Here is a 72089-nt window from a genome sequence, read left to right as displayed (position 1 = left end):
GTAACCATTTGATTTTCTGATGGGAGGGGATGTGGATTTTTGAAAATGATTTTATTAATCTACAACAAGACTGGACGACTGTCCCACAAAATGCAGGATATAAGTGTGTACAATATCCAAAATAAAAAAAATATCGCCTGCTTACCAACAGGTGAATTTAAAATTCCGTTCTTGAAAAAACTGCGTATTTTTTTACAGTTTCGGTACTAATTGTCAAACGGTTGGTTTCAGAAGGAAACTTTTATTGACGAACGAAAGACGACAGACGACAAGTGATGTCGATTGCTTAAATGGTCTACGGGGCCATTTTTTAACAGTCAAAAGCCTATCACGAGACATCTACTTAATATGACGTCTTAAAACGAAAGAATTCCTTGTGCAAATGATTTCGAAGAAAAGGAATGGATTCCGTAACCAATTTAAAAACGTACACATTAAGAAATTATTTGTCTCCTAAGACATGTTTGTTTGCATCTAAACAATTAAAATTTTTGTACATTTAACTTACTTTTAATACCTTAGATCATTGTATTCGTATGATGTTTTGAATGTCATTGAAATACGCACTAACTCCTGATTTGGTAAATATTTAAGTGTTTGAACGAATGACAAATATTATTCATGTGCTCTACTCGTTAAATCTTAAATAAACAAAATATGAAATAATATAACGGGCGTGTGTAGCCGTTTAATTGAATATCCACTGTTTCAAAAATTGGTTACACCCCAGATTTGAGACTACACGCAGTTTTAATGTCAAAGGTCAAATTATGTCTTTAGTATCTACACATAATATCTGCTTAAAAACCATATAATTTCAATTTGTCGCCAAACTTTGAATTTTTTATGGTCTAATTGATTACAGACGCATTCAATAAGGACAGTGTTGGTTTTCATATATCATCATTAGATTTATGACTTTATAATTCTATATAATTGCTGATTATTATTTTTTTCAAATAAAAATTTCATATACGTACCTTATATTTATCACCTTATGAGTATATATTGTAAGGTGATACTTTTGGTTGAGATGTTGTAAGAGAATTTGTGAGATACATAAATGCAACATAACCCGGTTATAAAGAAAAACAAAATCAAGCATGACCATGAACTACAGTAGTACTATGCTGTGACAATTAAGTTATTATACTCTGTATAACACTCTAAAATACTATACGCATGTACAACTAACGAATAAATGACTATGTATCTATTGACATAATCGAAAAAGAAAAGATAAATTCCGGTACCCTGACTTTAACATTTCTCTTGTGGAACTACCTAATTACTTAATATAGCGTTCAAGTAATATAAAAAGTAGTTTAATCTTAAGTAAGCTCCTAATAATCACTTATTTGCACTTGACTTCTCTTTGTTTGAGTGATACGTGTATAAGTAAAACGGAGGAACTGAGGAGAAACTCCAGTCTATTTGGTCACGCTAAGATAAAATATGTTTCGCTAATTTTACCAACTGTTGATTGGAATCTATTTGATAAATAAAGTAGATGAGTGGTATATGTCAATGAGACAGCAACCCAACGACAAAAGTTACCAAACTTCATCTAGAGTTCAATATGAAGTCTTCAGTTACCTTGGTAAGAAAACCGTTCTTTTAAACGGAAAATAGCATTGAGCAAGCTCCCTTTTTTAGTTTTATTATTTTCTTTAATTAGTCCCTGTACTTATAAGTAGCTTTTTAAAATATAACAACGTAACAAATTGTGGATGGAACACAAAATGTAGCGTGATACTCATAATAAATTTGCCTAAAAAATCCAATTATAAACAAAATATTAACAGTTTAATTATTAAAAAAAATGTAAATCAATTAAATCCCTATAAATACAAAATATATAAAGATATAACTGCATTGACATTTAGTTTTTAACTCAAATATAATGGAAATTGTTAGACCTATTAATATGTCCAGGGGGAGTCGTCGACCATTTAATCCAGCAGGGTTGTAAGGAAGAACGACTGAACTCGACATTACATATTTTTTTGGTCGCCATAAAGAATTGATTGACCGATCATACGATGCGTCTGTATAAAATAGAGAGAGGTGGGTGACTGCGGGATGACTACCAATGATACAACTATCCACCAATGACTTAACATGCTAAAAGACGAGAATGGTAAAAAATATAGGTCACCGTGCGGCTTTAAGCAAATCCATCTTTATCGTATAGTAAGCTTTAAAAGGCCCGACATGACAAAAGTTAAAACGATTCAAAAGAAAAAACTAATGACTGGCCTGATTTTATTATGTCTCAACTAACAATAGGAATGTTTTCAGTCTTACTTAGATCTTTAGCTACCAGAAAAGTCGTCTGATTTGTACATATATCGATTGTTTTTCTAGTCCCGATTGTGGCATTTTGACTAAGTGTGGATTTGTATGACGCGTGAGGCATTGATAGCAGGAGGCGATAATCCTGTCGTTTCACACAGTTTCGCTCCATTTGGATTTTATGCTGTTCCCTCTTGTTTTGTTTTATGATATTCCCTCTTGTTTTGTTTTATGATATTCCCTCTTGTTTTGTTTTATGATATTCCCTCTTGTTTTGTTTTATGCTATTCCCTCTTGTTTTGTTTTATGATATTCCCTCTTGTTTTGTTTTATGCTATTCCCTCTTGTTTTGTTTTATGCTATTCCCTCTTGTTTTGTTTTATGCTATTCCCTCTTGTTTTGTTTTATGATATTCCCTCTTGTTTTGTTTTATGATATTCCCTCTTGTTTTGTTTTATGATATTCCCTCTTGTTTTGTTTTATGCTATTCCCTCTTGTTTTGTTTTATGATATTCCCTCTTGTTTTGTTTTATGCTATTCCCTCTTGTTTTGTTTTATGATATTCCCTCTTGTTTTGTTTTATGATATTCCCTCTTGTTTTGTTTTATCTTTAGTTTGTATATTCTTCATGATCCTTCATGGATTTACGAACATATTTAACCTAGTGTTGCGTATAATTAATTCTAAAAGCATAATTTTAAAATAATGCTTTCTGCTAGTCACGTTAATTTTGGATCAAACACTTCCTCTATTTTGTATTTTCTGTATATCTAATTTCGAGGTAGTTAAATTATTGTTTTTGAGGTCAAGGTCTATATTTTCCGTTTTCGCTAAGATTTTTCTGGCTTGTGACCTTGAGCATACAAGGGGAATGTCTGTATTTTCCGTACTCCAATTTATATCTTGCGGTCTCGAGCATACAGGGGGGTCTTAAACAATAACATAATGGACAATCCTAAATGATCGCTATGATTGCAATAAAGTCACTAACGAATAAAAAACGGAATAAAGAAATCTAAAGAAAACAGACACAGAAGGAAATGTAAAAAGGGCAACAACTCCAAACCAATTTATGTTTTACATAAACATTCTTTATACTCAATTACTGATTTGTCTTTAAAAGGTCATTAAGGTATTCAATTCCTCTGAAGAAACCAGATTCTCATATGATTTCTAAAATGGCATATGAGACCTTTAAGCTATTTGTCAGAAACTGAGTGCGTTCTTCGGTACGTTATCGTTCTTTATTAATCGCCTAGGTGGTCTCGTGGTAACGTGATCATCTTTGTAGCGGACCAGCAGGTCGTATTTTCCGATTAATGGTTGACGAAAAATAGTGAAATTTGAGTCTTATAACTTGTTATCTACAGCGTTTATAAATAGATTTACTCAATTCTCTCCTTACAACCGTGCCTTCACAAGCCATTTACCATATTATTTTCTCTTGGAGATTTTTATTTAAGAACATATCCGAAGACGTTGCGCACGTTGTTGATACTAGTGTTATAATTTTTTGTATTTTTATTTTCGGTTCCTATTAATCTTTATTTTCAACTCAGATTTTCAAGCCTATCAAACTCATTTCAATCAAAAATCACTATATTTTTATCGAGCTGACCAGTCTGCGCATTTATATTTATGATAATCTATAGCAAAACGGAATTCGTACCAACATCGTGCGCAACGTCCATATGAATCAGTCGGATATAATAATAATTGTGAAACCTTTGACAACTATTTACACCACTGGTCGATGCCACTGCTGGTGGACGTTTCGTCCCCGAGGGTATCACCAGCCCGTTGTTGACATGAATATCAATTATATGGTCATTTTTATAAATTTCCTGTTTACAAAATGATGAATTGTTCGAAATACTAAGGATTTTCTTATCCCAGGCATAGATTACCTTAGCGTTATTTGGTATAACCTTTTGGAATTTTGGGTCCTCGATGCTCTTCAACTTTGTACTTGTTTGGCTTTATAAATATTTTGATCTTAGCGTCACTGATGAGTCTTATGTAGACGAAACGCGCGTCTGGCGTATTAAATTATAAGCCTGGTATACCTTTGACAACTATGTACACCACTTGGTCGATGCCACTGCTGGTGGACGTTTCGTCCCCGAGGGTATCACCAGCCCAGTAGTCAGCACTTCGTTGTTGACATGAATTTCAATTATATAAATTTCCTGTTTACAAAATGATGAATTGTTCGAAATACTATGGATGTCCTTATCCCAGGCATAGATTACCTTAGCCGTATTTGTCATAATCTTTTGGAATTTTGGGTCCTCAATGCTCTTCAACTTTGTACTTGTTTGGCTTTATAAATATTTTTATCTGAGCGTCACTGATGAGCCTTATGTAGACGAAACGCGCGTCTGGCGTATTAAATTATAAGCCTGGTACCTTTGACAACTATTGTCTATCATCTCACAACTACTACAACATAATAAGAAATGAATCTCGTCCTCTGTGTTGCTCGGGAAAACCACTGACAAAGTACCCTACTGTCTGCCCCATTCAATTTTTAAAAGATTGTTTAAATTTCTGAGTTTGGTAAGATCTCTCCTGAGCCGTAGAATAGTTACGTCGGGAAATTAATTATATTTTGACCGCTGAATCGAAAATTATGATGCCTGGCCGATGAGAAATTCCTGGAACGTTTTTGTTATTTTTGATTCACAAACGTCTACTGTGAAAAATAAACAATCAAACAAATCAGTGTCTGACTTTTATTATATACCATTAAATGACAAGTTTGTCAAGGAATGAAATACAAAGCTAAGTTTGCATGCGAGTTAGGTTGAAAGCGAAGTACTTTTAGATATAGATTTCTGGTACAATTGGACAATTGTAACAGAAATCCATATCTAAAAGTACTTTTAACAAAGACATTGTAAAGCCAGCATGATTTGAACGGATGAGCCACGTGGCTTCATTACAAGTTACATTTTGAAAGTTGTTCTCGAAGGAGTAGGTGTGGAATAGGCCCTATGTGTGTCCTAAAATATTGAGTCCATTATTTTAAGATGTAAAATAATTTCAAATTGATGCATCGACATTAGTTTTGAGAACGTGACATTAAACAATATTTGTGGAGCTTTTCTTGTATAGCGTTGATCGCATTTACGCCCAAAGTGTGTCAAAAGTAATTTAGAGCGAATGATTCGACTAACTAAACATTCAAGTCAGAAAGGTTATGTGTTATAAAATATGAAGTTGAATGTTGTTTTTTTTGTGGACGCATGGGCTATATGTTCCATATATTTCCGGTCCTAAAATTGGCCTGTTTTATTGAATTTTATGGAAGATATGAATTTATGTTAATTTTGACGTCATATAAATAAACGCTGATGATGATACAAGATGATTTTGGAGATATAATAGATGGGCGTCTGGATGGGGTTTTGCAGAATAAAGAATAATGGGCCAAAAATAAAGAATAAAGGACCAAAAACATAAAAATAAAGAATAAAGGACCAAAAACATAAAGATTAGAGAACATCAGATAATATAAATAAAGAATAGAGAATAATGTGTGTTAAAATAAGAATAGAGAATAATGGGAGAAAAATAGCCTATATATTAACGAATACAGAAATGAAAGACCCACATCCAGACCCCAATGGATAAGTTGGTTCGATAAAGAAACACCTGAGTCCGGAGATCGAATATTATTTTTTGACGAACCAAAGCTTATCAATTTCGTCTTTAATTTAAATTATTAATGTGACATCTCTTATTCAATGGATGATGTAATTTAAAAAACACGAAATATCCAATTATAAACAAATAAACCATAAAAGTACATGCGCATTGCAACAATAATACAAAAAGACAACGAAAGAAACAAAGGAAAAAGTAAAACTGAATCTCCTAAACAAGCTACACAAAGTTGGTCCAAATGACGACTGTACTAAACTTCGAGCTTATGAACTTACAGTCTACGTTTTTGGTTTTTACATATATAACGACTCAAGCCTGTGTGTTCATTGTACTGGTGTGTATATATTTAATAAAAATAATTTCTGTGAACAAAAAATGTTCGTTGACGAGAGATTTCGGCGATGTGCTTAAAATCATTTTAACATTACAATTACACACTTGAACAGAGAATGACAAAAAGGGTCTTTAACGGGATAAAAAGCGTTTTATATTATTTATTTGTGCGTTTCTCTGTGATGAGTGTTCTTGCGTGTGTTTGTGCTGTATTTCTGTCATGTAGTGTTGTCATTTAGCGATATTTTTTTAACATTGCCATATAAGCGGGAGGTTTGGCTAGCCATACAACCAGGTTCAACCCACCACCTTTTCTTAAAATGTCCTGTACCAAGTCAGGAATATGGCAGTTGTTATCAAATAGTTCGTTTCAATGTATGTTGGCGTTTGTTATTGTTGCACTTCAGTGTTTCTGTTGTTCCTTTGTTTTCCTCTTATAGTTGATGTGTTTCCCTCGGTTTTAGTTTGTAACCCGGATTTGTTTTCTCTCAATCGATTTATGACTTTTGAACAGCGGTATACTACTGTTGCCTTTATTCATATAGTTTTTATTTTGTTTATTTTTTTTTTCAATTAGAATCGGTATAATTTGCCTATCTACTTCTTCGATGTTATACTTTCTCTCCTATGAGTACAAGACATTCTTCTTGTCGCATATGTCTAACCAGTGATCATGACTTTTTTTGATGGTTTTGTAAAAATCTGTTTCTTTCTCGACTTTTTGTAAGGATAAATCTTATCGGAGTAAACTAGGATGAGGCTATGTTCTCTTTCGACATCAAACCGGCAGGTCTAGTGTTATCTTTCTTATCCTAATTCGTGATGTTGGTCGTGACGTTTTTCCACTCCTGCAAAATTTGCTGAAGGTCGACCTTCAGCACCTGTTGTGCAGACTGGATCTTCAGCGAAGGTTCGATACCCAATGACGGTTAATGAAATAGCAGAAATCAAAGTTCAGTTTTTAAACAAATTCCATATGTGAATAGACATCAGTAAATTAGTCTGTTCAAACGTACATATGAAATTAAGCAAACAAACTTAAATGATGCGATCAGGCGTTCAGTCGAGATTGAAACCGAAAGTGAACGAAATCTTCCGATCAAATAGAGCATATTCGAAAGGATACTTCGTAGCTTCTAAAAAAACAATTTAGTAATAAATTTTAAAATGTATAACAAAAATAACGATCTCCAAAGCAAACTAAAATTTTTCTAAAAGCACACCCACAGAAACAACGAGAAGCTTAAATGAATAAGATAAATGTTATTAAAAAGGCGGGAACATGGTCGCAAATCTTTTTATTGTGATATAACGATATAATCCTCGTCAGCAAAATAGAAACAGTCAACACCAAAAACATAATAGCATCAATTATAAGCAAACTAATGTAAAAATGCGTACACAGCTTTGTGTGTGCACAAACCATCTTTCGATAAATGATTTCAAATTAAGGATTCGTCTGAAACAATTCCATCATATTTCAAAGACTTGTATGGCAAAACTGTCCAGGGCCTAACTTAAAAAACAATTCCACACAAACAGAGTTTTCTAGTGTTGGTTTTGCTAAAGTATGAAGGAAAAACATTGTCAAACACCAATCTGGTGTTGAAAATACAAAGCCAGTAATAGAGCCACCGAGAAGAGTTTTCTTTCGTCTATTAAAAGAATGTGACCAGGCCATTATTGACATGTTATACAAACATGCAATAGAACCTTTTACAACGTTCAACACATGGTATAGATAAGCGGGCATGATACAGACACACAAATTGGTGAGGTTAAACAACTTTTATATAATTAGCAATTCAGAGGCGGTTGTTGTACAGAAAATGGATGGATCAACACGTTTCTGTGATGATAACCGAAGACTCAACAAGTTTTCTACCATAGATTCATACCCCATTTCAGGATCGATGGTTTATTGACCTTAATGTCTGGGCATTTTTTAGATAGGATTCATATGTGCTTTAGATATTGCAGGTAAATTTTGAACCTAATAATTGACAGGAAAAAAACATTTTTTTTAATTTGACGAAGGTATTTGAGTTACATGATTTGCCATATTTGAGCGATAAATGGAAACTGCAATGGGACACACGTCTTGTACATTTAAACAATGTTAAAATGCTTGGTCGAACAGTGAATGAAATTATGTCAAACTTAACAGCAGTTGTTGAAAGATTGGCGGCAGCAAATATTTTTTCAATTTATATATATAAGTTTTTGGCATATACAATTTCGGACAAAAGTCTAACAGATTTGGTAGAATAATGTTGCTTATAAAAGTTAATTTTATCTATATAAAAAACTTTAAAAGGATTGCAAAAAATTGAAAACAACACGTTTAATAATTTCATGCGTCCGAAGCGCTTTTCTGGATTTACCTTCATCAGGAACGCTCAAAGCCAAACATTTGAAATCCGAGGGATGTATAAGTACCGAAACAGTTGAAGAGCTATATGACAAAAATACATAAAACAAATAGCCAAATTCATCTAAGGTCAACTTTGCCTGAGGGAGTTGAAACCTTAGTTTCTTTCTAATTTCAAAATTTATAAACGGACAATTTTAGAAAGGTTTGTTATAAATCATGTCAGTACCGAAGTACTGACTACTGAGCTGATGATACACTCGGGGACTGATAGTCCACCAGCAGAGGTATCGACCCAGTGATGTAAAAAATTAAAAACAACACGTTTAATAATTTCATGCGTCAACTAGAATCTTATCTAAATATATCTAATTTTCAGATAAGGAGATTGATCACTAAATTTAGACTAAGTGATCACTCCTTCTTAATTGAAAAGGGGAGATATTTTAAAATCCCAAGAGAGGAACGACTTTGTCATAAATGTAAAATACTAGAGGATGAGAAACATTTTTTACTCTTGTGATTATAAAAAAACACAAAGAAATGCCTTTTTTGAACACATATGTACTGAAAATAATAACTTTAATAATTTAAATGAAGAAGAAAAAATTCATTATTTACTAAATCCATCAACGCCTTCACAAACAAATAAGTTGGGATCCTTCTTGAAAAAGAACTGAGGGCAGGGGACTCTTAACAGCTTGTTTGTTTTTATAAATTTTTATGCTGTTTTTATTGTGTTTGTTTGATATGTATGTATATATGTTTATTGTGTTAATACATGTTGGTCACAAACTGTAAACGACAATAAAATATTTGATTTGATTTGACTTGTTTATAGCATATAACTGGTCATTTATAACTTTGGTAGACATGTTAAACTGCACTGTCATCCTAAAAGTAGTGTTTCTAGTTAAACAGTAGTGGCACAGGCATATGAGGTTAATAGATAATCTAAACAAGCTAGTTTTTGACAAGGGTTGAAAATATCTATTAAATTCACCAAGCTGCAGGGAGGATGTTAAAGAAGGTTTATATACTATCAATTTTGTATTTATAACCGTAAGGTAATGTAGTTCAGTTCTAGAATCAAGCAGTTTAAATTTGCCTGTGAGTTTTATTTCATCTTTAAAAAGAGTATGACCAGGCCATTAATGACATGTTATATAACCTTTAACAACGAACAACACGTGGGATAGATAACCTGGCATGGTACAGACACACAATTTGGTGGGATCAAACAACTTTTATATAATTATCAGTTCAGAGGCTGTTGTACAGAAAAGGATGGATCAACACGTTTCTGTGAAGATTACTGCAGACTCAACAAGATTTCTACCAAAGATTCGAACCCCATTTCAGGATCGATGATTCATTGACCTGGATGGCTGGGCATTGTTTCAATATAATGCATATGTGCTTTAGATACTGTCAGACGTAGCTTGAACATAAGAATTGACGCAAAACATTTTTTAATTCGATGAAGGTCTTTGAATTGCAGAGTTTGCCACATTTGAGCGGTGAATGGAAACTGCAATGGGACACAAGTGTTATTTATTTTAACAATCTCATAATTTTTCGAACAGTGAATGCAATACTGTCAAACTTAGTTGCAGTTGTTGAAAGATTGACTGCTGCAAATATTTTTTCAATTGATAGATTTTGGCTTATAGAATTTCGGACAAAAGGCTAACATATTTGGTATAGAACTGTTGTTTAGAAAATTTATCTGGTCATTTATAACTTTGGCAGAAAAGTTACATTGGACTGGTACAATCAGGAGGTTTAAACTTGAAGTCATAAAATGTTGATTTCATCCTAAAACTACTGTTTCTAGTTAAAAAAATAGTGGAACAGGTATCCAAGGTTAGTAGATAATTTTAACATGATGGTCTTGAAATATTTTAAATTTGACAAGGGTTGATGAATATCTATTACATTCATCAAACTGCATGGAGGACATCATATAATAGTTACACTATCAACTGTTTCATTACAACCATAGGATATTGTAGTTCAGTTCTAGAATCCAGTAGTCTAATTTTGCCTGTGAGTTTTATAACATTTGGTATATCTTTGTTTAATTATGTGAACACACATAGGAAGCATTGAATGATATAGAATACATTTACATCAAATGCAGAGTATACATTACCAGGCATCGTATTTCCTGTCTTGATTTCTTACATTGATAGAAGGTTGCTCCTTTCAAGGAAGCCATTGCATCAAGAGGTCTTAACATTACAATTTATTTCAAAGTTTTACTTCCCAATTATCAATTTCCCATTTCTCAGCAGTAACATACCCTCTGCCCCTTCGTATGGTGTTTACATATCTCAATTGATACGTTATTCTCGTGCTTGTTCACACTATACGGAATTCATATACAGGAGTGTGCTCCTTACACAGAAACTGCTCCAACAAAGTTATGAGGAGGACAGATTAAAAATGACACTCCGTAAATTTTACGGACACCATCACGAATTGGTTAGTCCATACGATGTGTCTTTGTCCAAACTAACTAAGGACATTTTTACCACGTGTTAGATTGTAGTTTGTCATTACGTCGTCTGATCTTTTAATTACCGAACGTGACTTATTCCCGATAGTGACTGTTTTGCTGAGTATGAAACCGCATTGCTATAAGACGTGTCACGGTACCTTTCTATCCCAAATTCATGTATTTAATTTTTATGTTATATTTGCTATTCTCGTCGGATTTTGTCAAATGTCTTAACGTCTTTTCTGTTATATTCGTGTGTTATGGTAAAGATAATTAATCACCCCCTTCATTTATTAGATTTTAGTTTGGTTCAACGAAATTTATACGATATATTTGGTTTACAGTTTGATTCAGAAGAAACACCGACATAGCTAGATAATACAATTAATTATCTAATTACTACCACAATTTGATATTAATAAGTATTGTAATTTTCATTGTTATTAATAAATGTAATGTCAGTATTACAAATCTAATCTTGAATCAATCCTAATCCTATCTTATTTTTGGGAAATATTTTTACAAATTCAAATCTGACGTCACTTTGTGTGTTTTTTTAGAATTTCAAATGTGACGTCACTTTGTGCGTTGATGCTTTGGCTAACTCGGCTGTGTATTTTTATATGTTGGATAAAGTTGTTTTATGTAATGTATCCGTTTTTATTCTGTAGTTAGTCCCCACTTCGGTTTTATCATGTATATCTATTATATAGTCATTTTATAAAATTTACTGTTTGCAAAATTATAAATTATTCTAAATAATAAGGATGTTCTTGTCCCAGGCAGAAAACCCTGGCCGTGTTAGGCGCAACTTTTTGGAAGTTTTGGTCCTCGGTGCTCTTCAGCTTTGTACTTGTTTTGGCTTTCAAGCTTTTTTCATCTGGGCGTCACTGGATTGTCTTGTGTGGACGAGACGCACGTCTGGCGTATTGAATTTTAAGCCTAGTACCTTTTGTTAGCTATTATTCGTGCGTTTCTTTTTCCTATATGTTCTCCCATTTATTTGTATTGGGGTCCTGTCATGTGATGTTGTCGTTTTGGTGTTGTGTTTGACTTTGCCATTAAAGCGGGAGGTTTGGCATGCTACAAAACCAGGTTCAACCCACCATTTTTTTCTTAAAATGTCCTGTACCAAGTCAGGAAAATGGCCATTGTTATATTAAAGTTCGTTTCTGTGTGTGTTACATTTTTAATGTTGTGTTTTTGTTGTGCCGTTGTTCTCCTCTTATATTTGATGCGTTTCCCTCAGTTTTAGTTTGTAACCCGGATTTGTTTTTATCTCTATCCATTTATGAGTTTCGAACAGCGGTATACTACTGTTGCCTTTATTTAGGGACTCCACAATGATATGGTCGACGATTATGAAATATCTACATCTTGGACGATTATGAACAGGTTATATTTATCGTCACAATCCTATTCTCCTTTTTGACATTACTCTTCATTTAATGGTCATGAACATTAATTAGCACATCTACTTTTTCAGAAGGAACTTCTTTACCTCCCACAGCACTTGAATACATTCCTACTTTTAGCAAGGGATTAATGTTTTCTGTGTGGTTTTGTGCGATTCTATTTTCAAATAGCTTGTGTGTTTCTATTTTTAAACGTCTTGTTCTGATAAAAAAAAACATATTTCAAACTTTTTGTTTAGGTAGGAGTTTATTTACCTTGTTTATAAACCTTATAATGCTTTAGGTTGAACGAAAGATGTACACCAATCCACAATTGTATGTTTCATCACCAAGAGTTTCAATAACATATAAAAGAAGGGTGTCATTAGCAGAGCAGCAAAGATGACCTTTCTGAAGCATCTCAGTTCAACCCAAGGTTTTGTTGGGATTTTAGGTTGCTAACTCTTTTGAATTCTGTGTAGTGTTTTGTGAGTCGTTATTTGTCTTTTTGTCTCTGTTTACTTAGCCAATAGGGTTGTGTGTCTTTCTTCAATGTGTGATTCTTGTACTTTCTTATATTTTTTTGGATTAACAATGTCAATACCTCCAATATTGATATCTGATTTATTTCTTTAGCCTCTCCGTATTATGAATAACAAAGTAAAGACATTATCTAATTTGTACAAACTTTATTTGGAAAATGTTGGAAACAAACTGATATAAACATAATAAACATGGAACAGATAAGGTTTTCATTACAACATGGCTTATAATCCCATCACCACTCCGTTTAATGTCCCCCTCCACAATAAATAAATCAACTGGTAAACATGAAGTCATGAGTCCAGAAAAAAGCTTACTTTGAACTAAATTTGTTTTTGTTTCTATCATATATTATTTTTCATATGTAGACATGCAATACAACAGTTTACAGTTCCCATGTAAATAATTCTTCATTTTAATTAGTATTGTGTACTCTGTTGTATTTTAATATACAGAATGTTCTCCTTAAATGCATGAAGATAAATTAAAGAAAAAGACCTTCTTCATCAATAGAATTTAAACCCTTTCCCTGAACTGAAAGCAGAGCTTAAATGATGTTACTGAAACAATCTCAATATAACTGGATTGATCCTAGCATAACAAAAGCTCCCTGAATTGCTAACAAATATTAACAATACATGTCAAGCTGAATGTGAAACTGTTTGAGTGCACACATTAAGTGTTGTTTTGGTAGAGTCAGTTAAGCAAAAGAAATGTAAATTTTCAAAAGAATTAACTTGACAAAAATGTTAATTACTTTTTAAAAGTATGTAACATAACTTTGGTCAGAGTAGCATTTTGTACCTATGGTATTTATGTATATATTCACACATATAGATGAAATTCATTATCTAATTAAATGTAAATAAAGCAAGGGTATCTAACCTACAAAGCCACATAAACCAAGCAAATATTGAAACGATTTGAAAATATAGTAGATACTTCATTCATTTCTTTTCTATTTTTACACATTTATCAAAACCAAAACAAAAACAGAGGATAATTTTCACAACAAACCTTTTAAAAAGTTTTTTTTAAAGGCATTTAAGCGTTTATTTCAATATCATAGCATTTTATGAATAAAGCAGATGTAAATGCAATTATTTTTAAACTAGACAACTTCCAAAAAATAATGTCTTCACAACTTAACATAGGCATTTTACCAATTTCACATAATACTACACAAAAATCCATTACTAATCAATAAGTAATTATGTTTTTGAAAGACCAATTAACAGTTCACTCATTGTTATGTTTCAAAAAACATTTTCCTTAATTATTTTACCTCTGCTTTTTGCAATTGAAAATCTAATAAATTCTTACCACAAACTTTCAACCACTATTATTTCTTAGACAAAATACAATATTAAATGTTGACATTTTGAGAAAAATATTTAAAGAAAAGATGTATGGTATTAAAAAAACTTACATGAATTTGTGGTGTAGTGAAATTACTAGACACTAAATACCATTGAACTTTTCTCAGTGAAATAATAAATTGAAAAAACACTTGTCTGTAGACTGAACATCCATAGAGCTGTAATGACATAACTAATCCTATTATCAAAATATGAAAACTATTTATGAAAAGCACCTTTTCTGTATTATTAAGATATCTTTTTGCATATAATAAAGAATACAACTTAAATTGTGTATAATTAAAACACTATGGGTATTGCATAAATGCTAATTGCAAAACTAGACTATTGCAGAAATAAAAGCTACATAATAAAAATAAAATGATTTAAGATAAAAGTTCAATGCTGTAGATATGTGATTATGGCCACTTTTAATATTAATAGTATTATGGGGAAATATATAAATCAGGTTCCAAATTGTTCATTTAAAATCATTTTTCATTGAATCAGATAAATTAATTCTAACTCACAAAAATATCATAAAATCTCTGATGTAACATTTCTGAGATTTCATTAAGGAATTTATTATCTAAAATATATAACTTACAGAGTTGGCACTTATAAATATTTCCATGAGTGTGTTGATTAAATGCTTCACGGAGTTTAATTTAACTTGTTATATTATCATAATTATATATATTGACTTAAATAAAACTTGAAATGATTTATGTGTGTACCAAAATAATTCTGATTGCAATGAATAAGCATGACAACGTTAAAATTCCTGCAATGGATTTAAAAATAAATAATTCAAAGTACCATCCCTTGGTAATTTGCATGTTTAAAAAGTACAACCTTTTGTAAAGAGATTCATGCAATTGAGATTTATATTTTGAAGTACTTAACATTAAGTTTATGGATGGAGTAAGAATGAGTGCAGTTTGCATAAAACTAACATTCATTATTGTGAACAATACATACTCATTATGCCATCTACATCTATAAAAAAAATTACTAAAATAAAAAAAATATTTGAACAAAAAAAATTCTGTTTAAATGAAATCCTTCTCTTTAACACAATGTTTTACTACAAAATGGAATGTGTACAATGAAAGTATAATTAGGGTAGCTTAGTTATTGTGATGAGCACTATACATATTAATACTATTGTATTTGTATCACCATTTTTATTCAAACAGTGCTGCTATAATTTATATACTCCTAAAAATTAATAAAGATCTTTCTTGTATTTTATCAAACATTTTTAATTTCAAAATATTTTCCTGTATTAAGTTACTTTTGTGATCACAATTAAGTTTCTTTTTTATAGGTTTTTTATATCTACACAGTAACCTATTGACAGAATCTGTTTAAACATTTTTTACTGAATCATACTTTTGTTTCTGTCTGCCAATATGACAAGTTAGTGTGAGAAACAAAAATTTATGATAGAAAAAAAAAACACTGACTTATTTGATTAATATAAAAATATAAACATAATTTCTTCCTATATAAACTTTAATTAAAATAAATAAAACTTTGTATGGCACATTTTGTATAGAATTGTTAGTACATTACACAAGATTTCATTAAAACTTATCTGAAGCTTGGCAAAGACAGTAATACATTTCATTATAAAGACAAAAATATATCTACCCTATATCCTTGATGAGAAAAGTCTATTAAATACATCTTTTAATTGATAATTAACATGGTATATATTTCTTATTTGATTCAAAGATTTTTCTCACAAAATGTTTTTTTTAATACAAGCCCTATAGCAAATGATCTTAAAACTTAAAAAACAAAACAAAACATTCTATAACAAAACAAAAATCAAGAAAACACACATGTATATGGCAACAACAGAAAAGTTAAAAAACTTTTAACTTGAGATAAAATAGTCATTTATGGTCAGTAAGATAATTTTAAAAACCTAAGTAATTTATTTCACCAGCATCTCATGCAAATGTAAGTTATTTTTTTTTATCTTAAGATATTTGATTGTTTCAGAAATTATATTCAAAGTTTGAATTCAAACATTTTGTTTGATTGGAAAACTTAATGTATGAGTAATACGTTTCCTTGATAGCACAAGAATCTGATGTTTTATTTACAATTAATCATAAATATCTTCAAAATTTTATTTGCATAAAGTAAGGTATGACCTGTGATGGTTTTAATGTTGATGTGATATGATATGAGTTGGCTTTTTGAATATTTTTGAACAATTTCATTATAATGAAAGAATGCTAAAACAAGCTTACTACATATACTACATCAGTCCTCTTTTTATATCTTTATTTTATCAAAATATTTGATAAAATAAAGTGATTTTTTTTTCTTTTCAATATCCGAAAACAAATCATATAAACTTTTTTTTAACATTTTTTTTTTTACTTTTTTTTTTTGTGGCTTCATCTAGTATTTGATAGGATGTAAATTATTAAGTAGACTATTGGCAAACTAATTTTCTATTCCTTCAATTAACCTCCCAAGATTTACCTGGGGAAAAAAACAAAACACACATTATATATTGTCTTTTTTCTGGTATTATCAATTGATAGTATTATATTTTTAATTGAAAATGAGCTAAAACAAATCCAAAACAAATCACCTCTCTTTTAAACTTTCATCTATCTGAAGTGCTTATTACAATCATAGATCACTCTTCTTACTGTCTTCCAATAACAATATAAAACCAAACCTTCAAGAAGTTATACAAAATTCTCTGTAGAAAATACGGTTTGTGCATAGTTATAAACTTGAGGTCATTTCAACTGAGTTTAAACTTGTTATCGTTCTAGGAACTAAACCATCTATACTGTAACAACCAGGCAAAATAATTTATTCAGGTATCCTAGGAGGACTTGTTGACATCTGGATACCACTTTTAGGACTAGTAGATAATGATGCAGTTCTAGCAGGACTAGAGGAGTAGATACCCAGGGGTTTGTCAGCTTCTTCCATCGACATACTTCTTTTTCTGAGAGGAATATCTGCTCCATCCATGGAGGAAGATCGGGAAACTCTGGTCATAGGTACACCTCCAACTGTCAATAGAAAACAGAATAAGGTCAGGCCAGAAACTTAGGTCATAGGTTCACCTCCAACTGTCAAAAGAGGATGAAAAGTCTGGCCCAAACACAGGTCATAGGTTGACCTTCAACTGTCAGAACAGGACAAATGGTAAAAAAAATATAAACTTTGGTTGGCACAGCTTACCTACCACCTTCTACTTTTCAATGACTTAACACTTCCATTGCAATTTTTTAGCAATAAAAATCAACTCTTTTGAAAGGCCAATAAAACTAAAACAACTAAAAACTGAAAAAAACAAAAATATTCAAAAGTAGATTACATATGCATGTACAACTCTTTTCTATATATCATAAAGATTGGACATTTATTATTTGAGTTACTTCCCTTCATACAGGTTCTGATTTTCTTTTAATTATTCTGTATGTACAATTTTCCAAATATTTTGCATAAGGGAATTTTCTTCAACATGTTCAAGAAAAAAATAAGAAATCCAAACTAAACAATGCTATGAAGTTTTGTTTAATGATTAAAAAAAACATATTCATAATGCATATGAAATATTCCCTCAAATATTGTTCCTAGAGGGCACCTTGCAGTCAGATACTTTATCAGTGGCTGTCTATAATCATATCTTAATGTTTCTTGTTATTTAAGCAATCTGATGACATATCTTTGACGGTCTTTTTTAAATTTAGAAGCAGCTTTTTAGACTAAGAATGATTTAGGGCTTGATATTGTATATACACCTATCTATTGGTCGTGATTTAGGGCTTGATATTGTATATACACCTATCTATTGGTCGTGATATAGGGCTTGATATTGTATATACACCTATCTATTGTTCGTGATTTAGGGCTTGATATTGTATATACACCTATCTATTGGTCGTGATTTAGGGCTTGATATTGTATATACATCTATCTATTGGTTGTGATTTAGGGCTTGATATTGTATATACACCTATCTATTGTTCGTGATTTAGGGCTTGATATTGTATATACACCTATCTATTGGTCGTGATTTAGGGCTTGATATTGTATATACACCTATCTATTGGTCGTGATTTAGGGCTTGATATTGTATATACACCTATCTATTGGTCGGCCATTTGTTAGCCTCTATACATGTCTTTTTGGTTTTTCTGTGTTATTGAGTTGCTGCCTCACTGACATAAACTCTCAAACTCCTTATATTCTAGGGAAAATATAGATCAATATTATAATCTATTGATATTTAGATCAATCTTTTACCCTAATGACTTACTTAGTCCTAATCCTTGACAGAAATACAAAAAGGCTTCTCCTAATTTCTCTGTCTGTAAAAGAAATAAGAACATTCAATCCCCAATGTAATAAATAAGTTAAACTTAGTTATATATCAAACATGTTCATGATGGGTAAATAATATTTGTCGATCTATATCAAATATACATTTTCTAATCAAAATTTTCAATTGTTTATTTTGGTTCTTGTACGGCATATATTTATTTTGTAATGGTGGGTAGTAAATGCATGTTTTTATAATGTCTTCAACAAAATTACCAGATGTTTCTAAATGTTTCAATTGTGTGCAACTGGGATCTTCTTCCTCTTCTCTCCAGAAAAAATACATAAAATTCCTCTTCTTGGTGTTACTTTTTACCATTGAGGGATCTTTGTTTGATTGCAATTTATAAAATACTGGTTAAAAGCAAGAAATTTATAACTAATCACATCTCACAGAATATATGTTAATTTAATCATAGTGTTGTTTACAACATGCCTAAACAGGTGTATTTTATGAAACAAGATTCAAGTCTTGTGGTAAATTTTTAATATTATATTTAGGATAAAAAATTCAAATATCACATTGATATATTTTACTTTGTACTAGACTAATATGACTGACATACTGATTTAGATTTGAAATGTTCTAGCCAACCTTGTTACAATCTGAAGGAACCATTCAATCATCTGAGAGAGCTACCTACCTTTTCTTCTATTACATTAGACACATCCACTACCTCTAATAATGCGTCAATAATCTAAAGAAGCTACCTACCTTTTCTTCTATTACATAAGCCACACCCTCTACCTCTAATAATTCCTGTCAATCATTTAAGACAGCTACCTACCTTTTCTTCTATTACATTAGCCACACCCTCTACCTCTAGTAACTCCAACTGTTTCTTGTCTACTTTTTGCAACATGTGACCATATAAATTATGTACAGTGTGGTTGAAAGAGGCCTTAGTTCCAGTGATCATTAGCACCTGACATCTACAAGAAGAATGTTAGACACTGATTATTTTAAGAAGGCAAGGCAACATATTAGACAAGTTAATGTGTATTCAGTACAATAAGTTTACGTCACCTCGGAAAATTAAGCTTCAAAGTGATGGATCACATACTTATTTGGTATTGAGAAGTTAGACACATTGTCATGCTAAGCATATACCCTCTCTTTAATTCAAAGTATTGGAAACCAGAAGCTAGGGCTTCAACAGATCTGAAAAAGTATCAGGAAACAAGTAGTATGTGTCGTAAAGATCTGAAAACAGTACACACCTTACAACTCATCACTGTTAGTTTATTAATCAGACACTGAACCATGACTTAAGACACATAACAGACCAAAAGTCAGAGCATAAGGCATCTGTGTACAAGATATGACCTACCCATGTCTTCTACCTTCTGAAATAAAAAGCTTTATAGAAAGAGCAAAAGCCACCAGATTAGCATCTCTCGGTCTCCAATTGTTACATTCATTGCAGGGGAGACACAAAACAATAATTTATTAATTGTCTATATCAAATCAGTTACCGCACTGAATTGCATTTAATTTACTTAACTAATGTTGTTTTATTTTGAAGGTTAAATCTGTAGTGGAAACAATAGTTAAAAACAAGAAATAAAGGTAAAAATTCGTAAGGGTTCCACGGAACCCAGTGTCTCGCCTACTTTTGCTGTTAATCGCAGACTCAACAAAAATGAGAAAAAAAAACTAATAAAAATATTCCTCTCTATACTATTTTTTTATTGTAAGTAGCTTCTGTCCAAGTTTGGTAAAAATTCAGGATAGTTTATGAATCTAATAAATGTTTTAAAAACTTAAACTGCAGACTGTATGTAATGTTAACTGGAAGAAAAACTAAGTCCATTTATAAGTAAAATACGGAAAAAATGGAATTAAATTTTAACAAAATTTCCTTCTAGATACTAGCTTTTAATCATAAACAAGCTTCTGTCCAAGTTTGGTACAAATCCAGGATAGTTAAAGAATGTTGTTAAAATTTTAAAAACTTTAACCAGAGTGAATGTAATGTTAACTGGCAGAAAAACTAAGTCCATTTATAAGTAAAATACGGAAAAAATGGAAATTTTTTTTTGCAAAATTTATTTTTGGATACTATCTTATGATCATAAACAAGCTTCTTTCTAAGTTTGGTAGAAATCCAGGATAGTTTAAGAAAGTTATCAAAATTTCAAAAACTTTAACCACAGAGTGAATGTAATGTTTCCTGGCAGAAAAACTAAGTCCATTTATAAGTAAAATACGGAAAAAATGGAAATTTTTTTTGGCAAAATTTACTTCTGGATACTATCTTATGATCATAAACAAGCTTCTTTCCAAGTTTGGTAGAAATACTGGATAGTTTAAGAAAGTTATTAAAATTTCAAAAACTTTAACCACAGAGTGAATGTAATGTTTCCTGGCAGAAAAACTAAGTCCATTTATAAGTAAAATACGGAAAAAATGGAATTTTTTTTTTACAAAATTTACTTTTGAATATTATCTTATGATCATAAACAAGCTTCTGTCCAAGTTTGGTAGAAATCCAGGATAGTTTAAGAAAGTTATTAAAATTTCAAAAACTTTAACCACAGAGTGAATATTTGTGGACGCCGCCGACGACGACACCGACGGAATGTAGGATCGCTATGTCTCGCTTTTTCGACAAAAGTCGAAGGCTCGACAAAAATAGAAATAAAGGTAAAAATAAACCTTTTGTTCAGATACACAAATATGCATGAGAATTGTTATTTATATAATGATAAACAACACCCTATTATCAATGTAATATGTTTATTTTAAATTTTAACATTTCAATTTGTCACTTATTTGAATGCAAACTAGGCACACAATATGCGTTTTATCTTTCAAAATGTAAAAAAAAAAACAAGAATATATGTCCATAGGCCAGGGGTTAAAAAATTTTGTTACAGCTCACTAGCCCAGGACTTATTGGTAGCAGGATTTTAATAGTCCTGTTGGAAGAACTGCTAGCCCATCAAAACTGACCTGCTAGCCCGAGTATGTCTTACAAATTCAGAGTTTGCTGCATAATACAATGACTTCTTTAAACTTGTTAATTTCTATCTGTTGTACTATGGGTTGTTAAATATTTTACAGGACCTCGGGGATTTAAATGGATTGAAGAGTTATCCGATAATACACGTGTAATTAAATTTCCAGTCACTGACCACTGTATTGATTTATGACATTCTTTTTGCACGAGTGTTTACCTAAGATTATCTCTGATCACCATGATAAACTACAGAAAACATGTTCATTGGTCTTTTCATATGAAACCAGTGGTTCAAATCATATATTTGTTCCCACATACAAAGCAGACTTTTTATTAGCGTTATCGGGAAAATAACGGCAATATTCACAAAACATTGTCTCTGGTTTATCATCAGCAACAGCTGGCCTTGCCCTGGAATTCGTTTTGTCCATGACACTATAAAAGTTCTTTTCTGCTTTTCCCGGTTGTATTTGGCATTTTTTTGGGATGAATTTTCAGCCTCATTACCCCCTTCATCTACCGTTTTTTGTATTGAAACTGACCAAGTTCCTGGGGTGTCCGTACTAAAATATTTCAAATATTTTGTTAGATGGTTTAGTGCTCAACAGCTGTCCGACATGACAGGTCAATATCGATCAATGCAGCATACCCCCACTAGCCCCATGCAGTACCATTACCGGTAATTGAAAATCTCGGCATTAGCAATGTACAATACCCCCTGTACTGAGGAATTGATATTGAAGGTATGGGAATTGCGATCAACACATGATACCGGTCCACCCAGAGTTATTTGTTCTTTTTTTAAAACATGTACAAAATCAATTCAAATTCTTGGAATCCCGGATGACGTAATTGAATCTGATTGGCTAAGATAGAATAGTGATGAGGGGATTTTCCACTTTCTATTTTGGAAACGCCAAGAATTTTATGTTACTAGTCCGTCGGGCATATTGGGTTACAAGTTTTGATTGCCCGAAGCGTAAAAGCTGTAGCCCTGGGCGTCGGGCTAGTGGATTTTTTAACCCCTGTAGTCATATAGGACACAATTCCCTACTCACACTATTTTCTTGTGCAAAATCATGATCAAATTCATAATTTGAAATGCATTTTCAAAAGTAAAAATCACAATGAACATAAATTTCATGTTACAGTGATGACTTCATGGTAAACTACATTTATCTGATAATTTACTGAGCCACAGACTGGAAAATCTTATCTGCTTCAAAAGAATGATTAGACCACTGAAAAGTACAGTATCTGAACGAAATACAAAACTATCTGGAATCTCATGTGTGTGTGTCTTAAGTTTTGAGCCTATGACCTATAAAATTAATAGTTTTCAAAATCTCCTTGTAGATAAACATTGGACAATGTCCCCAATGATGTGATGGAAGTTGAAGTTCCTACAATCTTACGCTGTGACCTTGACATTTACCCTACTGATTACAGTAAGTTTATTCCCACTGTTTCTACTTACTTTAACTTTCCAATACTATCTAGAATATTAGTTCTCCTGAAAAAAAAAACACAAATATACAATTACAGTAAATAATTTATTGCATGAAAATAAATTCAAATAATATAAATACAGAAATTATCTGACAAAAATCATATTTCATTAGAAATTCATTTTGATTGTGGTAACATCAGATTTGATGGAGTTAAACAAAACACAAAGTTAATGTTACATCATGTCAATCCAATCATATTTTCTATTCAATTTATAAATATTACTGGTTTTTTATCTGTTTAATATTCATTATCTAGTAAGTTAATCAGTTTTATTGTCAGGAATAAAACAAATTAGACTTTCTAATACTCTGGGAAAAGGATTCAGATAAGTATGACAAGTTGATACACTTTCTTACTATTTTATTGATTTGACACAACATATTTTCCAACTGGTTAAATGGAAATTAAATAGCAGAAGAAATGGAAGACTTTCATCATCACACGTATCTGAGAAAAAGAACTGGTCTTTTAGATGGTCATTAATGCACAAACCTGTGTAAGCTATGAGTATTAATATGGTTTACTTTCTTTATGAAAGACCATACATTAATGTGGGTCTATATGGTGTATTAATTTGGTGAGCAACAATCCACAGGAAGATGTGTTGTCATATCCAGACATTTTAGTCTGACTCTGGGAAACCAGTTTTTGCTCTTTATTCTTAATCCTGCATGATAAGTGGAGAAGCAGCATATACAAACTTTAAAATCTTTTGTTTGACCTTGGCAGGGATCCAGATCAAACCACTGAGGCGGTTTGAGAAGTTATGTCCATATATAATTACTTCATGAAAGTCTGTATAATTTTTTTAAAGTTATGAGGGTCTATATAGTGTCCTTACTTCATGAGAAGTTATGAGGGTCAATATGGTGTTCTGACTTCATTAAAAACTTACAAATATGTGTCAAAATAAGGGTCTATATGGTGAACTTACTTCATGAAAAGTACTTACTTCCTGAAGAACTAAAAAAATCTGGCTCAGGGTGTACTTACTTCATGAAGATAATTTTGCTGTATTTTCTTCATAAGACAATACACTTCTGTGTATTTTTTAAGGGTCTATATGGTATACTTACTACATGTCTGTATAGGTAATGAGGGCAGTCTTCACGATAAACTTTTGAATCTACAGGCCCAAAGCTGAATTTTACGAAAATTTTAGTTATATTCTATTGGCCTGTAGACTGTAGAGGTGATTTTCAAGGCCCAAAGGCATTTTTACAAGCCTGGGCTGGTGGGCCTGTAGTTAAGCGTGAAGACTTTGAGGGTCTATATGGTGTACTTACTCCATGTCTGTATAGGTAATGAGGGTCTATATGGTGTACTTACTTCATGAAAGACTGTACAAATCTGTGTAAGTTATGAGGATTTATGTGGTGTCTAAGAGAGTCCTGGAATGTTGCAATCACTTTGTTTAAGTCATCTTTATTCTTTGCTTTCTCAAACTATATTAAAAGAAAAAGGAAAAATTTTATTTATCTATAATTGGCATTTAAAGATGTATCTTGCTCAACTTATGGAATAGGTTCAGAACTAACTGTACAAAGCAAAATGGTATAAAATTAGGATAACGTCATACTATGCTTTGAAATTGATAGTATCAGTATTTGAAGTTAAAAGAACTGGCAAAAACATAATAAGTTCCAGTATTAACTTTTTTATTCAACCTCCTGAAATATGATTTTATCATTGAGTTTTAAATGAATAGTTGTAAAAGTTGTTAGTTCATTATATAGACACTAGCTAAAAAATCAAAATGTATACATTATAGTTATAATCTATAGTATTTCAAGCATCTATAGGTATAAGGTATAAGATATAAATGCAACTCATATAATGTGTTAAATATAAATTCTACAACAGATCTATGGATTTACAGGGAAATATTTATCCTACATACAACCAACACTATGTCAGTCATAGTAAAACATTGAATACTTCATTGTGTGGGGTATAACAATGTACAGAAGTATGATCTAAACCTATTCATACCAGGTCAATAACAGTATTGCATGAGTACAAAAATTGATAAGACAGAATTACGAAAGAAAGGAACTCTTATCAAAATGGTTCATTTACCACTTTCAGCAACTTTGGTTGCTGTGGATTTATTATCATTTGTGGGATACCTTTTTTCGTGGATTTCGTGGGTATAGGTGAACCAAAAATTTAAATGTTCAACAAAGGACATATTTTCTATAGGTTTGAGGGAAGACTTTGGCAAAATCCACAAATTAAATCACCACAATTATTTTTTTTCTCTCAATCCATGCAAACTGGTACCCACGAAAATAAATGAACCCATAATATATCATGGCAGTCAATTTTTATTGGTAGAGGTAGAAATCTGGCAATCCTTGCCTGTAAAGATTAGAGAAGAATAGAGCTCCCAATCAGATGATTCAAGCTCATAAGGCCAATTAAAATTAATTGATAGATTTTCATCCCCGCCCGCCCCTCTGAAATCGTTCCGCCCCAAATTTTTTTATTTTGAAAAATTTACGATTTCCAGATTTTGTTCATTTTTCGTTACCGGTAACTGTCGATAATTTCGTTTCATTAATAACATCCTGTTTCAAATTTTGGTTTTTGCATTTCTTTGTATGTTCGATTCGTTATACATGTATATACATGATAGAACCTTATTATTACACTTGCATATATGAAGAACACGTCACAAGAGCGTTTCATATCTAATAAAAAATAAAAAATATAATCCTCCCACCCACCCCATTTTTTTCAAAAATTTGGATGAAAATCTACTAATTAAATTTACTTGGCCTAACCTCAGAGTTGACAGGGCAAGTGATCACTATAGATGAACTACTTGGACCACTCAGCCACCAAGGCCCCTCATTGAAGCTCCCCATCAGACAATTCAAGCTCATAACCTTAGAGTTGACAGGTCAAGTGATCACTGTAAATGAACTACTTGGACCACTCAGCCACCAAGGCCCCTCATTGAAGCTCCTAATCAGACAATTAAAGCTCATAACCTCAGAGCTGACAGGGCAAGTGGTCACTGTAAATGAACTACTTGGACCACTCAGCCACCAAGGCCCCTCATTGAAGCTCCTAATCAGACAATTAAAGCTCATAACATCAGAGTTGACAGGGCAAGTGGTCACTGTAAATGAACTACTTGAACCACTCAGCCACCAAGGCCCCGCATTGAAGCTCCCCATCAGACAATTCAAGCTCATAACCTCAGAGTTGACAGTTCAAGTGATCACTGTAAATGAACTACTTGGACCACTCAGCCACCAAGGCCCCTCATTGAAGCTCCCCATCAGACAATTCAAGCTCAAAACATCAGAGTTGACAGGGCAAGTGATCACTGTAGATGAACTACTTGGACCACTCAGCCACCAAGGCCCCTCATTGAAGATAAAATATAGCATTTTTTTAAAAGTTTTCTTTGGACTTCCAAATAGTTTCAAAACTTTGTAAAGAATTTCTTTATTTTTTTTCTAAAGGTAAGGATGTTTAATACTATTAACTACCAGCTGATTTCTTTTCAAAGGGACTACTTCGATATTTGCAGAACAAAAATTCAATATCCATTAAACATAAAACTAATCTTTTGTCCAAGTATTGATTGGTTCTTCTTGTACAACACAGACATTTTTTCTCTGTTCAACTAAACAATATGCAGATAGCCATATATACTTTTTTGTATCTGTGAATTCAAAAATAATGATATCTCTTGCTAAATCATTTTTTTTTTTTTTCCCTGTAATATCAATGAAAAAAGAATAAAGACTGTCATTTTCAATATAAACTTTATCCTTTAAGCTTAAATGCAATAAAAACATACATGGAGAACATTTATAGTCGGATTTAATTAAATACAAAATCCTTCACAGACTTCTTTTGTTGCATCTAGAAATAGATATATGAAAGTAACTTTTGATGAACTCAAAATAATATTTTTCTGTCGTAAAGTCACAACAGAAAATGGTAAAATTCAGTAATACCAGGATGGTAATTCAACATGAATATAAATGTTATTCATTGAGGTTAGACCATACAATTATTTGCCATCTAACAAATAATGTCCTGTAGACAGACAGCTTTCATCCTTTTTTCTGATGATGATCAATAAACAATCTATTAAATGGATTACATTTTATGTAACTTGGGACAGAGTACTTTACTGTCAAAACAGAAGATGTTTTGTGAATCCCAGATAATTAAGTACATTTTATTTCTAAATCAACTATCACTAGAACATTGGACTCCAAATATATCCTGTCATATAACGTTTTAATAATATTTCCATCCATGATATTATACAGATGCCTTGATAGAAGTTTAGATTGACTCAATAATTTAAACATGTCGTCAACAATGCAGTGTGCCAGGAAGGAAAATATACAATAACTGTAATTCTATTTGGAAGAACATAAATAGCTAGGTCATATATATACTTACACTACAAAATTATGTAATGGGCTCTTGATTTCATAAAATGTACCCCAAAAATATGAAAGGAATCAAAAATATTTCCAAGTCTTAACAAGATCTGCTGCTTCAAAACAATACTCCTATACAATTACCAGGATTGTAGATTTGGTTGAATGATGTGAAAGTTTTGAGCAGAATAAAATATTTTTTAGGAGGGGGATTGGTTGTGTCGAAACTGAAGAATTTCACAATTAATTTCTGTATAGACTTCAAATTTGAATTTAGTTGGATCAAAAATAAATTGGTTTGTTTTAAGCACTTTAAAAAAAAATCTCCTTAAAAGGCATGGGTTTGTAAAGCTAGGCATGAGCCTTTACAAGAACATATATCATTTTATTGCAATTTTATGATTGTAACGAATGATTAATTAGTATTTCAGCCCATCAATATTTTTTATCCTCTATGTTCTATTTGTCTTTTAATGGTATCCATGTCAGTAAATACTCAGATCTTTTTTGAAGTTTCCTGCAAACAGCAATCATGATTGACAATGAAGACATGCAAAAACATGGCAATGTTAATTATTCAAAAGGCTTTAGATAAGTGATGTTCTGATTTCCAAGGAAAAGAAGGAATTATGTTGGGAGCTTGCCCCTTCGGACCTTTAAAGGCAGAAAGCCATAATGGATACATAAAATCTGGAGAAGATTGAAATTTTCAATGAAAGATAAGAATTTTTGAATGGTGAATTTATAAAAGAAGTATGCAGCAATGGAAGCCAATACTGAAATACCTGCTACTTTCAGGGTAATACCCACTGTGAGGAACCTCCATTAGTAAAGTATTGATCAAGTGATCATCTTACAGATACAACAATTCATTCATAAATCCCTATAGACATTATCAGTAGTACTAATGTCATGGAAACTTATAATAATCATTATTATTGAGCAGAGTTCATTTAATGATTCTATCTGTGTGTCAACAACAATTGATTATGGAAGCTAACATCGCGACACTAATCAGGAAAAATAGCTTAAGTTTGTATTTTAACACCTTAATGCAACACTAACTCAACTACCAGTAGAAATCAATAATAGATCTGAACTGTAAGAGGGTTAATCATTAATGGAGAAATGATGCAGAGTATAGGTTACAATACACCATTAGATTTTATGGGCGCAGCCATTTTATGAGCATAACATGGTATTCAGAATTAAGAGTATAGCTAATCCTGATTGGTTGATATGTGCGCCCGTTATTTTTTGTAATTAGAGACTTCGTGCATTCTGCATTATACCAAAGGCCAAATAAATTATTTTCCTTAGCCCTAACGGAACTGAGATGTCTTTTAAACGCTAGGATGAGACACGTATTTTTAAGTGCAAAATTGATAGGCATGGGAGATAAGTACAAATTACGCTAAGAAAAGCAACGCGAACCTATATTTTTTGGACCAAAAAATACTGTCCTAATAACTTTTCTTTAATTCAAGCAAGGTTTTGTTAAAAAAATCAGCTTTCTAAAGTCTGTATCTCGAAAAAGGCTATCATTGTCGCCTATGGGGAAATTAATTGTTTATTATAATCTATACAGCGTCGACATTTCTTTATCATAGTGCTCAAAAAGTGTCAAAAACAGTAATTTTACTGGATATTTGATGTGAAACCGTATTTTTTGGTGACAAATGAATTATTGATTAACTAGTTTTTAAGCTATAGTCTGTTTCATATTTGTATAGCGTTTTACCTTAGAAACAAGGGTGGGTTCGACTTTTGACTTACTGTGGAGAGAATATGTCATTTTCTGAACTTCTGCTGATTTGTTTGAAAAAAGCACATACACGTCTAGAGTTTGGATATACAAATCGATTTTTAAACATGACAATCTCGATCCAAGTGCTGTTATCGAAATTACCAAATTCAGTGAAAATGTACAGAAATGATCCCCTTCGAACATTGAAATGTTCACTCGAATGGCAGACTATAAAAATTAGAATAGGCATGACATTTTGTAGTTAACGAATAGTTTTCGCTGTTTCAACACAAATATTTACACATTTTTTATATTTTGAAATGCTATAGTCTGTTTCAAAAATGTACTTTTATACGAAAATGGTTTCATTTAAAACTGTTGTTCAAAATTCACCGTAGTAGTTACATATTGGATCGGTTTTGGTATCAATATAATCAGTACTTGATGACATATAAAGAATCATTGGAGAAAGTGGACATTACCTTCAGGCCCTTTTTAGCAGTACCGCATTTACTAAAAAAATCAGAATTTTTTTTTTCACATTTTTTGACTGGGGTTACCTCTGATAAAAAATTGTGAAAATTCAGAGAGTAATGCCAGAACGTTTTGAAGATGATTTTTGTGTGGCATATATATTTATGCATCTAACGAACTATGAATTGCATGATTCTAGAAAGTATTAAATAGCGTATAGGTTACAATACACCATTAGATTTTATGGGCGCAGCCATTTTATGAGCATAACATGGTATTCAGAATTAAGAGTATAGCTAATCCTGATTGGTTGATATGTGCGCCCGTTATTTTTTGTAATTAGAGACTTCGTGCATTCTGCATTATACCAAAGGCCAAATAAATTATTTTCCTTAGCCCTAACGGAACTGAGATGTCTTTTAAACGCTAGGATGAGACACGTATTTTTAAGTGCAATATTGATAGGCATGGGAGATAAGTACAAATTACGCTAAGAAAAGCAACGCGAACCTATATTTTTTGGACCAAAAAATACTGTCCTAATAACTTTTCTTTAATTCAAGCAAGGTTTTGTTAAAAAAATCAGCTTTCTAAAGTCTGTATCTCGAAAAAGGCTATCATTGTCGCCTATGGGGAAATTAATTGTTTATTATAATCTGTAAAACATACAATTATACCATTGGGGAGATTGCATACTAGTCTGAAGCTGAGATTGAACCACTGATTGTTTATCATAGTTTGATTTCAGAAAGAAAGATATTTCAGACATGTTATGCTAGTATGAAAACAAGGCACAAACATATTACTATACAAATTATGAGATTTATAGATTATATGGGCATCCTATCATCATAAGATATGAAATCATTAAAAGAAATATTAATTTCGCGAAAAAAAACCATTTACCAATCCTTATCTACCAATAATGAGCTGTGTACTTCACAGATTGCCAATATTTACATACATGTTTGTATTTTGTTTTAATCTTAACAGCATTGGAACAGATTTACCTGCTAATGAGGAAAACATTTTATCTAAGAAAAATTGATTATCTTCGAAACAAATAGTAATTTTGCAGAACAAGAATAGGAAAACAGATTACTGTACATACGGATAGCTTTCAAAAAGTTATATTAAAAGAATCCATTCCCATCCCAAACTGAAGGCCTCAACTGATCAATATTATATACAATTACTAATAAAAATTAATAAGCAGAAAGATAAAAAGATTCCTGGAATTAGAACTGGTTACAAAGTGATTATACTGAACTGCAGAGTCAGCTTTTTTCAATGGCATCAACCATAACAAAGAATAATGTGTTACTATTTTTAAAAAGATACTTTAATATCTCAAAAAACATTTATATCAACCCCCCTCCCCCCAATTAGATTGAAATTGGTTGAGGCAATCCTGACTTATCATGCAACCATAGAATTGCTGACAGACAGTCACAGACTAGTTGTTGAGGCCAATATAACTTCTACACATAATCAGACGATGGAATGCAGCTTCTCATTATATGAAGATTTATTGCACAAGAATCAAACATCTAAGTTCTATCAATAGTGATTATAGACTGAAGTGATTTGTACAGTTTATAAGGTCAATCAAAGACAACCAGAGATAGTTATCATATTTGATTCAAATAGCAAATCTTATTTGTACAAATGAACTTACAAAAAACTATGGTTATAATGAGAAAGAGACATACAGGGGCGGATCCAGGATTTTAGGTTATCTAAATTTTTTGGCCAGCGGAGTGAGGCAAAAATTTTTTTGAGGTAAAACTATCGAAATATTCTTTATAAAGCTGAGGACAACCCATGCTTTGCAAATTTTAGGGGGGTGCACGCCGCCACCTGAATCTGCCCCCGACATAAAATTTAAGTTAGAACCAGACAGTTAAAGAACTGTGTTGTGGTATTGAACATTCATGTAACCCTCTGTTTCTTCTGAGACTGCTACGAAGGCAAGACAAAAATGGAAATAGTGGTGTAACAACATTTTTTCCCCAACCTAGTAAAAGATTGAACATGTTGAAATTATACAAAAAGGTTAAAATTAATGAGACATAGTTCACAAAAGAAAAAGTATATTTCCTAGTTTTCAGACTAGATTATCTCTTCAAAATCCCAATCAATATAAATTTGCCATCTATGTCATCTTAATGATGAATCCATATCTCCATGACTTTTTAACATTCCTAATAAGCATACACAACAAAATATGAAGTGGGAAAGAATTTACATCAAATTTTAAGCTGATTTAAATTCTTCTAAAAGCTTAATGGGAAATAAATTATCATGTAATGGATACAGCGATGCAGCACTATCACATAAACTGTGGGATTTGATATTAAATATACAACATTTGTGCTCTCCAAAAATCAATTTCCTTGGCTTGAGAGAGTGTAATTATTGTCACAAATGTAAGAAAATGTTCCATTAAATCTTGTCAACAACAACAACCTTTGAGGAACATATCGAAATAAGATTCTTAAAACTCTGTTCAAGATCATCAAGTATACCAATCATTATCAAAATCTTATGTAATCCCATGAAGTGATTTACTGCTGCGACATTGTAATGACATGAGATATCCCGCAGTTATTAATTGAGCTTAAGATAACATCTTTGATGTTGTAATTATTGGACTGGTAGAAATTGTAAGCAGCCATTGTCACTGATAAACTGTGACATTTCAAATGTTCTGTACACTGACCACTGAGAAATCATTTATTGAATTTACAAAGATGTATCTTCTGTCCATTATTATAGGGAATAATAGAATTTAACAAACAAGAGGCAAATAATATTTTTACAATATTCCAAGGGAATCTCTACAATTAAGAAGGCAAAAATCAGGAAAATGCAGTCAAAGAATACAAGTTATGTCATATTCCTCACTGAATAATGGCATCGTCCTCAGAAAAAGGTGCAGTTAAACAATTTCTGCTTCTATCTAAATGATGGTTGATTATATTGTCCATGTTGTGGATCAAATCTGTAATACTCACAGGTATAAAAGAACTCAATAATCCATAAGAAAGTAGTGTACATCAAGCAAGTGAAGAAATAACAGAATACTGTAAATTCAGAAATTTTAGCATGCATTTATTATTGCAATATTTGAAGAATGGACAAAAATGTGAGATTGATTATTGCAAATTTCTGTAAAATCTGCATATAAATAAAGCTATCAAAACTTAAATGCAAGTTTTTATTTTTGCAATATTGGCAATAATAAAATCATTGCTAAAATTTCTGGATTTACAGTATTCTTACAATATTAATATCCAATATAAATACCTCAGTGTTGTTTAGTTATTTTTTCATCTCAATTGTTACTTCTGTGGAAAACTGAGATTTAATGTAAAAAAAAAAACCAAAGTCGACAGTCTAAAATGTCTCACCTGTTTTATCGATTAAGACTGAATTTTAGGTTAAAAGTACTCAACATTGAGATCAAGGTCATACTACAGTTATCATAAAAACTTATTATTGATCGAAGATCCATTGAAGTGAGGTCATTGTCAAGAGAACACTGTCAGACAGACATGTATATATTACAATTAATCATAAATTTAAGATTAGAAATTTTAGTGTTTTAACATGCAAAAACTATAAAGAAAAGAGAAAAATTGTACTCATACAAGAAAACACTGCATTACAAAATACATCATTTTGAAATATTCTAATCATATGTAACAAATATTCCAGTAAGTATGCTGTTCACTTTATACATGCAATGCAAAATGGATGATATCACCCAATTAGTACAATTGCACTTTCAATCTTTGTAAAATATACCATGCTTTTCCATTATCTAAGATTGAGAAAATAAGAAAATACATGCTTTCCAAGCTGAGTAAAGGTTAATGATCAACACTGATCAAGTAATCTGATTCTTAAGAGAAAAGCAATTGTAATGTCGATTATAAACAGGCATGATAGTTTAGTCAAAATATGAAGCTGATTTCTGGAATTATAATCATGCAAAATATCATTCATCATGCATTTATCTGTTCTGTAATTTAACTTCTCAGTAATTCAAAAGCTTTACTTCCAATGCATTCCCTTCATACTTGTCAATTAAGTGAACTGGGAAAAGGACGTTTTATTGTTGTACCATTTAATAGTTTGTCCACAATAATATTAAAATATGAATGAGAGGTCAAATTTAAAATATGCAGCTCTGGGACTACCTTTACCCACTTGAGGAGCAATAAGATTTCATTTCTAATTTGATATTAAATTTTCCCATGTTGACATTAAATTAAACCCTGGTCCCATGGCATTCCACTTCAATCCCTGACAGTTCCTAGCAATTATTGACATAACTATTATTACAAATGTAACTATCATAATTATAAATAAAACTGAAATAATCAATACTTCTATAAAATTGATAAAATCATCTGGTGCTCCAAGATATAACTATATATGTGTCTTCTCTCATAAAATTAAACAAAATTAGAAGTAGCTATAAATGTTATTGGACTGCATAATAAAAATCACTTAAACAGCAACTTTTGTGTGTATTGACTTGTGTCTAGTTCCATTATCATTCACTATCATTGTACAACTTTTGTGTGTATTGACTTGTGTCTAGTTCCATTATCATTCATTATCATTGTACAGATACTGATGAAACACTTGCACTTGACAAAAATTATAAAGTAATATATGGTTTTATATGCAGCAATAAAAATTCTATCATTATCATTAGTAATATCCAATTCACTATTATAAGGGGTCAATTTGACAAAAAAGACAAAACAAAGAAACTCATATTAACAATAAAATGCTTCGCTGAGCGCAGCCTGATACGACCGCTGAGGTCGAACCCTGAACAGTTGGTGCAAGTTTGGACACAATATTCAAGCTTGATACTGTCTGAATTTGGATTGTGATCAAATTTTTGACATAATATAGGTTTCTGACACAAAATAAATGCGGTGAAAAATCTTTAAAATTTGAAATGGGTTGAAATATTTGTAGTAATTTTCAATTGAAGATTTCTTGCAATTGCACAATACTGTGCAATTGGATATTTATTGCTATTGCGCAATACTATGCAATTGAAGATTTCTGGCTATTGGGCATTATTGTGCTATTGCACAATACTGTGCAATTGGATATTTCTTGCTATTCTGCAATACTGTGCAATTGAAGATTTCTTGATATTGTGCAATACTGTGCAATTGAAGATTTCTTGCTATTGTGCAATTTTATGCTATTGCACAATACTATGCAATTGAAGATTTCTTGCTATTGCACAATACTATGCAATTGAAGATTTCCTGCTATTGCACAATAGTGTGATGTTGCACAATACTTCATATAATAATTTACACGTCATGTTTGGTGTGTATCTCCTGCAATATCAGTATGTTTTGCTTTTAAATATAAATTAGAAATAACTAGATATCATTGAGATGGGAGCCATCTCTGTGGGCCCCGCTGTGAATAATGTGTGGTAAAAAATTTGTATCTTTATCACTGGACATGGGGTTGTAAAATGAAACCAAAGTTTTTGACCTTGACCTTTGACCTAGGAAGTTGTACATAAATTATGACACACCCTCTGGTGTTGGTTTATATACATATCAAGTATAAACTTTGAAATCATAACGGTTCTCAAGATATATAGCGGACATGATCTTTACCATAGGACATGGGGTTGTCAACTAAAACCAGTTTTTTGACCTTGACCTTTGACCTAGGAAGTTGAACATACATTATGACACACCCTCTGGTGTTGGTTAATATACATGTCAAGACAGACGGACGGACAGACTGATCACTATAGGGCGGCCGCCATTCGGCAGGGCCCTAATAAATGCATAAATGGACAATTTTAAGAAAAAAAAACCCAAAAATTATAAAACAATCCCTCCACCCCTAATATTTTTTTACCCCCTTTTAGTAATTACCCCCAAACTCAATCCCAGCTTTCCCTTTGTGGTATGGTACCTTGCAGTACAATTTCAGAAAGATCCATACACTTAAACACAAGTTATGGTCTGGAAACTAAAAAAATTCTTGTTAATCACCCCTTTTTGGCCCCAAATTCCTGAACGTTTGGAGCAATTACCCCCAAACTCAATCCAAGCCTTCCATTTGTGGTATGGTACCTTGCATTACAATTTCATAGAGATCCATACACATAAACACAAGTTACTGTCTGGAAACTAGAAAAATGCTTGATTTTTGGCCCCTTTTTGGTCCCGAATTCCAGAACTTTTAGGGCAATTACCCCTAAACTAAATCCCAGCCTTCCTTTTGTGATATGGAACCTTGTGGTACAGTTTCACAAAGATCCATACACTTACACACAAGTTATTGTCCGGAAACAACAAAAATGCTTGTTTTTGGCCTCTAATTCCTAAGCTGTTGGTACCATAACCCCAAAAATCAATCCCAACCTTCCTTTTGTGGTATTGAACCTTCTGGTAAAATTTCATAGAGATCCATTCACTTGAACTAAAGTTATTGTCCGGAAACCTAATTTTTCTTCGGAAGACGACGACATCATACCAATATACGACGCAAAAAATTTTTTGCGGTCGTATAAAAATGAGAGTAATTAAATGAAGGTTAAAAAAATGTGTGTTTCTATCTTTTCAATAATGTGATTTTACACTGAAATTTTAAAGTGTGGCAGTTACTAAACAACTTATTTCCCCCCTAGACGAGTGAAAAAATCTAAGAAAAATGTTTTATTTTTCATAATAATATCTAAAATATTTTTGAACACAAAATTTTAGAAAAGCACCTCCTCACAAAAGTTGCAGTTTGTCAAACAAAAGGGAGATAATTATAAATCTCAAGTGGAGATAACTCACCGAACTCGATGACTGGAAATATTGGAAGCAAAATAATGCATCAGTAATTACAATTAAAAAGATGGCATTGAAGCCATGCTTAGCCCATGAAGAATATCAGATCAAATTCACTCCCATTATTTTTTAATAGTGGACCTGCAAGTACACTCTTACATAGTTTTTTTATGAACAAAAATATCTTTCATTTCAGGCTTTGGATTGAAACGTTACTTTTTGTACTAATTGGTCAAACATTGACAAAGTAAGAAATTGACAAATTACTAGGAAGTATATTTGATCTGACCAATTATATAGCTGAACATAAAACAATAAAACTGACCAACTACAAGTAACAATATATTTGTTCCATGCCTACTACTTAATGTACATCTTTTATATATGTTATTATTATAGGATTAAAGATTTTAGAACCATAGGATAAATGAAAAGTATTCAAGGGAAGTAATTTATAGAAATCCTCATAATTGCTCAAAACAAATTTTTAAAAATTATCTTTTGCAAGATGTCGTCATTGATATTAAAGAAGAGCCTAAAATATGAGGTAACTAATTCATAATTCTATAAAAAACTGAAATTCAAAATCATATGAAGGACTTTATTTTCAAAGAATCTCCGAAACAAAGGTAAAAGGACTTTAAAGATATTTTTTTTATATTGTAACCCCCTCCCCCCATTTCCCTTTTAAAATCTAAAAATTATCTCTTATTTAGATATCTAAATCAACTGACTTAGCTAATCACCCTTTTTAGTATATATCAAATGGAACCATCCTCAAGAAAGAAATTCAAAAATGTATTTCATTTGTTCAAAGTAGTTATATAAAATAACCCTAAATACCAGAAGAAACATACTCAGAAAAATGCTAATATATTAGTTAACAATGTAAACTTGATAAAATAAAATCATGCAATATTTCTACCATGTTAGTCAAAAATGCATTTGGCTTTACTCAGTCGAACCTAATTATTTTTTTTCCTCATGAGAATTATTTTCAAATTTCAGTTTATTGACATATGGTAGCCTTGTTTGAATAACATGTTTAATCATATAATCAATTATCTGAAATGCATTATTTAATTATATATTACTTTTGAATAAAGTGAGAAAAACATTGTGTGCTTAGATTCCCCATTGTATTGGAATGATTTTTCTTCAGTAGTCTTTGAATTCTCAACCAACAAACTCGTGTTTTAGAAAAAAATTGACTGATTAAAATGAAAGGCCAAAAAACAAATAAAGCCAAAATATATTAAAAATGCAAAGAAAAAAATTCTCTGGTAGTTTTTAATATCTTTTTATACAGGAATATGACAGTTGTTTTCCATTAGTTTGATGTGTTTGAGCTTTTGATTTTGCCATTTGATAAGGGACTTTTTGTTTTGAATTTTCTTAGAGTTCGTTTTTTTTTGTTATTTTACTTTTTATATCAAATCATATCTAAAACTCAATCTTAATTCTGTTAACGTATGGTTAATTTAAGCTTCAAACTTATCGTACTTGTATTTCATAAAATTTTAGCCTAAAGAAGTCATCTTTAGTACGAACACAAATAACAACGAAAGCAGACAATTGGGGGAACATTTAAATGTAGATTTTGTGTGTTTAATAAGATACCTACCGATCCAAATCTATGAAGTACCAGATAAGTCTCAGCTGTAGGGTTCATACCAATCTGTTCTAGTTTCCATCCTATCACCTACAATGGATAGTTAAAAATTCAGGATTACACCAGACAGTCTTTAGATAGGCGTTAATATTAGATACACCTTGAGGACATTAACATGAATGGGTGTATCTAATTTACACCAAGATAATTACTGTCAATGCAGAATGATAGTTTTCAATAATTTAGGAGGAGGGTCTTTCAGCGATTTGACCATATGTTATTGAAAAGCATGATAAATGCAGGGTATCAAATTTCATTTAACAACATCTATGTGTAAATATAAGATATGTTGTCCAACTTGAAGGCAAATTCATTCCAATATTAACTTTTTTTTATTCAATTGTTTAAATAAGTAACATATTTTGCTTCACATTAATTTGCCTTTGGCCTGTTCTATCAAAACATACATGGTACTCATGGAATGCTCTTTGAAAACAGGGTAGCTAACTGTAGTCAATTTTATCATTTCTCTTGCACTTTCACTGTTCAAAAACACCCAGCCATATATGATTTCAAAGTGCTTGCCTTTGGTATGTTTTTTTAACAGCCCTGAATTGTTCTTCATATATCTAATGTTATTACATAGTAATATTTATATATAGTCCAAGTACAAATGTTTTTTTCATATGGTTGGTTTTGCCAAGAGAATGTTAAAGAACTAAGTCTTTGTACAACATGCAAATGTGCAGACAGGAATGACTATTAATGTTTTGACATTCTTATCACTGAGGGATTGAATAATCCTACTGACTAAAACAGAGGTATCAAATTCTTGTACAAAATGCATTTCTTAATCCCTGACTCAGCAGTAAATAAGAATACATGTATATTCATTAACCTATATTTTCCAACAGAAAGAAAATAAATGATGACAACAACCTATAAGCCATTGTCAGTCTATAAATCTTGAATAATAAGACATGTATAGTCTATACTATAGATCAATCAGCTATGTTTAACCACTGTCAGTCTATAAATCTTGAATAAAAAGACATGTATAGATCAATCAGCTATGTTTAACCATGGTAAGTGTGTTTATATAACAGTCAATTGATTCAATATATATATATACACTACCCTAAACAAGATATTAGAAAAACAGAAAATGTTTACTTCCTTTGAGTGGAAAATATTTATATGTAAAATGCTGTTTTTAATCATTAACTTGGCACAATTAGGATGGGAGTAATCATTTGTGATTATCTGACACAGCTAACTACTAGATTTTTCTCAAATATCTTTACTAATAAAACCTGACTTTAGTTAAGTTTGTTGTTAGTGTTAATCATAAGATAATCAAAGATCTGGATTATTATCTTTACTCTATCTATTGATGTAAACCTTCAAACCTTTGATGCTCAATCCATAAATATGAATTTAGGAACCAATGATACAATATGTTAAGTCGCTGAAATCATAATGATTATAGCATGCAATAAGCTTGTCAACAACAAAACTATACATACATGCATATACAAATAAGAAGCTGCGGTATGAATACCAATGAGAAACAAGAAATGATTGTAACAGGATGATGTTACGAAGTCTCCCATAATTCGTCATTCCCAGGGTCGCCTGACATTGGGCAAAGTCCAGTAAAAACTGGTTTGGTCCAGTGAAGTGATATGCATTAGCGACACCTGGGGACTGACCCTGTATATCATTCAAATCTTCCTGAAATGATGAACAGGAATATACATGGTTTAGGGGTGGGGATATTGACCATTTACAAGATATTAGAACTTTCTCGAATGGCTGGGGGTGGGGGGTGATCCCTGGGAACTGACCCTGTATTTCATTTGATGTGCTTTATCATGTAGAACATTTTCAATTATAAAGATTATGTCTATCACTAACTGTTTTCAAGTTATAATCATTTGAAAATACAAAAAAAATAAAATCCCATAGGGTTCTATAGTAAAACCCTCCTTTCTTTTGGCCCCTCAAAGTACCCCTTTATAAACCCCACTGCACAAACAAAACCCTGATTGCACCACTAGACATGTTAGTCTAACATATTGTGGAACCCTAAGTTAATGTGACAAGCAGTTTTGGAGAACAGGTGCGTACAAGTTGAAATTTAAAAGCGGCGGAAGAAGAAGAAGAAAAACAATAAGTCTTCCCATCCTTTTTTGGAGACATAAAAATCTCCACCAGACACCAAATGACATAAGAGGTTAGCAACTATAGGTCAGCATATGGCCTTCAACAATGAGCAAAACCCATACATGTAATTTTTTTCTGGTTACAAAAACATTGTTGAAATATACAAGAATAAATGTAAATATGAAATTTGAAGTGAATAAATCTTTCTTTTTTTCATATCTGAGGTAATATCTCTTCCAAACATTAAGATTTTTGAAAACATAAAAACTTATTTTATGGATTTCAAATAAAATCATTAAAATTCTACTGTAATAGTGTATTTTAGGTAAAAAAAAGACAGTGACATTAATACAATAACATATGAGTCATTCTGCACTTCTAATCCATTACAAGTGGTCCTATATACTGTAAATTCAGATATTATTGCGTGCATTTATTATTGCGATTTTTCAAAAATGGACAAAAATGCGAGATTAATTATTGCGATATCATGAAAATCTGCATACAGATATATGCAATAGACATCAGAATGCGAGTTCTTATTATTGCGATAGTCACCCAGTCGCATTATTCGCATTAATAAAAACCTCGCAATAATTTCTGAATTTACAGTAGTATATCCTAGGACATTTGTGAGGGCTGTTTATATTTCCTTAAAACTTTGCAAGAATCATACAACACTTATCTCTAAATCTAAGTTACTGATAATCCTGTCATTATAATACTACTGCTGAATGTTAAGGGTCTGAGACGAATGACTGTCCTGGGATAGATATGACTGTCCTCTGACAGACTAAAATCAATGTTAACCTTATTGGAAACACTAAATATCTATTGTAATTGTCCCCAATAAAATTAAAATCAATGTTAACCTACTGGGATTAATGACTGCTTTCTGACAAGACAAAAATCAATGTAAAGTGAGACACTAATCTACTGTTGAATACCAGATGATTACTTCAACTTCACTATTACTTCTAGATGTCTTTTGGATTTTAGAGGAGTCATTAGGTTGCTGTCTCATCAACATAAATCCCATATGATGGTAGATCTCCTTGTTTTCTGCCTCATCAACATAAATCCCATATGATGGTAGATCTCCTTGTTTTCTGCCTCATCAACATAAATCCCATATGATGGTAGATCTCCTTGTTTTCTGCCTCATCAACATAAATCCCATATGACGGTATATCTCCTTGTTTTCTGCCTCATCAACATAAATCCCATATGACGGTAGATCTCCTTGTTTTCTGCCTCATCAACATAAATCCCATATGATGGTTTATCTCCTTGTTTTCTGTCTCATCAACATAAATCCCATATGATGGTTTATCTCCTTGTTTTCTGTCTCATCAACATAAATCCCATATGATGGTAGATCTCCTTGTTTTCTAAACTGTTTGGAACAATGACATTGACTGTCACCAAAATGAGATGAAAATTAATGTGAACCTGTTTGAATCAGTGACTGAACCAAACATGAGACATATATCCTTCTAAACTACAGCTTACTACTTTATCACAGGTATTCTGGGTCTCTATTTATGGATACCTTGAATCAACTAGCCAACAGCCCTAAATTTGGCCTGGGCTATTAAAATTCATCCATATTCAAACTAGTACAATATACTTTCTGCTTTAGTTTTGAGAGTGTTGGTTTTGAGAAAGATTTCCACTTGACTTTACAGCCACATCTAAATTAAAGTATATCTAGGGTATATGTCAATGTATGTCAATTTTGTGGCACAATACCCTACAGAGTAGCTGTCATTAATCCAAAGTATCATAGCATGTCAATGTGACAGTAACCCATTCAACAAATAACCAGAAGACATCTAGAATACACCATACTCTTCTGAATAGGATTTCACAACTCATGATTTTTTTTGGAGAATATCTAACTACATACATCAAAGATCCTGGGCCCAAAAAGTGTTTTTCAGATTGAATTTCAGCTTCTAATCTTTTCAATTTTTTTCTGGTAGCAGTTAAAACATAATGTTCAACAAAAAGTGTGTCAATTTCTCATGTCCTGAATATGCATGAAATATTTGCCACTAGATTTAAACAGCTGACCAGTAATCCTTATTGTAGAAAATCCATGCAAATTATGAATACAATATTGAAACCTGTATGGAGGAAAGAAAAACCGTTTGATATAATTCAAATATATCGAAAAATCATTTACAATTCCTATAAACTGACAGTTATTTACAAAAGATAGATATCAACAGATTCAGTTGTAGAAAGTAAAATAGATTTCATGATAAACTGACCATGCTATAGTCAGATAGAAAATTTCAGTTCAATAACTTCCTGATGAGAAAATCAGGAGAAGACAAAGAATCCTATATATTTTTCAAATTTTGCAATAAATATAAGACAACTGTCAAGACATAAAGCTTTTCAACAAAATCGATAATAAAGAATCATCTTCTCTCATCTTCTAATAAAACTATGTCTTTTATTACACCATTAATTACAGGTGAGATGATAGGTGTTTAACACCTGGATATGATTACAGTATTATATAACAGTTTACCTGATGATAACCTGTGTTGATTTTCTGATTTGTCAAGTATATTATGTAATTATCACAGAAACTACTGAAACAACCTTGTAAACAGCAGAGATTTTTTTAGTGCAGCAAGATGCATTAAAAGATAAACCTTCAGTGGGAAAATGTTCTATCATATTCAGTGTAGTATTATAATCTACCAATAAAAGGAGATATGGGGTTATATGTCAATGAGCCAGCAACCCAATAACACTTGCAATCAAAACACACTGTCATGTCAACATATTACTGGTATACAGTCAACATTATTATTATGCAAGCATTAAAATTGTAAAAAAATTTCCTTCAATAATTCTAATCATAACAAAATCTTATGAAAACATTTCGTTGTTTCTGAATATATGGTAGCACGGTAATTGCCATCCTGCTAAAGTTAACCAGTGATTGAAAGCCGTACTGTGGCCTATAGTTGCTTACATCCATGTCAATTGGACTCTTGTGGACAGTTGTCTCATTGTCAATTAAACCACATCTCCTTTATTCTAGGGATAAGTTCTCATTTATTCTTATATCTCAAGAACAAAATTTTCTACATGGATGTGCATTCATTTCCACAACAATTAATTCACTAATGGTCAAGTCATGTGGACAGCCTTAGTTTAAAAGTGATATCAAGCATCGTTTCCGAAACAAAGAACATGACATTTTCTTTCAGAATACAAGTTCACTCACCTTGTCTTTGAGCGATTCCATAAAGCCAGCTGTGGTCCCAGTACAATGGATAAGACATACACCAAATACTCTGGACGGTTGAGCAATCTGAAAAACAATCATCAGAGGTAAAAATCATCAAATCTTATTAATTCTGCTAGCTCTACTTACTCATTTAGATTTTCTAGTTCATAAAGAATACATGTATAGGTTTTGTCCCTATCTTTTACTTTAATAAAGTGAGAAAAAATTTAAAATTCTCAATTATTGGGGAGAACATTTTAACAGTGAAAAATTCTAAGAATTTCTCTTTTTCATTCTTCTTTCTAGGTGGTTTTACTGTGTTTTTATAATTTCTTATCAAATGTTACTCATTTCAAGGATTGCATAGATTTTTGTTTATTCTAAGATATGAATCTTTTTTGTTCTGATTCAGACAGTAATATTGGCTTAACCAAATCTATTTTAGTAACTACATGTATAACCTTGGCCTTGATTTCAAAATGAATAGGGATCTCCCAATTATGGTATGTTACCAAATATCTATTTAAGATTCCACTCCTCTATGAAGTATGAGACTTAGTATCTGGAAAAAACTTTTCTGCACAAATTTCTTTCTATTTTTAGTAACTATGAACTTGACCTTAGACATAGCGATTGCAAAATCAATACAGATCTTCCTTTCATTACACAGGGGTGGACCATATATTTACAGAAGGTTTTAATCTGATATGTTGTTTTTGATTTAGCATACGGAAACAAGTTTTCTGCACAAATTTTTGTCAATTACTGTGAAAGTACTTTTATTCATGGGGTACCAATTTTTGTGGTTTTCGTGGATGGCTTTATCAACAAATTTAAGTGTCCAACAAAATAAAACAACTGTTGTCCAAATCAAGACATGGAAAGATCCGACTACTTGGATATGGGCATATAATCTAGAGAATATATTGGATATCAGCAAACGCACTATGAACTATATTTATATAACTTCAGACAGGATTTAATCTTTAAACTAGACAAAGTGATGCCCCTGCACTCCACTCTGAAGTAACTGTATTATAACAAAGTCAATGTAAGACTTTCATTGAGATATAATTGTGTCTGGGAGACACAAATAATGCCACCGCAGATGCAAAGTGTTATTTTAAAATACATAAAGTTGAGCATGGGAGCAAATAGGTCTATGGTTCACTGTAGGAGGAGTTATCCAGAAACGCTTTGCACCTCTTATGCAAGTATATACCCCAAAAATGACAAAGTTCAACTATCTCCCAAAAGAGCAAATATTTTAAAATAAAAATCAAAACCCTGACCACATGCACACCTTCAATATATGTACAAACAGCCAGCAAAGTAAAAACGTCCTAGCATTCAAACTGTAGGAGGAGTTACCTGGAATAACTATACATCCATAATGGGACGGATGGACAGAAGGACAGACAGGGGTAAAACAATATGCCACCCAACTTTCAGTTGCGGGGGGGCATAAAAACCTAAACTGTAATAAAATTGAGAATGGAAATGGGGAATATGTCAAAGAGACAACAACCTGACCAAAGAGCAGACAACAGCCGAAGGCCACCAATGGGTCTTCAATGCAGCGAGAAAATCCCCAACCCGGAGGTGGTCCTCAGCTGGCCCCTAAATAAAACTGTGTACTAGTTCAGTAAAAATGGACGTCACATTAAACTCCAAAACATATAAATGAACTAAAATTAAAAAACATACAAGACTAACAAAGGCCAGAGGCTCCTGACTTGGGACAGGCGCAAAAATGCAGCAGGGTTAAACATGTTTTGTGAGATCTCAACCCTCCCCCTATACCTCTAGCCAATGTAAAATAAAGAAACACATAGCAATACACACAGTAAAACTCAGTTTAAAAGAAGTCCAAGTCCGATGTCAGAATAGGTAATAAAAGAAACTAAGCAAAATGACAATGATACATACATTAACAAAGGACTACTAGCAGTTACTGACATGCCAGCTCTAGACTTCAATTAAACTAATTGAAAGATTATGTCTTCATCATATGAAAATCAAGTACAATCCCTCCCGTTAGAGGTTTTAGTATCATACCATCATAAAATTTAACCTTTTAATTCTCGTGAAAAATTAGTTTTGATCAATGGAAGACAGATTTCCGATAAAAATATGCGATATCTCCTCATAATTCTCATACGAAAAAAAATAATATACTTTCATATTGGGCTTGCTTTGTTATGTCAAAAGAATTAATTAAGTACATTTTTATCATTTTTTTTATGTCACCAATTTCTTTAAGTGACATATGTATATGACCCAATTATAAATACCTTTGAATCGTTACTATGTTGCTCATTGGATCTCGGGTTAATTAGTGTCATCATTTTTTATTACATGTGTACAACAATTAAAATGTTTACTTATTTCGGAATGCAATTATTTTATTAAACATATGATGAATGTTATCAGTAATGAAAGACAAACAAGTAAGAGAAAATGAACACCTTATTGTGTAATGTCCCACAAATCATTATAAAACAACATATAATTATTTCCATAGAATCTTGGTTTCTGAAAGCTTTAAATTCTTCACATTTTTTTTTTTTTTTTTTAAGGAAACTAAAATCCATGAATTTAAGAACCCACAAATATGCAACTTTTGCTAAAACCATGAAAATTGATACCCATGTATAAAAGTACTTTCACAGTATTAGTACTTTGTTATGTACATGACATTTGACTTGATAAAAAATATTTCAGTTAGCATTTGGAAACCAAAATGACTGACCGGCTGACTGAATGAAGAAAGAAAGGGTAAAAAAAACATGTACATATATACCTCCTTTATATGATAAATATAGCCTCTAAAGTACGATGAATAAGAGTGTAAGAGTGTATTATTTCTATATCAGCAGATTAACTATATTGATATTCCTTCATTACAATGCACAGATGCAGTGTTATTTAATAAACTATCTATATTAGTTTTGTTTTGTATTTAAACTTCTGTCTCTTTGAAGTAAATCCCACATATTTCTATAAATCTTTAATGTAGTCTGTGTTTTCTGTCCATAAAAGAGACATTAAAGACTGGAGTTATTTTTTCTACTTCTTTTTCTTTACTATTTGCTATACAACTCAACATTATTATTGTCTCCTTTTACACATTTATCATTTATATTGTCATTTTCATAAATCAGTACATCCCGAGCCACGTTTAAAAGATGGTGATGGCAAGGAAACCAGTATGAGTAACAAGTTATACATAGCCTCTTTAGGTTTATTATCTTCAATATTTCAGGAGATGGTACTTTTTAAAAGGTACATATTAAGATTCAATTCAGTATCTTGAGTAGCTTCTAAGCACTTAAATATCAGAGATACAGAAAAAAATACTTCATACCACTAGCATTTCCTTTGAAATGTATCAATTTTTCCTTTAAAGAACTTTCCACATTGACCTATATTTTGCCTTTAAAAACTATTGATAACTGTTTTTGATATCTGCACCCTCTACTCAATTGTTAAACACAAGTCTGGATGTGTTTCTTTGCTCAAGCATCCAATGACATAACCTGAGAAGATGAAGCTTTAGGTAAAATTTTAATAAAACCAACAAAAAAATGACCTTGTTTGGCTTTACACAAACAGTGTGAATATAAACTTAATACATGGTCTGTTAATCAGTTCGGCCATACACACAATGACAAAATGTGTGACAGTGAACTTGATGCATTGTCTGATAATCAGTGACTTGTAGAAGCATTTAATCAATTCTAGATAGAAACCCATCAAATAGATCTATTCAGTGTGTAATCCTTTCACACAAAGATATAGTACTACAATGATCTATAATAAATTCATAACTGGTCGATTCGTTACTAACAGTGTCTTGAAATGAATAAAAGTTTCTTTCAGAGAAAATCTGTGTCAATGTAATGATCAATATGTTTATTTAGTTGCTTTAAAACTTACAATTTTTAATGCAATATCTTGCCGAGTAATTATTAGTCCAATTAAAACATACATGGTACATGTGGCTAGGCAAGGCACTTGAATTGATGTTACCAAATAAAGTAGTTATTTTTGAATTTCTCTGTCTTTTTCACTGAACAAAATAGTCTTCAACCCTTGGTTAAGATGTGGAAATACCTTCCCTGGGTCCCATGTGTGTTTTATGGAACAGCCCTAAAAAGATGTGTTTTTCTGAAGAACACAGTAATTTCAGATCTTTGAAATAAGGATGTGGAACCAAAACTGAAAAAGATTTAACCCCATTAACTTGAGTCCCCTCCTATGACCCCCTCTCAATCCTCTGCAAGTATTTAATACAGTTTGTTAGTGATAGAAATTTTACTGGTCAGGCATGGCTCTCAAAATAATGATTCTTCAAGACTAGGAGTATATATAAATGTAGGTCAACAAAAATTATGCATGCAAAACATGTATTAATAGAACTACATGTTAGACCATGTTGTAGTTTAATTTTGCTAATAAAAGTCTGGATAACTGGAAAAAATTCATACATCATTAAGACTTTTTACTAAAGTAATGAAGATAAAGTCTTTTTAACAATTTATATATGTTAAATAATTAATGGCATCATCATTCATTAGTAAAGTTTTATTCCTTCAGTATACAGCTATAGTTCTTAAAAGTCAGCAAAAAATAATTCTTCCCTAAACATTGTAGCAGTGTTGCTTGTGTTTGTTATATTAAGAGGGTAAAGTGTAACTGTAAATAGAATTAAACAATTCTTTTGAAATTCCTTATTTATGTTTTATGTGAGAAGGTTTCTATTGACTAACAAGATCAACAAGTTGTACAAATTGTTGTTCAAAAGCATTCCCCACTCATTATCAGACATTGACAAATAAAATCCAATGGTCAGTGGGTCTAAAAAAAACAAAGTATTACAAACAGGCAGTGACTGCCAGGCATATCTGAAAATTGCTTACACAGTACAACTCATCATTATAAAATTCCAGATCATTTATCAAATCATTTCTTGGTAAAGTGCACAGTAATAAACAACAAAAGTTTTGAACAAACAGACAAGGCAAATACAGTATACCATCCAATTAGTGAGTGGGGGATAACTTCTTTTGAAAAACTTTTTTATTCTGCTTTCATGCCTTTTAGTCTTATCACTGTACTCGTTATTGCAGTAAAAAAAATGTGCTTGAAGCAACAAATCCAGCATTTTGATTGGTTGATTTGTGAGTCTGAGTATGATAATTGTATTAGAAAGTTTTCTGACTGTAAGACCAGGACAAAATGTAAGTTAATGGACATATACAGGATGATTGATTCAGAACGGTCCTGTACATATTGGTAATAACCCATCACAAAACTTACAGCAAATCTGGCCACAATGTTAGCCCCAGCCCCTTCTCCAATACATACTACTTGCTTGACACTGAAAAATAAAACATATACAGTTAATACTGATTTGTGAATGACTCATTAAGTGGTTATGATTCCTTGTAAAAAATAACACACCAGTTCCCACCCTACATAAATATGTACATTCAGCTGTTAAAATTGTTATTTATGTCATGTCTATAATGTATATATAGGTCATTATATTTTTTTCAAGTATATACATGTACTAACAAAGTTACACAAAGATCCTGCCACAATAAAACAGCTGTTCCTTTGAATTAGGTTTTGGCAAGAGATTATAGGGATTTGTCAAATAATACACTTTATCCCTATTTTCCTATTATTTACATTATATACTTCACAAATGCCTCAAACTCTACCAATGATTATTCTATATTTTTAACCATATATATCAAACATGACATATCTGGCAGATGACTGATCCTTTCATCACAAAGAATTATCTTGTTCAGAAAGAATCTGATGGAGATATTCTCCAATATTTTATTATATATTTTGTGCTTATAAATTAAGGAGAGATCTTTGCTACACTACAGCACTAACATATATGTACAGCCTACAGGTAGCATTAATGGTACTTTCAATATCCAATGAATTGAGAAATTTATTTCTGATTCAATTTGTCACAAGGAGATGCTTTCACAAATGTTAATACACGTAACACATATCTGTTCAGATCATCAAGAAGAAAATGTAATTATGAATAAGTGAGGATGTTTTTGTGTCATTAAGAAATCTTTCCCTATACTCTTTGTTAACAGACAATCAATCAAACAATTACAAGAATATAAAGTGTTTTATTGAAAATTGGAACAACTCTTTTGTAAAAGGATTCTATAGTTTCAGTGGGAATATGTCTTTCCTGCTCTGACGTAAGTCCGTGATAAGCAGATTGACTCTGTCAACAGAAATCTACGATACATTTGCAATAGACAATTATCTCATTTGTTCACATAACTGTAAATGCTCAAAAGGCATACGGTACACTTTGAAATGTCAATGTTATAATCATGTAATATTATCATCAAAGGAATTGATAAAATTAACTTAAAAAAAAAGCCTTAAATACAAATATTATAATCAGACAACAGAATGACTTCAAGTTTTAATAGCTAGGTCATTCAGAATGTTAACTGTACACTGCACATAATCAATAAAATACTTTTCTAGTCTTTCTATTTACTGGTCATCAGACTTGACTTGATTTAAAAGTCCTCCTAATAATTGTACTCCAGGCTTGGTTGTTTTTACTAGTACTTCAGACTTTGTTGGTTTTAATGAACCTTTTCCTTATTGGACTTCAGACTTGATTGATTTTTGAACTTCAGGGTTTGTAGTTTTAAAAGATCTTCTTTATATTGGAATCCAGGCTAGGTTGGTTTTAATCATGTTAATAGACATTCTTTTTTATTGGACTCTAGACTCAGTTGGCTTTTAATAGAACTTCTTTGTTTTGAGTTCAGACTAGTTTGTTTTAATAGACCTTCTTTGTTTGGAGTCCAGACTGGGTTGGTTTTATTAGGCCTTTCTTTAAAGGACTCCAAAATAGGTTTGTTTTAATAGACCTTTCTTTTGAATGGAGTCAAGACTAGGTTTGTTTTAATAGACCTTCTTTTTATAGGACTCCAGACTATGTTGGCTTGAATAGACCTCGTTTTTTTCTTGTTTCCAGACAAAGTTTGTTTTAATAGACCTTCTTTTTATTGGACCCCAGACTATGTTGGCTTTAATAGACCTTGTTTTTTCTTGTTTCCAGACTAGGTTTGTTTTAATAGACTGTCTTTTTATTGGACTATATGTTGGCTTGAATAGACCTTCTTTTTATTGGGCTCTATAGACTAGGTTGGGTTTTATAGACCTTCTTTATTAGGAGTCCAAACTTGGCTGATAAAAAAAACTGCTACTGTTCCCCTTACAAGGATTTGGAAAAACCTTAGTGGTTAAAAACAATTGGTCTAGTTCATAATTATACATATAATAAATGATATGTATCTTATATCGAAAACAATTTCCAAGGATGTATGTGAAGTTTTATTTCATTGGTGAGTGTCATGACAACAAGTTTATTCTTAACCTCATGAGTATAAATTCCTACAGTACACTGGTGAAATAGCTCTGTTACTGTAAGTGTTGATGAATTTTATTTTTATTTTGACATTGTATGATAAGCAATTTATTAGAATTAAAAGTAATCAAAGACATGAAGGTTGTTTCTATGATGATGATTTGGATCAGCTTGTGAGTGAGTTGGTATAGTTAACACATCAATCAACTCCTACAAAATAACCTTTTATATTACTATATAAGGCTAAAACTATTTTCCAGTAAGTGAATGGGTTAGTAAGTTATACACTTACAACGAGCTTGACACCTGTCGCTTGTTGATTGACTGATGATTGCTTTAAGCTGTATCAGTCTATTGTTGAAGACTGTATGTTGTCCCCTAGATGTTATTCCGTTATATTTCTCCTTTAAATACTGTCTCTGAGAAATACTTCAAATCTCCTTTTATTTACATGCCGCCAGTTTCTTCTGATCAACTAATATTTATCAATTTCATACACAAATAATGTAATTTTGATTGAAACAAGAAGATTGAATATGAATCAAAGCCTGTAGCATCAATAGTTCTTCTTCTCTGATTGTATGTCTTTCATTACAATTTTATTACAATAACCAGCCGAACCTCGGCAATCTTTATTCATATTTTCCCATTTAGGACATCAATGACTCAATACTGCACTGGCTATAGTACCAACAGTGTAGAATTGTTTTCCATGTAATATCATGTAATCTAAGCTGCTCAGATGATAGAATGTTGATGTTTAGTAAGTATTTAGTATCAGGAATCAATTTCTATTTCTAAAAACCAAAACATAGTTCATTGAACCCCAATCATGAGCCATTGTTCATGAACAAGTCATAAGACTAAGACAGCGTCCATTAAACTCCAATCAGTAACCACTGAACATATACCAGTCATGAAGACTAAGACAGCGTCCATTAAACTCCAATCAGTAACCACTGAACTCCAATCAGTAACCACTGAACATATACCAGTCATGAAGACTAAGACAGGGTCCAATAAAGTCCAATCAGTAACCACTGAACATATACCAGTCATGAAGACCAAGACAGGTTCCATTAAACTCCAATCAGTAACCACTGAACATATACCAGTCATGAAGACCAAGACAGGGTCCATTAAACTCCAATCAGCAACCACAGAACATATACCAGTCATGAAGACCAAGACAGCGTCCATTAAACTCCAATCAGTAACCACTGAACATATACAAGTCATGAAGACTAAGACAGCATCCATTAAACTCCAATCAGCAACCACTGAACATATACCAGTCATGAAGACCAAGACAGGGTCCATTAAACTCCAATCAGTAATCACTGAACATATACCAGTCATGAAGACTAAGACAGCATCCATTAAACTCCAATCAGTAACCACTGAACATATACCAGTCATGAAGACCAAGACAGGGTCCATTAAACTCCAATCAGTAACCACTGAACATATACCAGTCATGAAGACTAAGACAGCGTCCATTAAACTCCAATCAGTAACCACTGAACATATACCAGTCATGAAGACCAAGACAGGGTCCATTAAACTCCAATCAGCAACCACTGAACATATACCAGTCATGAAGACCAAGACAGCATCCATTAAACTCCAATCAGTAACCACTGAACATATACCAGTCATGAAGACCAAGACAGGGTCCATTAAACTCCAATCAGTAACCACTGAACATATACCAGTCATGAAGACTAAGACAGGGTCCATTAAACTCCAATCAGTAACCACTGAACATATACCAGTCATGAAGACCAAGACAGGGTCCATTAAACTCCAATCAGTAACCACTGAACATATACCAGTCATGAAGACCAAGACAGGGTCCATTAAACTCCAATCAGTAACCACTGAACATATACCAGTCATGAAGACTAAGACAGTGTCCATTAAACTCCAATCAGTAACCACTGAACATATACCAGTCATGAAGACTAAGACAGCGCCCATTAAACTCCAATCAGTAACCACTGAACATATACCAGTCATGAAGACCAAGACAGGGTCCATTTAACTCCAATCAGTAACCACTGAACATATACCAGTCATGAAGACTAAGACAGCGTCCATTAAACTCCAATTATTAACCACTGAACATATACCAGTCATGAAGACCAAGACAGGGTCCATTAAACTCCAATTAGGATTCCCTGTCCACAAACTAATCATAAGGACCACAATACGTAGGGTCCATCAAACTCCAATCAGGAGACACTGTACATTAACAAGTCATGAAGACCAAGACAGCGTCCATTAAACTCCAATTAGGAACCCCTGTCCACATACTAATCATAAGGACCAAGATACTTAGGGTCCATCAAACTCCAATCAGGAGACACTGTACATTAACAAGTCATGAAGACCAAGAAAGGGTCCATTAAACACCAATCAGAAGCCACTGTCCATGAATTCATGCTCTAATTTGAATATTGAAAATTAAAGTATAATCATATTTCCTTCAACTGCATACTACTTTTATAACTCTAGTCAACAACATAAACTAACTTTTCTACAGACCTCTAAGGGAACTTGCATGCTATATACTGGTATCCTTTACTGTGTCTTGATTATAGCATACTTAATTTACTTGATCAAGAAAAAAAGAGTAAACCTTCCTCTTTCAAAAACACAGACTAAATCTTCTCCTGAACTATATCTATAACTGAACCTCAAATTACAATCTACTTACTCTAACTGATCAAGTACACAGACGATATCCTCTCCTAGGCTCTGCATGGTAGGGAAAGTATAACTACAAAATACACAAATATACTATTATAATGTTGTTTATGTATAAAAATCATACAAAATAATGAAAGATATGATAGAGACCATATTAATTCAATGACAAATGGAATGTTACGTCACTGTAAAATGAAGATGATAGGCTTTTTTTTTGTAGAATAAAGGGATAGAAATTAAAAAAATAACTTTCTTGTTTAAAACTGAAATGCATGGACACTGTTGTTACAAAATTCACTGTACCAACAGACAGAAAAAAAATTCATGATTTGAACAATGTAATCTTTACAATTTTTTGATAGTAGGTTGAGGAAGACTGAATGGGCAGGTCCAATATAAGAACTGCTTGCAAGGATGTTAATTGTAACAGTATGTCATATATCAATAGTCTTATTCTGTTAAAAAGTACTTATTCTAAAATGGATCTTATTAGAAAATTTAATGTTTGGCTTAATCTCAGACTCTCATGCTAAATCTAATTCAGTAGTCTATCTAAATTCAAACACAAATCATGTATAAATTTAATATCCAACAAAGAGTCTTTAAAGATTTTAACAATATATCCAGTTACTAGATCATTCTTTTCTGATAATGGAACAGACAAGTATTAATGTCATCATAATCTCTAAGCAAGGGCAAGACAAGTATCAATGTCATCATAATCTCTAAGCAAGGGCAAGACAACTACAGGATTGCTTCTTGATGTAAGATCTTTGGAAGCAAAACTTATTACACTAAAAGAACAAATTAGTTTTCAAATGGATTAATTTTGGCAGTATTAATTCATCATCCATTATGCGAGTCAACCATGTTAGCTTAAGGCAATTATCCAGTAATGTCAACATACTTCAGATCTGCTTGTTTAAAATAAAACAACATCTTATGCAAATTTAACAAGTACAATTTATAATGTATTTGCATGTTAACATATTTGTTTCTGCATGTTTATGTTTTGAATTGTCAAACATATAAAGCCTTGACATGGATAGTTTTTTAACCCATAATCAATCATGGAATTTTGCCTTGACTACCCAGTTGATGGAAATTAAAAAGAAATGTTTCTATCAATAATCAAGTGAATTGAAAGTTAAAGTTATTAAAAATCTGAGTGTAAAAGTCAGAAGAGTAATTTACTTTGTAGACAATATTGATGCAGTCTGAATAATCCTAATTCTATGAAATATATAATGTCATAAAAAGGTGCTGACAGCCTTAGAAATATGGAAATAGTCTGCATAAACAAGAAATTTAATCTGAAAACAGACTTCTTCAATTGACAAAATATAAGTCAAATCTTTAAACTGCTTGTACATAAATCTCTCTCTAAATATATATAAATCTGTGATTATTGGCAGAAAAAAAACATTTACTTGTAATTGGATGGAAGAAGATTCATGTAATTATTTGGTAAAATCAATGTGTTTTCTAAATCTGGCCAAAAGTTGTCAGGTTATAAATAATATCACATCAAAAATGGGCTTCTGAATGCTGGTAAGTAATCACGGCTATGTAATGACATGATGAGACAACACGACCATCTTATGACATGATGAGACAACACAGCCATGTAATGACATGATGAGACAACACAACCATGATATGACATAATGAGACAACACAGCCATGTTATGACATGATGAGACAACATGACCATGTTATGACATGATGACACAACACGACAATAATTATTATGACATGATGAGACAGCATGACCATGTCATGACATGATGAGACAAAACGACCATGTGTTATGACAAGATAAGACAACATGACCATGTTATGACATGATGAGACAACACAGCCATTTTATGACATGATGAGACAACACAGCCATGTTATGACATGATGAGACAAACACATTGTGCTTACATTTACTCCATGACAATGACTAGTTAATGTTAAATTCTGCATGCTGGTCAAAAGGACTCAAATGATTCAATTAAAAAAAAAATGGGGAATGTGTCCATGGGACACAGATGATGTGCATATCATATAAAGTTATCAAGGGACATAACTGAAGAACAGTAAAAGTGACGCTACCCAAATTTGTACTTGATCTTAGTTTTGTGGTAATAACATTTGGTTGAGGCTAAATTAAGTTAGAGAACAGAAACGAAAAATTCAGCAATTTTTCCATTTGTAAACAGGCATAACTCTAGAACGGTAAAAGTGACACAACAAAAATTCAAAGTTGATCTGTATTTTGTGTTAATTAGCATTGTTTTTAAGTTTCATATGATAAAATTTGGTTGAGGCAAACTAAAGTTAGAGAACAGAAACGAAAAATACAGCAATTTTTATGTTTATAAAGGGGCATAACTCAAGAAAGGTACAAGTGATGCCACCCAATTTCATACTTGATCTGTATTATGTGGTACAGTGTAATAAGCATTGTGTATAAGTTTCTTAACATTTGGTTGAGGCAAACTAAACTTAGAGAACGGAAATGAAAAATTCAGCAGTTTTATGTTTATAAAGGGGCATAACTCAAGAATTGTAAAAGTGATGCCACCCAATTTTGAACTTGATCTGTATTATGTGGTAAAAAGCATTGTGTATACGTTTCATAACATTTGGTTGAGGCAAACTAAAGTTAAAAAACGGAATGAAAAATTCAGCAATTTTTCCATTTGTAAAGGGGCATAACTCTTGATCAATAGAGATGACAGTTATCTAACATCTACGTACCAGGTACAACAAATGGTACATGTCAAATAGAAAAAGATACAACCAATAATGTAGCAGTCACCTGTCATCTCCAAATAATATAAGCACAAATGGCAAAGTCTAGGATCTAGTATTGTAAACCCCATAATCAATCAGATCAAAATTAAAAAATCTGTGCAATTTCGGTTGAATTCTTTCAAGATCTTTTGAAGGAATTGACACCAACAAGGACTTGCAGTGATATATCCTTTTTGTGCTGAGGTGACATATATCAATCAATCAACCAATAACACAGATGATGAAGACAAGCCACAGCACGAAGATGTTAGGCAACACAATGAAGACGTCTTTAGCCACAACTGGACGATGCTAGGCCACACAATGATAAGTCATTGGGGACAGTATCCCAGCTTCATGTAGAAAAGGTGATCATAAATGTAGGATTTATTCAAAGATAATTTTTTTTTGTAGATAATTTCACCTTTATATAGCTTACTATGGGGCATGGGTTTTGCTCATTGTTGAAGTCTGTATCATTATGGGCAGGTGACCTATTGTAGTTATTTTTTATGTCATTTGGTCGCTGGTGAAGAGATGTCTCATTGGCAATCTAATTTTTATATTTATAGTAGCATTAAATAGATTTTTTTTTCATTAATTCATGTATCCTTCTTTGTTGTGAATTTTAACAGTATACATGTTGCTTGATTAACAGATTAATTGTATGAAATTTAGAAACCAGACTCCTTTAAGATGGTTTTTGGACAATTTTGGTTTCTCTAACACTGGTTTCAGATAAGACCAAAAAACACCTTTGTTTCTGCTGTAATACTGAAAACAATATAGAGGGTCGGGTAGGTAGGCAAATAAAATGATTTTTTTTCTTCTTAAAATTTAATTTAACTTGTTTCAACAGGGGAAACAGTCTGATTTTGACAGAGCTTGTTTAAGAATGATAAAAAATCTTAAGGGTAGGCACCAGATATTAGAGTTGGTCAGGTTAGTGGAAACACAGGTATTTTCTTAGGTCTAAGATCTTTTAAAAAAGACAGATGATAGAATACTGCAAAATCATCCTTTTGGCCAGATGGTTTATTAATAGCTTAGTGAGGACCTGGTAGATGGAACAAAGACCTTTTTGGCCAGGTGAGTTAAAAATAACTAGGACTGGTTAGATGGATGTTGAAGCAGAGGTTTAGGATTTAGAGGACAAAATAAAAGAACACAGCAGGAAAAAACATGTCTATGTGATACCACAGATTTTAATCATATTTAAATTCAATCAATTATATCATGCCATATTACTAAACTTGTCTTATGGTTGAAATATCTGCTATATATGTACAGAGCTAGTCTATTTGTTAAGTTATAATATAACAAACCCTTTGGTTCACAAATTTTAAACAAAAAATGAAGCAAATATTAACTTTAAGAAGCTGAAACTGAAAATGTGAAACTTTGGTATATATATGTGTGAGATGGTATATGATAATGGATGACACGTAAAACAAAACAAAATGATAAATAACCATTCTTCTGCATAAAAACTTTCCAACATCCATTCCAACTGAAAATACATTGTGCCATATATATAGATCTACAACTAAAAAAAATCTATGGAAGTTAGTTAAAACAATATTCACTGAAATAAAATATCAGCAATCATTCTTGGCCAGCCAACAACAAATATATGTATACTATGTTATGAAAATCTCAGTCTCGAATAGCAACATAAAATCATTCTATTCATCACAATATCAACATAAAGTTTCCCATGCTTCACATTTTCATCTTTAATGGTAGCATTATAAAAGTCTGCCAGCAGGTATTCATTAATATTGAATCAGATTTCTATCTTTGTTGATACATTGCCTTTGGACTATAGTGAACAAGGCTAATGATTCGTTTCAAAACAGTTAATACAACTGAACAATCTTTAATGGTATTGTGTAATTACTTTTCTTCAATAAATGCATGCAACATGTAAAGACATGTTATTTCTGGTAAACATATAAAAACCCATGTTCTTGAATTCCTAATATTTTGTTACATACAACCTTCACTCTCTATATATGACTTTTGTATTTAGGACAGGTAGAAAAGATGTTTTCTTACAAATATCCAACTACATGACTGTCATGGACTATATTTCCATAAACATAAGAGGACCATACCTAGCCTCATGGTCTTAAACATAGATTACATGGTCACATTATCGATCTCTATCACAACTATTGAAAGTCTTTAAACCTTGTTCTAGTCATTTGTAATATAAACAAATTGTCAGCAACTTTCTGAAGATTTTCTATCCTCATCATTTTGTGTTACAGCCAGGGTTGGCAAAAACCCGGGTTTTATGAGTATTGATTACTGGGTAATATGAAATACTGGCCTGAATTTTAAAGAGGATTAATCACAAATGTAATACATTTTTTTTAATTTTTATATTTTTTTAAAAATAAGATATAGTATTTTAATTTATAAGTTCACTTGTTTGAGACGTATAAATCTGAGAAAATATTAATTGTCCAGCAACTCTAAGAATTAGTGTACATGAAGACACATTAGACAAATATGAAAAGCTTTTCTTAATAATCCTCCTGAAAATCTATCTAATCGCCATTCTGTCTAGATTGGTCAAAGCGTTGACTTAAAGTTGAAGAATTCAATTTGGTTTTTTTAATAATTATAACTTATATTTATAAGAATTAACAATTATATGTAAGGAAAATTACTTTTAAACATTTTTTATTCATTACTAAAAATGTTTACTAAGTTTAAGCATATGTTTATGTACATCCCTTATTAATAAGTAATTATTCAGATTATAACACAAATTTGTTTATATAACAATAATCAGCCTTTTGATTTCTATAAGAGTTCATGGCCTGTCCCCTTAGGGTGTTTATTTAGCAATATGATTGTATAACAATTAAAATTTACAATTCACTTAAACACTGCAGTAAAATGTATTTTTTCAAAGTTCCAAATTGGATTATTGAAACAAAGCTTGGAAATTAACAAGGTATCCTGAAATGTGCAAAACTTGTATTCTGCCTACATATAATTAGCGGAGAAAAGGAAGAAATCGAATTTTCAATCTTCAGGAATAACTCTCAATGGTTACCTGTATAAAATGTATATATTTAGCTATAATACTATGAAACTACAAGTCTTTACTATTTTGTGTAAAAATAAGCTTGAAAAATCATATTACTCAGTATTGCCCAGTATTACCCGTTTCTTGGAGTATTGCCCAGCCCGGGAAAACCCGGGGGCCGGGTAATACTTTGCCAACCCTGATTACAGCTTGACAGTAACTCGATCAAGGTTTGAACTGCTCTGCGAGTTAGTGATGGAGCTTACCAGTAACTCAATGATGGTTTGCACTGCTCTGATGATTAGCGATGGAGATTGTCAGTAACCCACTGAAAGTTATGCAATGCTGTCAGTTTGGAAAAGAGTTTGTCAGTAACTCACTGAAGATTTACACTGTTCTATCAGTTTGTGAAAGAGCTTGCAAGTAACTCACTGAAGGTTTACACTGCTCTGTCAGTTTTTGTGATAGAGCTTGTCAGTTACTCACTGAAATTTGAATGCTTCTATCAGTTTATGATATAGCTTTAAAATAACACACTGAAGTTGTGCATTCCTCTGTCAGTTTGTGATAAAGCTTGTCAGTAACTCATCGCAGGTTTGCACTGCTCTATCAGTTTGTAAAAGACCTTGTCAGAAACTCACTTAAGGTTTCACTAATCTATCAGTTCATGATAGAGCTTGTCAGTAACTCAATGAACATATGCATTGCTCTTTTGTGATATAGCTTATGACTCACTAAAGGTTTGCAATGCTCTGTCACTTTGTGATAGAACTTGTCAGTTTCTTAGATGGTTTGCAGTCCTCTATCAGTTTGTAATAGAGCTTGCTAGCAATTTTTGCTATCTTCAATCAGTTTGTGAAAGATCTTGTCAGTAACCCATGAGGGTTTGCACAGCTTCATCAGTTTGTGAAAGGGCTTGTCTGTAACTTGCTGAAAGTTTGCACTCCTCTTTCAGTTAGTGATAGAGCTTAGAAACTCTCTGAAGGTTTATACTCCACTATCAGTTTGTGATTTGGCGTGTTAGTATCTTCTAAAGCTTTGTATTGGTCTATAAGTTTTTGTGATAAAGCTTGTCAGTAACTTTAATGAATTGATGATTTAACTTGATCAGTTTTTCATAGAGTTTGTCAGTCACTTACTGAAGGCTTGCAATGATCTGTCAGTTTTTGTCAAAGAGTTTGTCAGTCACTTACTGAAGGCTTGCAATGATCTGTCAGTTTTTGTCAAAGAGCTTGTTGGCAACAAACTGAAGGCTTGCAATGATGTGTCAGTTTTTGTAAAAGAGCTTCTCTGTAACTAACTGAAAGTTTTCACTGCTCTATCAGTTTGTGAAAGACTTGTCAGCAACTCACTGAAAGTTGCACTGATCTATCAATTTGTGATAGAGCTCTTCAGTAATTCCCTGAAGGTTTGCACTGCATAGTCAGTTTTTTTTTGTTATAGAGCTTGTCAGTAATTCACTGTAGCCTAGGTTTATACTCAAGTCAGTTTGCAATATAGCTTGCCTGAAACTCACTGAAAGTTTGCACTGCTTTGTTATGGTTTTTTCAGAGCTTGTCATGCAGGTTTACACTATTGGTATTCTATCAGTTTTTGTGATATAGCTTGCGTGTAACTTGTTGATGGTTTCCACTGCTCTGTCAGTTTTTGTGATACAGTTTGTCTGTAACTTGGTGATGGTTTCCACTGCTCTGTCAGTTTTTGTGATATAGTTTGTCTGTAACTTAGTGATGGTTTCCACTGCTCTATCAGTTTTTGTGATATTAAGTTTGTCTGTAACTTGGTGATGGTTTCCACTGCTCTATCAGTTTTTGTGCTATACTAAGTTTGTCTGTAACTTGGTGATGGTTTGCACTGCTCTGTCAGTTTTTGAAAGACCTTGTCAGTTCCTCACTGAAGGTTTGCACTGCTATCTGTTTGTGACAGAGGAAGTGTGCTGCTTCTTCTCTATTTTTACAGATGTGATCAATTTTGCTAATTAGTAACTATGTGTTGAAGATCCTGACTAAATACATGTGAGAATTTGACTCACCTAGTGGGTTGAAACAAGCTTGTTAACATGATAATATCTAAGCTTGTTAACATGATAATATCTATGTTATTTGGTCTCTAGTGTACAGTTTTCCAATTGGCCATCATACCACATCAATCTCCTTATTTTATATTGGTAGCATATACATGTACTTTTAATCTAATTATTGAAACAGTATAATATAAACCTTTTTTTAAAATATGTGTCCATAGGACACCATGCTGAATTCCCACTATATTAATATGCTCATTGATCCATTAAATTGGGGTCAAACTCTAACTTGGCATATGATTTGAATAGTTCACATCATATTGAATTCAAATTGATATACCCACAACTTCATGGTAAAGTACCTTATCCAAAAACTTTAACCTGATTTGGGCCAAAGGACCGACCAGAAAATATAATGCGTCTCTGCTATAGTAGGCAGGCAAAAAAAATATAAAAGATTCTATCATTTTTGTTTATTCTTCCAAAACCTCAGATACAGTTTCCTAAAGCTAACGGGTACTCCTATTTATTGTTAAATAAGTTATATCTGTTTCTTAACTGCATCAAACATATGCATGACAATTGACCTTTTATTTGAATTTTGTATATAAAATAATGTGGACTGAATAAAAGTGAGACTGAAATTTCCACATCAGCAATATAAATAATAAGAAAAAAATGTGCAAATTTCTAAATCTGCAGTGTCTCTGATCTAGAACAATGACATGCAACATGTACACAGCTTAATTGTTCTAATAGACTAAACAGGTGCTCCCTTGGCTAACTACTAGTAATATCTTCTTAAGATTGTTTGTCAAGAAAGTAGTTCTATCACACTGATTAGGAAAGAAATAATTAAAGTACATGTATTACACTGTAAGCATACAAAACCTGTTTTATATTAAAATTGGTAGATTCCTCTCTTATTCAATTCCCAGTATGGGGACTACATTTATATATTCAGAATTTCAGACGATATTCAATGGCCTACATTTAGGACTAAATGTATATATTCTGCAGATATTCAATGGCTCGTTTAGGTACTATTTGTATATAAAAAATGTAAAAGATGATATCGAGAAACAGTACTTCCTTCTGGCTCATTTGTCTCTTGTTATTTCCCTAAGCAATAATACTAATTATTGGTCATAATGACCGCAAGCTACAATGTATGATATTATCATTAAAATAGACAAATAGACTAACAATGATCACAAGCTATGATATTATCATTAAAATAGACTAACAAATCAAATGTAAAAAATTACTTCTTGAACTATAAATGGTACATTAGGAATAAAATATTTCCGCTTTCATGTACCAAAAGCAGCAAAAAACCCAAATAAATTTTCCATTCATGCAAACTCAACTCTGAAGCAATAAATGATTCCTGAATTAGTTGAAAAAATATCAATTTACAGCATGTTTATATATCATAATGGCAAATTAAGACTGTGGGTTTTGTCTACACTATAAATGTAGGAAGGAAAAATCCATTCTCCAAAAGGTTTGAGGCAGACTTTTACAAATGTACCAGTAAGATGAAAATGTGACGTAAGTCGTCATTGTTAGTGATGTTACCATATAGATATTCCTGAACCTTTCTTTGGTGGGTACCTGTTTAAATCAAACATGCACATCATTGTTACAGCCAAACAAATAACGTGTTGTTGTGTGTATGTGGTAAACTAAAAAAGTGTTCAAAATAAACTGACAAAAGTATTATAAGGAAACATTATAAGGCAGTAAATTTAATGGATAACTGGAAGTTTTCAAAAAGAATTATTGACTCTTAACTGAATAAATTAAAATAGAATTCATCAGTTAATCTATAATATTTCAATTGGGACAGAAACATTGTTGGTTTATATCTTAGTGTATTGTCATCAATATTTGAAGGTAATAGTTTTGTCAAGAATTCAAAATTTCCTTTAGTTAAATGACTTAAAATCATATATTTCAAGATACAAAATAATGTATTCTATGTTTTATATGGGCTTCAGCATTTAATATTCTATCTAATGGGCTTCAGCATATAACATTCTATGTGTATGGGCTTTTGCATATAACATTTTATGTATATGGGCTTCGGCATATAACATTCTATTTATATGGGCTTCAGCAAATAACTTTCTGTTCATATATAAATATAGGCTTCAGCATATAACATTCTATGTATATGGGCTTCGGCATATAACATTCTCTTTATATGGGTTTCGGCATATAACATTGTTTATATAGGCTTCAGCATATAACATTCTATGTCTATGGGCTTCAGCATATAACAATCACTTAGCTATTTAACAGAAAAGTGTGTTTAAAAATGTTGAGATATTTCAACTGTTCAAATAAAACTCTGAAATGTAGAAAGTGATCAATTGATATGCCCAATTTAAAAACTTAAAAATCATCATTCTTCAGTAAAAAAATGTGTATTGAAGATTGGTAACTTTTCAATTCAAAAAGCTAAGGCAATGACATAAAAATGGCATATACAGTGCAATAAGTAGATAAATACCAAGCCTGTGAATAAAGGAAATACTTGTAGATATGCCATCACTTCATAAAGGATAGATAAATGAGAAGAAATTGTAATGAAGAAATTGTGTAAAAAAAAATTGGCAAATTAAACATGTAAACAACTAGGTACTTGCAAACCAGATGTAATTATGTGTAAGAAGAATGAGTAATTTTCATTGAGAAATCATACATATATGCATGTCGGTGTGGGACGTTTGCGCTTTTTCATAGAACATTAGCGCTTTTTTTTATGGACATTTTCGCTTCAATTTATAGGACATTTGCACTCTTACAATATTTGCTTCTTATGACTTATCTCCTATTTTTTCCGTGCTTAGTATCGGCATGTTTGACCTGGCCGAGTTAAAGTCATAATTTTATTTATGGTTAAAAGTTTAATAGTCATTTCATAGCACATTCGTGTATAAAAGTCTTTTCATAGCACATTGATTTAGTTATATATAGCTAAAAGTAAACATTCTTAAGACATAAAGACACGTAAAGTCATCACAGGTCAGTTTTCGCTCGATATTTGAAGCCCAAAGAATGAACAAATTTAGCTGTTGTCATGGTTGTAATCTGTCCTGACTTGTATTTCACCCACATTTCAAATACATATTCTAGTTTCTCTTTCTCAATTATTGACTGAGGTGCGTGTTCGTCAATATAACTAATTTCAATGAAATTAACCGACTGTTACACTCTATGTTTAAGAATGTGTCAACGTGAACTAACTAACCACAAATATAAATTGAATTTATTTACTTAAAAATTACAACTCATCAAAATTACAGGTAGACGACTATAGGTAAAAAGCGCAAATGTCCAGTCAATTTAATACAGGTGTATCAAAATTTAAAGCGCAAATGTCCATAGTGTTTAGAGCGCAAATGTCCTATCCTGTTACAGGTAAAAAGCACAAACGTCCTGTGCCCATGCATGTATACTCAATGAGATAATGACATGACAAAACCTCTCCAATGACATACAACATGATAACTTACTCAGCTGGAAGATCTTTAGCATCATCTTCTTGTCCAGGGATATCAATGTGAATGAATGCAGCTCTCTTTGTAATCTCCTGCATTGACCAATGGTTCATAAAATTGTTCCATTGATTATCTATAATATACAAATAAGGTAGTGGTCAAACTTCTTTTATATCAGTATATTCTTAGAATACAAGTGAAAATATTAATGAGACTTAAGAAAGCAACCCAACAGTTAGATACATTGTAATACCATAAAATAGTCATTACTGATCATAGACCCTTAAACAGTCAACTACAACCCATTTAATCACTCAATTAATGATATAGTATCTTTACTTCAATTTTAATGACTAAAAACATGCAATACACATGGTTTATCTTTTTTTTAGTTCCAGGTCAAATCCCCAAATTGTCTTTATATTTGACTTACTATGTCCAATAATACATATTTTTGAATCCCTGAAAAGTTTTGCAAATATACATTACTTACGATTGCATCCTAGATCATGAACTGTTAATATTACAAACTGTCTGTGTTTTAAATCTCCCTGCAAGTTCAATATAGAAAAGGCTGAATAAATCTTCACCAAAAACTTTTTTTAAAAATGTATAAAATAGACAACTGTACATAGAGAACATAGTACCACATCTTCTTATTTTTATATAGTATAAAGATTGCAGATAATCTTTGAAATATGCCTGTCATTCTAAGGTTCACTGTTGTCATAGGAACTTACAAAATTTTGAATAATTATTATATTTGTTTCTATAATTGAAGAATAGATAGTAATGGTTTATTGTCTATTATGGTAAATTTGTGTTATAGGGTTACTGTCTACATGATGTACTTGCTGGCATCTTAATGTTTGCCCCATATACGGCATCTTAATGTTTGCCCCATATACCCTTTAATTTATAGTGTAAAATTACATGGATCATGGGTTAAAAATAAAATAGTAAAATATAAAGTATAAGGAAGCCTTGGCAATCGAACTGACCTTACTATATTTTCCAACAAGAAAACTTTTCATAGGAAATTTGAAAGATTTTGCTTAGTAATTTCAACTATATATTTTGCCATATTTGCAATTACAGGTACATGTCATATACCGGTAGATTCAAGATTCATTAATTGTAGTGTTTTTAATTACCTGTTATATTAACATCAAAAATGTAATTCAAAACAAAATGCGTGAATAATTATGGAGCATTAACGGTCTTCTGTCAGTTTGGATTTGTTTGAAAATGTTATGCTAGATACATTGTATATACAAAAAACAGCATGACTTGTCTCCCCTTAACTGTGTTTTTGTTGAGACTATTTGTGCTTGAATGAAAAGTCTTAAAATCAGCTGATTTGAGATAAGAAGTATTTATAAGCATATTTTAGCCTTTAGGACAAATTCTAACTTTGTCTGGTTGCCTTCAAGGTCCATAGAAAGATGCCAGAAAGCTGCCATGTTGATTCCAAACAATAAATTCTTGAAAGAAGAAATAAAAAGTCTTAAGTGGTGATTTACAACCAGGTCAAGAGAGAAAATGTTGTTATCTACTTATGAATCATAAATTGTGTTTGGAACTAATGCTAACATTAGGTTCTTGGCCTTACTCTTATTGGCAATCATACCACATTTCCATATTTTTATATTTGTGGTGTAATGTTGTTGCTATAAATTACAACTGTTGTTCCTATCTTCACAGTGGCTTTAACTTTTATACAACACTTACCTTTTTAGAAAGTTATAAGTTAAACAAGATTCATTTGATTCTAAACAAGACTAAACCTGCAGTTTTACTTTTGTTCTCCACAAAGGGTACATTTGATGTTAGGCAAAAGAATGTTTTAAGGAGGGGGGCATAATAAATGTTTTCTATCATTGCTCAGAGCCCTTGAAAATCATCAGGCCTATGGTACATGTACTTACTGGTTAATTTTGATGAGGTCTGATCGCTTGAGCATTTTAAAATGAATGCAACTGAGAAAAAAATGTGTGCACAAAGTCCAGCTAACTTACACTGATTTCCACTTCTCACTTCCCTTAGCAAAAACTTGTGTAATTAAAATCAGAAAAATTTGCAAATTTACAACAATAAATATATATACATGATATATGAAGAGAGAATCTGAGATACAATTATAGGTAGTGGTAAACTAAGTGTCTCTTAATATATAACATGTACATCCCTTTATGACTTAATTAGTACATACAATTGGTATGGCCTCACCAGTGATGGAACCTTGAGTAATTATTTATAATGTTATTTCACAGTTACAATTTATACGTGTACATCAAATTGCAATTGTCAAATAAATCAACATTTCTGAAGACATTCATGATACAACAATTTTCTATGTAATATTAATCACAGGCACTTGGGTTTACAAATTATTTGGATTTTTTGTTTTCATTGTTTGCACTTAATTTTCAATTTTCTATTTTCATTCCACATACTTAACATTGTTTTTCGTGAATTTATCAACTTTGATACAATCCCTTATTCTATACTAACCATACTGTTGTTTTCATGGTTTTTAGTATGTAACAGTATAGTAACTTAAGGGATTATATAAGAGTTGATAAATTAACAAAAAAAACCTTGGCAAGACAAGCATGGTAGTGTTAAGTATATATTAGGTTTAAAAATAGAAAATTGAATATTCAATGCAAACAATGAAATAATACATCCAATCCTGTATCCAAGTGCCTGTGGTGATAATTTAAATGCATTTTATAAATCAAGCACATATGGTATTTTTCTAAAATGATGTCTTATGTTATCTATATATATATATACTTATAGTATGTATTTTTCATTGTGAATTGTGACAACTGGAAGGCTTATCTTTACTTAATGATCAATAGGGCACCTGCCAAATATTATTATTAGAGGTTAACTGAGGTCAACCAAGCATTTTGTTTACACATAAAGCATTGAAGTGGATCAAAATATACCTATAAAGAGTGCAAAAATAGCTGAATTCATTTTTAAATACTTTTGGTATTGTATGGTCCCTTTACTGAATTATTCGGGTTAGGTCCCTTTTAATAATTCTAACGGTACTGTTGATTTTTATAAAGTATTATATTGCTGTTCACCGATTTTGTGTCTGACCTTGAACTTGTACCTTGACACATATCAATATTAGAGTGCGACAACTATAGCGTTTCAGTGGGGCTTTTGCGGGAAATAATTTCCGTTATTTATTGCAAAGTTATAAAAGAAAACTACTATGTAATATGCTTATTGCACTCTATCTAAACAGTATTTGCAAAGAAGAAAATAAATCAATAAAGGCCACAGTTTTGCATCTTACATTGACCATTGGGTTTTAAAAATGCATGCATTTTTTGTGCATAAAATAAAATTATACGAACCTGAACGTGCACATTAAATTTTCCAACTCTTGGAGCAGAAATTTCCCGGTTCTGGAAAGTGATAAAGAAGAAGCGTTAGCATTTTGGCATATCCACAAATGCAAAACATTCCGCGCGTTTTCAAAATGAAAAGGCAAAATACAGAATGCATTTTCACGCAAAAAAGGAATGCAACTTGCTTTAAATTTGTTTAAAACTTTTGTTTTCGACATACCTCGATAGGTTGCTCTGTATTTGACATTCTTGTATAATGTATGAAACACAGCGTTTTCTGCAAAAATATCCACACACTGTTTACGCTATGTTTATTAACATGAATATTTATGAGCTGCTCAATCTTCGTTTATGTCCGTTACTTTCCGTGTGCATCAAAATATTTTTTTTTAAATCTAAGCAGAAGACAAAACATAAAAATACGATATAATAACAGTAACTGAAGTGATTTAATTTATATTGTCAGATTAAAGGTTGACGATCGTCCTTTAGGAAAGATTTGATTAACAAAACATCGAAAAAAACGCGGAAGATTCGTGAACATTTTCCGGAGAGTACCATTACAGGGGTCTTTACGGGGAGCAAACATTGAATATTTAACATCATGTTAGGTTCATTTTACTTCAAAATATTTATGCGTGTGGTCTAGTCCAAATAACTATGACGCCTTGTGTGGCTTATATATATATATATATATATATACAAGTCTAAATTGAAAACAACGTTCAAACCTATGATTGCGTTGAAATATGAAATATATATATATCCAACGCAATCATAGGTTTGAACGTTGTTTTCAATTTAGACTTGTTTATATTTTTACGTTTGGGCTTGTATTATATTTGCCTTCGGGTTTATATGATCCGTTCATCCTATCTTGACTCTTTCAAAATTCAAGAGTCTATCCTAAATTGAGGTAAATTATATGGCCTTCCAAATACCGTTTCGATTCCTAACATCACTGAAGAGACATTAATTGTCGAAATCCGGATATGGTGTACAAATTTTTGCACCTCATGTTTGCGGTATACCATCTTTTCCGCAAGTTTATTGTTTTCTGTTTGGTAATAATTTAATAATAAGATCTGTTTTGTTACATCTTGTGATCCGTTTATTTGGCAATCGCCAATGGCAGTCAGCAGGGTTTAAGAACATCAGTTGTTCGACCTGCTAGTCAAATGCGTTTTGTTAAAATATACTTTTTCACTCATTTGGTCTTTTGGAAAATGTTGTTTGTGCTGTATTTAGACCCCTCTACCAAGAAATTTGTTTTGCATACGTGTGCATGCAAAACAAATTTCTTGGTAGAGGGGTCTAAATACAGCACAAACAACATTTTCCAAAAGACCAAATGAGTGAAAAAGTATATTTTAACAAAACGCATTTGACTAGCAGGTCGAACAACTGATGTTCTTAAACTCTGCTGACTGCCATTGGCGATTGCCAAATAAACGGATCACAAGATGTAACAAAACAGATCTTATTATTAAATTATTACCAAACAGAAAACAATAAACTTGCGGAAAAAGATGGTATACCGCAAACATGAGGTGCAAAAATGTGTACACCATATCCGGATTTCGACAATTAATGTCTCTTCAGTGATGTTAGGAATCGAAACGGTATTTGGAAGGCCATATAATTTACCTCAATTTAGGATAGACTCTTGAATTTTGAAAGAGTCAAAATAGGATGAACGGATCATATAAACCCGAAGGCAAATATAATACAAGCCCAAACGAAAAAATATAAACAAGTCTAAATTGAAAACAACGTTCAAACCTATGATTGCGTTGGATAAAAACCGCAATTTTTATACGTGTGCATGCAAAACAAATTTCTTGGTAGAGGGGTCTAAATACAGCACAAACAACATTTTCCAAAAGACCAAATGAGTGAAAAAGTATAATTTAACAAAACGCATTTGACTAGCAGGTCGAACAACTGATGTTCTTAAACTCTGCTGACTGCCATTGGCGATTGCCAAATAAACGGATCACAAGATGTAACAAAACAGATCTTATTATTAAATTATTACCAAACAGAAAACAATAAACTTGCGGAAAAAGATGGTATATTTCTTTTTTTTTGCTCGACGCCTCAGTTCCAACCGTTTAAGACGTTATCAGTTCAGTTAATTATGATGCTGAACGCCGTATGCGTCACAATATATAACAAAAAAATATGTATTATCAATTAAAATTCAGAGAAATAATAGTTTGTTAGTCAGATGTATGTCTGTGGTCAGAATTCTCATATTTCAGTAGCATTATGATATAATAATAAACTGTTCCTGCTCCCAAAATGAAGGACACCGGTAGTGTAGCTTATTTCAAGTAAACTTGGATCGTTTGAATAAACTAGAATAACATTTTAAACTGACACATATCGCTGTGTCTGACAAATGCTCTAGCCATGATAGGAAACCATTTTCCAAATAACTAAAAACATATTCCATTAGAAATTAAAATCTAAGCTTCAGAGTTACTACATGTGAAACTACCTACATGAAGGACGATAGATAAGGTAGAGTACATACAATTAAGATACTCATACAATCTAAAGCACCTCTCCTCGTTTCTTGAATAGTGTAAAATCAAATCACTTCTCCACAGTTAACATAAGTATTTCTTATTATAAATTTAAGGACAAATTGGATTAATTAATCAAACCTACGTTGTATACAAACAAGACAAACGTAGATATAAAAATCTTGTTTAAAGAAGTAACGCATTCTTGTTGCTCGATCTTTAGGGGGACCTCGATGGCCGAGTGGTCTAAGTTAGATTGTAGAATATTCACGGACGGTAGATAATAATGATGTGCAATAAATTTAAAGAAAAAGAGAAATGGTAGATAAAATATACTGTACCCATAGCCTGTAAACACTGAGGTTGTGAGTTCGAATCCCGCACGTGGCAGGTGCGTTGGAACTCAATCTTAATTGACTAGGGTTGTCAGTTTTCCTGTCGGAAGGTCGGTGGTTCTCTCCGGGTACTCCGGCTGCCTCCGCCAATAAAAACTGATCGCCACGAAATATCCAATTGTGCTGAAATTGGCGTTAACTTGACACAAATCAATTAATCAATCTTTAATTTTTGTGTAGAGTTTTGTGCACAGATTTTGTGTTTTGATTTTTTAGTTAATATTCCTTCATATATTTTAACTTGTTGTCCCTCGTTTTATTTGTAACAGTTCTTGGTCTATCCATACGTTTTGAAAAAAATAGTAGTTTATATATAAAGCCCTTCTATTCTTGTTTTCAAAAAAGCGCCTGTGGTTTTGTGAACTGTCGTTTGTATTTTTAAGAAGCAATATTCAAGCAGCATCTACATTTGGAGTATATATCTCTCAGTTTAAACAGTATTCTGGGGGTTGCATTTCGTATTAT

At 31.9% G+C, this 72089-nt stretch overlaps 1 protein-coding gene across 3 annotated transcripts; it reads right to left on the bottom strand.

Moving 5' to 3' along the window:
- Positions 1-13234: 13234 nt before the first annotated feature.
- Positions 13235-69070, bottom strand: LOC127735905 (uncharacterized protein ZK1073.1-like). Of its 3 annotated transcripts, XM_052246334.1 has the most exons (15): positions 68919-69070; positions 68705-68755; positions 65818-65875; positions 65340-65457; positions 63397-63432; positions 53973-54035; positions 49141-49201; positions 43816-43902; positions 38412-38489; positions 36794-36805; positions 24639-24754; positions 23275-23310; positions 19623-19767; positions 18773-18824; positions 13235-17519 (listed from the first exon to the last, which is right to left on the bottom strand). In XM_052246334.1, the coding sequence occupies exons 1-15, from the start codon at positions 68943-68945 to the stop codon at positions 17314-17316; spliced, it is 1146 nt and encodes a 381-aa protein (XP_052102294.1). In that variant the 5' UTR covers positions 68946-69070; the 3' UTR covers positions 13235-17313. The 3 variants fall into 3 exon arrangements, with proteins under 3 accessions (XP_052102294.1, XP_052102295.1, XP_052102297.1); XM_052246335.1 differs by lacking the exon at positions 36794-36805; XM_052246337.1 differs by lacking the exon at positions 63397-63432.
- Between the last annotated feature and the right edge of the window lie 3019 nt (positions 69071-72089).

The sequence above is a fragment of the Mytilus californianus genome, unplaced genomic scaffold, assembly GCF_021869535.1.
Source record: "Mytilus californianus isolate M0D057914Y unplaced genomic scaffold, xbMytCali1.0.p SCAF_3, whole genome shotgun sequence".
Lineage (NCBI taxonomy): Eukaryota > Metazoa > Mollusca > Bivalvia > Mytilida > Mytilidae > Mytilus > Mytilus californianus.
The sequence above is the reverse complement of the archived record's forward strand: the minus strand, read 5'-3'. Positions and strand labels throughout refer to the sequence as shown.

Bases quoted from the DNA above. Each gene is read 5' to 3' on its own strand.
- LOC127735905 (XM_052246334.1), bottom strand. From the start codon at position 68,945: ATGTCAAATACAGAGCAACCTATCGAG. The intron at 65,458-65,817 runs GTAAGTAATGTA...TGTATATTATAG, and splicing joins TCATGATCTAGGATGCAATC to ATAATCAATGGAACAATTTT. The intron at 38,490-43,815 runs GTGAGTGAACTT...TATCCATTGTAG, and splicing joins TGGAATCGCTCAAAGACAAG to GTGATAGGATGGAAACTAGA.